The 71,907-nt window shown below is 51.0% G+C and overlaps 1 protein-coding gene and 1 pseudogene across 1 annotated transcript; both read right to left on the bottom strand.

Moving 5' to 3' along the window:
• Positions 1 to 2,724: 2,724 nt before the first annotated feature.
• On the bottom strand, positions 2,725 to 55,448 carry LOC132490658 (death-inducer obliterator 1-like). Its single transcript, XM_060099051.1, is given in 20 exon segments — positions 2,725 to 4,846; positions 4,849 to 4,976; positions 4,978 to 5,875; positions 5,878 to 7,059; positions 13,199 to 13,394; positions 14,201 to 14,290; positions 15,018 to 15,171; positions 15,615 to 16,143; positions 16,367 to 16,502; positions 16,766 to 16,870; positions 17,030 to 17,146; positions 17,682 to 17,841; positions 18,088 to 18,565; positions 28,816 to 29,029; positions 29,822 to 30,034; positions 31,971 to 32,292; positions 32,956 to 33,793; positions 34,596 to 34,708; positions 35,227 to 35,401; positions 55,363 to 55,448. Coding segments are annotated over 17 exon segments (6,561 nt in total). The 5' UTR covers positions 33,792 to 33,793; positions 34,596 to 34,708; positions 35,227 to 35,401; positions 55,363 to 55,448; the 3' UTR covers positions 2,725 to 4,043.
• Positions 55,359 to 59,808, bottom strand: LOC132490659 (transcription factor-like 5 protein; annotated as a pseudogene).
• Positions 59,809 to 71,907: the final 12,099 nt, after the last annotated feature.

Below are 71,907 nucleotides of genomic sequence, written 5' to 3' on the forward strand. Positions count from 1 at the left end.
TTGGTGACCCCCTCACCTGAACACCAGCAACATGGGTACAGGAAAAGTGGGCCAGAAACACCATTAAGAACAGTTGTCTCCAGATGGCGGCATTTGGGAGATCTTGATTTTCTTGGTACACCTCTTTCATTTCCCACAGTCTGGGAACACACAGGACCCCAAAAATCTCCAGGGAGCCCACATTCTCTGGAAAGTAGAAGTTAGAAACTTTTGAACAACGTGAAAAATGTAAATGATGCCTTTTTTAATATACAAATATATTTATATATTTTTATTTTTGGCCGCGTTGGGTCTTCGTTGCTGCGCGCGGGCTTTCTCTAGTTGCGGAGAGTGGGGGCTACTCTTCGTTGCGGTGCGCGGGCTTCTCATTGCGGTGGCTCCTCTTGTTGCGGAGCACGGGCTCTAGGGCTCTAGAGCGCAGCCTCAGTAGTTGTGGCTCGCGGGCTTCGTTGCTCTGCGGCACATGGGATCTTCCTGGACCAAGGCTCGAACCCTTATTCCCTACATTGGCAGGTGGATTCTTTTCTTTTTTCTTTCTTTCTTTCTTTTTTTTTTTTGCGGTATGCGGGCCTCTCACTGTTGTGGCCTCTCCCGCTGCGGAGCACAGGCTCCGGACGCGCAGGCTCAGCGGCCACAGCTCATGGGCCCAGCCGCTCCACGGCATGTGGGATCATCCCAGACCGGGGCACGAACCGGTGTCCCCTGCATCGGCAGGTGGACTCTCAACCACTGTGCCACCAGGGAAGCCCGGCAGGGGGATTCTCAACCACTGAAACACGAAGGAAGTCCTAAATGATGCTCTTGATGAATACTTGATATCTTTGGGAGTTGCCCTGGTTATAAGAAGTGAAGAAAAGATACAAGAATGTATAGAATCCCAATTTTGTAAAAGAAAAATAGAGGGGAAAAAAGATTAAGGGAAAAGATACAGATGACTGCTCTTGGTGACCGCTGGGTGGAGAGTGTGGGTGGTGTTGGAGGGCCTCCCCTGTCCTAAAGGTCTGATGGGAAGCAGGCGTCAGAGCCATCCCAAGCCAGGAGCTCCCGTCCCCACCCTGAGGGGCCGCCCCAAGCCTTGCTCAGGCCCCTTCAAGGGCACAGCCAGTTGGTCCCCGTCGCCGTGCCCTCGCCCTGCTGTCTCCCTGGCCCTGGCCCTGCTGGTGCGCCGGTGGGGAGGGTCCGGCCCCTGGGGTGTGATCCTCCCTTGGAGGCTGCTTTCATCCTCCCCGACGGTTGCCTCTGCGGAGCTGGATGGGATACGGGGCCCTGCCAGGCACCGCGGCCCTCGAGGCCTCCAGCGGGAGGGAGTCCTCATGCCAGGTTTCCGGAGAGCCAAGCTCTGCACGGCGCACCTGATTGCGTGTGGGTGACTTTGGCTAAACGGGGTCACGGGTTGGAGCCGTCAGGGCTGGTCCTGGAGGAGAGCAGGGGAAGCTGGCAGCGTGAGGACAGAGCTGCAGACGCCGCAGGAGTATATTCTCTGCAGCAGATAAAGCAGGGGTTGGGGAGGATGCAAATGTCCCAGCTGTACTCCAGGGACGGAGGATTTTAAAACTTGGGCATATTTTCCCCGACGTTTTGGGAAAACTGCTTGGACAGCAGCCTGCAGGCCGGAGGGACTCACGCGTTTTGGAGCCGGGCACCGTGCCCAGCCCTGCTCGGCGTCTATCCTGCAGGATTCGGGATTTCCTCTTGTGCAGGACCTCGCCGTAGGGCGGTCTTCCCCAAGGTCAGGCTAGCGCGGTGGGTTCTCCGTAGATGAGCGGCCACCCTCCAGGCCTCGCCTGGCCCGACGCCTTTCTGAGACGGCAGTGATGGCGGCGTCCCCCCGCGGGACCCCTGCTTTGCGGCACTTTACCCTGGTTTGTCGTGCGCTCAGCCGAGTAAACCAGACCACAAGCTACTGACTCTCCAGCCCACAGGGGTAGAGCCTGTCCTGCCCGAGGGATGTTTTCTGGCTGTCTGGGCTCACGGTGGGCATTGGGTGCACAAACGTGTTGAGAAGCTAAATGCTGGCACAAGGGCCACCACGTTGGGGCCAGTCACCGGTGGCCCTGAAGTTCAAGGGCAAGGCCCACACCTTTCTCTTCTCCTCCCAGCGGCGGCCGCTTCCCTGACCTGAAGGCACCGCATCTGCTGGTCCAGCCCCTGCCCCTTATTCCACCCGCCAAGGCGCCTGGGCCACCAGCTCTGCCTCACCCCACGCTCATGACCAGCCCGGTGCTCCTTTAAGGCCCGAGTCAGCGGCTGGGACTTTTGGGTGCCTGCCGACCCTGTCGGTACCTTTGTCGACCGCCAGCCCCACCCCCACCCGGGCCCACGTCTCTGTCATCCCCTGACCGTGCGCTGCTCCGTCCTTCCCTTCGTGGCCTCGGGCTTCCTGCTCGACATGGGGTCCTGTGCTGGAACCATCCCGGGAACGGGGTGCATCCGGCCGGCGTCTTCAGGCCAAACGGCACCGATGCCCACACCAACGCCGACTGCCAAGAAGTGGGAGCTGAGGCATCCCTCTCCAGACCCGACTTTCCAACGCGATGCCACACGAGGCAGAAAACCTTATGTAGATGCTTATTCTACTTCAAGTAGCAAAGCTATGAAGCTCCATGTTTTAATGTACAGTGATATAATACTTTGCAATATAAAACACAATTTACAGAAATTTCTATCAAGTAAACCTAAACAAACACACTTGATTTTTTACATTTGTTGTATTTAAATTAGAAAAATTTTGTTTTACACCTAAAAAAGCCTTCACATGTCGTTAGATGTTGGAACTCGCCGCCACATTAACGTAACCTAATGACAGGGTCTCTAACACCAATCACTCCAAATTGCTAAGTTCTCGATGTTCTCATAACTTAAACGTTTGTGCTAGAAACTGAAAAATCTGTAGTGATGTTCAATGGAACAGACTCCAAAGAAAAAATGAAATTCTCTAATTTTATGTTTGCAAAAGTAACTTTATGAAAATATAAAAAAATTATCAAAGTTTCTTGTACAGTCAAATAAATGAGCAAGTTTTTTCTCTCTTTCGCACTTCAGAAGTACTTGGAAAATACACATGACGAGAAGCGGTATATATACTGTGTCTCACAGTGAAAAGCTTTCTAGTTGGCAGTTCTTAAGCTAGTATCACTATTTTCATCTCAGGCTTTACACAAATATTGTTCCGTTTCAACGACAAACGTTGAGATTTGTCACCTGACAAGTACCACAGTGCAGAGCTCGTGCACCTTTCCCGGGACAGAGAACCGAACCGCTCAGATGGTAAAGTTCAACAAACAAATACGTTCCTCATTATCCAAATCAAAGAAACCTACTCCCTCCACCCACCCTGCCTTTTAAAGTACACTTAATTGCTTTCTTTTCTCACTTTCTTTAGGCTGGTAAAATTTACACCTTTCAAAATAAATTGTTCTTTAAAATTCCACAATTTCTATTCAGATGTTGCTTTTAATCCTGTTTGGGGGTGGGGGGAACACATAAGGCGATACCTAAACACTGAGCAAAACCAAGAAATGTGTTTTTGTTTCCTGGTTGAAATTTGTATTTCAAATTTCTTCATGACAACAGAAAGATGCACCTGTAAGTCTGGTGTTTCTCAACATTCCAGAGACGAGCCGACACAGCCATGCACAGAAACACGCGGCTGCCTGCCCCGAACCCTGTGAAGTTAGCTTCTGGAAACAGGTATCACAGATGAGAAGATGTCAGGAAAGGTATGGCTCTGAGGTCCACTAAACTCCCTTAAAATTTACAACAGTCAAGTTATGAGAAAAGATAACTTTATAATCTGAAAAGCAATATGCTCTTGTAGGTACTTTCCCATTTCAGTACATTCAAATGGACATGTTAAAGAGTTCTTAGTTTTTTGTTTTTATTTAAAAAGTGTCAGAATTGTAAAGGTGTGAAATTTGGTAAGAAATAATCACACACAAAATTACAGTAATTTCTCAAGTCCAGAAGGTTCTGTCCTGTGCGTCAGCTCCCAGCTCTTTCCAAGACCACCTGCTTAGCACGTGAGCACGGCTTCACGGGCGGCCCTAGGTCTGGGTGGCGGGGGCGGCGCCCCGCAGGGCCGCGGCCTTGGGGTCCCGGGGTCGCTCCGGGCTCCGACTGCGGTCCCTCCGGCGCTCCTGCTCGCGGGCCTTGTCGCCTTCGTGGTCCCTGCTGCACGACCTCTCCCGGTCACGTCTGCGGTCGCGGTGGCAGCTCCGTCCTCGGGCCCAGTGCCACTCGCGCCGCTCGCCCCTGCCCGCGTTGCGCTCGCGGCCAGTGTCCTTGTCGCGGGGTTGGTCCCACTCTCGGCCTCGGTCCCAGTCCTGCTCGCGGCTCCAGGTCCGGCCGCGTTCCCGCTCCCATGGCTTCCCACGCTCCCGCTCGCGCCGCCGGTCCTCGAGGGCCTGGCCCAGGCGGCTGTCGGGCGGTGGGGCCTCGGGCTCCTCCGGGCCCTTGTCCCGGGGCCGCCCCTTGCAGCCTGGGCCTCTGTACTCGTGGCCCCTGCCCTCGCGGAATTCGGCCTCGGGGCCTGGGGCCGGCGCGGTGGGTGGCGCGGGCGGGTGGCTGGGCAGCTCCAGCAGCGCCCGGGGCGCCGGCTTGGCTCCGGGGGTGGCCGGGCCCTGGCAGTGGAAGTGTGGAAGCACCGATTCGCTCTTCTCGGGGAAGGGAGTGGCCCCCCGGGGACCCCCAAAGGGAAAGGCCGCCGGTGCCTTCTGGCCGGTGAACCTGGGCGGCGAGTGGACCCTCTGCTCTTCGAACCGCTGAGGCTGCCTCCCCCTGGGTCCCGGCACGGATCCAGGAGCTTGGCCCCGGGGGCCTTCAAACTGCCCAGGCTGTGGCCCCCTCGGCCCACAAAGTGGCCCGCGGGGGGGCCTCTCTGACCTCTGAACTGAGGGGGAGGAGGGCCACCTCGGGGTCCTTTAAACTGGGACAGCAGAGGCCTCCTCTGGCCCCCGAACTGCAAAGGCGCGGTGCCCGCTTCCCAGGAACGGGGCCTGCTCGGGCCCCTCGCTCTGGCCAGGGGGGCCCGAGGCCTCACCGTACGGGGCCCCCGGGAACTCCCTCTTCTCCCCGTGGGGGTCCTTGCGGTCTCCAAATGGAGGCGGCCCTGCTCCCCTGGGCCCGCCCACGTGGGAAACGAATGGGCCCCTCCCATCCCTGTAGGGAGGTGGCCCGTGTGGCCCTGAGAACAAAGAAGGGATGGGCCCCTTTTGGGGCCCGAATCTGCCTGGTGGAGGCCCCCCTCTCGGCCCATCGTTATTAGAATTCTCTTCCGAGAACGGAGGGACTGGCCCCCGTGGGCCTGTGAAATTGGGGCCGTGAAGGCCCGACATCCCGAGAACGCGCGGTGCAGGCTCCCGCTGGCCTTGGAACTGGGGCAGAGGCCCCCCTTTCTCTGCTGCGGTGGGGAACGTGCCGGCCCCCTCACCCGGCCTGGGCTGTGGCTCTCTGTCTCCTTCGGTTTCAGCTGCCAGGGAGTCACGGTTTTCGGGAAACTGCGCAGTTCTCTGATCCTCGTACTGGCAAGAGCCCAGAGGTTTTTCCTGACAGGCGTACACTGGACCCGAGAAAGAATCCCTTCTTCCGGGAGGGTGGAAGGTCTGGCCGTCGTGCTGCCAAGGGAAGAGGGGCTGGAAGGAGGCGCCCTGCAGCGTGGGCAGCAGCACCTTCCGGGCAGGCCTGGCCGCGCCCTCCGCGCCGGCCGTGCCCGCAGGCCCCGGGCTTTCTGTGGGCTCGCGCAGGGGGCCGTCCTGCTTGGCCGGCAGTGGGGCCTCTTCGCCCGGAGCCCACGGTGGAGGGGCTGACTCTGGCTCCGCCTGGGCTGGAAGTGGCCCCGGGGGAGCAGCGGCCCCTCCGGGCGCTACTCTGGCCGGCGGGGGCCTCGGGGCGCGGCCTCGCTCTCGTTGCTCTCCGTGGCCAGCCGCCGGGCCTGCCGCGGGTCCCGGCTCAGCCGCGCCTCGGCGCTCGGGCCCGGGGCCTGGCTGCCAGCGGGGGGCGCGGCCGCCTTGGCCGCGGCCTGCAGCAGGAGCGTGGGCTTGGGCGGCGGCGGCGACATGAGCGCGTCCGACACGGAGAAGTGGGCCATGGAGGCCCTGATGGCCGCCCTCTGCTGCCTGAGCGCCTCCTCCTGCTCCTCCACCTGCTTCTGCTGCTCCTCGATCTGCTTGGTGAGCTCCTCTATCATCTGCTGCCGCTCGGCCAGGGAGGGCGCCAGCGGGCCAGGCCCGCCGTGCGCGTCCACACACATTCTGGTGGGCAGGTCATCGACGGTCACTTTGGCTTCTTCTAGGATCGTCTCGTCCTCCGGGTCATAGGCCACCTCCTCCCGCTCAGCTGCCTCCGCGGCCTTGTCCGCGTCCTGGCGTCTCCCGCGGTCTCCGAGCTGAGTGTCCAAGGCTCTCTCAGGACCGTACTCTTCCTCGGGGTCATAGGGCCTGTCGTCTTCCTCCTCCTCCAGAGCTCTGTCTTTTGAGAGGTGACCAAACTGCTGGACAATTGGGTCCAGCAGGAGCGCCGACGGCACCCCGCCGCCGGCTTTGGCTCTCGAGTCTTGGTGGGGGGCTGGGGCCGACTCGGCAGGCTCTTCGGTGGGGGTGTCAAACGCCTTCTTCTTCCCAAAGAGAGTCTGCAGGATATATTCTAGGGGTGAAGCTGTTTTTGAAGAAGTAGTGACAGAGGAAGCGGCCACCGCAACCGTCACTGACGCGGGTGATGCTGTGACAGTGTTCGTGGCTCCTGGTTTGAGCGACGACAGTATCTGTAACCCGGAAGATGAGGCCGGCGCACCTGGTGCTTCTGGAGGAGGGGATGGGGGTGGGGGAGACCCCGGGGGTGTGGTGCTGACAGCCGCGTTCCCTGGGCACAGCGGGTACTTGCGGGGTTTCTTCTCAGGGAGCAGGGCTGCTGGCATTCTGGGGTGGACGGCATCCATTTCTTCTTGTGTCTGAATACGGGGCCGCTTCTCCTCTGTCTTGTCTGATTCGCCAGCATTTGAAGGCCGCTGTATTTTTTGGCAGATTACTAACCCCAGTATTATGTTTGGACGCGGTGACTCAAGACCTAAAAAGCAAAACAGTTGTGCAAATTTTAGAATCGAAATGTAGCTTTTGTCCTTCAGGGGTCAACTCTGGGTGTGAAGGGCAGCGGGGGGATGGTTTCCAGAGGGAGGAGGAGGGGGAAATTCTGTGGCAAAATAGAACCAAGTGTTCGAAGACCGGCTGCAAAAGACGCAGACTGCACCACGCACCTGCCCAGCCTGACGGGCCCACAAACCACAAAACCAAGGGCCCAATGCACACGCGCATTCGCCCAGTGCTAAAATTATTACAGATTTTCAATTATACACAACGCTAGGGTAGAGGCGCGCTGGGGGAGGTGGGGAAGGCCAGCACGCACACACTCCAGGCCGTTCACCTACTGGGAAGGAAGCCTGTATGTACCAGGATGTTTGCTAAACAAACTCTTAGCTGTGTTCCTTCATTTGCCTCTTGCTACAAATCAGGAAGGCAGCACCCCCTTTCGACTTTAACTTATGAGCTGCAATATGTAAATTAAGCCATTCATACTAAAATTAAAGGTTCAATTAAGGACCAATTCTACAACTCAATGATAAGGATCAACAAAATTATACGGATCCATAGAGCACACGCCCTTCGATAAGTTCATGAGTCACTGGTGTCAAAATGGCAATTGATGGGAAAAGTGATGCTGACCAAAATGCCTAAAACAAATGTTCTTGCAGGTTTAGAAAGACATTCAATGACCAGTAACTTCTCAAAAGCTACCGAATGCTCAGGTCTCTGTCAACACAGGACGTGCGGCTTAAAGCCCAAAGGTGTTCAGGACAGGGGCAACAGAGGTCAGACCACGCGCACAACACGCTGGGAATTTCAGAACATTGCACAGTTCTTAAAACATAATGATTTCTTAACAAATTCTTGGTCCACACATTCTGGATTGTGGTGCACTGGACCAGGAATGCTACTGTTTCTGTACGGCTCCGCCACCCTCACAGTAATAACAAACCTGGAATACCAACAGGGGAACAGAGAAGCCCACGTCACAGATCAGTAAGTTAGGGAGAAACGATAAACACGGCACCAAAATTTTGTTTCAACAGCATATTTTAAATGAATCAAATTGTATAAACTCAATTTACACATGAATCACTATTGTGTAAAAGACATTCATGCTATATATTTTTGGTTGACTCACTAAAAAAGAAAATCAGCACTGTTTTTCCTATTCTTTCTGTGATTTGAAGTTGATCACAGATCAAAGAGTTGTCCCTAGACACCCATTGTGTAGTTCTGAGCGCCTGTCACCCTTGCTAAATTCCAACAGAGATGGGGTGACATGCCGAGCACGAGGGTGGCGGATGTCCCATCCCGCCCCCGAGGAGGAGGAAGACCCGGCATGCCAGAGTGAGCCGGGCTGGCCCAGCATCCGCATGGATCGGCGACGTACTGCTGGCCCCCCTCCCCACTGTGCTCAGCGCCTCGTTTCACAGGCTGACATTCAAGGGCTGAGGTGCCCATGAAGACACCCACTCATGATAAGAGGAATGGCTTCCAGAATGTCCTCTGCCCTTCTAATGACAGTGGTGACTCAGGGGAAGGAGGAGCTGGGCAAAGGAGGGCGTGGACACAGGAAGGCCAGGCCCACTGCACTGAGCATGGCATCCAGATGGTTCTGCTCAGATGTGAAAGATACTCTATCAAGTTCGCTTTCTAATCACAATGAATTATTTTAACTTAAAATAGTAAATCTCTCACTCGCTGTAACAGCCACTTACTGAATAATTTACAGCTCACTAATATCCAGTCTGGGGCATAGTCAATAGCTCAACTGGCTCTCGTGGCCCTCTCTGGACCGACTCTCACCGACACGGCCCCAGAGCTGGCAGAACAGGTCCCCAGCCGAGCCACAGGCTGGAGCGTTGGCCAGCCCCGTGAGCAGGAGCAGCAGAGGAATGTGCTCGGCCACGCGGGCGGGGGCGGGGAGGGCTGGGGAGCCCTGGCCGGGGGCGTCCTCTCAGCAGCCCAGGGCCCACGACTGTCCTCACTGTCCTCGATGCAGATGGGCTATGCTACCTGTGAAGAGCTTAACCTCTAAGGTGCCAACACCAGGGCTTGCGGCATGCATCACGTTTCAGGGCAAAGATGCTGTGTGTGGAGGCTAAGGCCTGCGTTAAACCCAGGGCGACGGGGTCCTGTCCTCGGGAGGCGCGCCAGCCCTACAGCTTGCAACAGCTGTATAGGCCTCCTGACAAAAACGATACACCCCAGGCTTGGCAAAATTCTCTAGACTCTACCCTTTGCGGTCACAGGCATCACAGGTGAGGGTAGGATTCAAGTACTTAACATTTACATTTGTTTCGAAAACAGTAAACTCCCTGGAGACCAGCATCTAACTAAGCAGCTACTAGTTTTAAATGCTTTCAGCTCTCAACTACTTCATCTACACACACCCGTAAGCGATCTAATAAAGCTCCAGAGTTGGAGGAGTGTTAGTTATGCATTTCCCCACTAATCTTCCCCAGGATTTGACATTTGAATTGGGCTGTTTTTGAAGCAGTCAAACCTTCTCTACTTCACCTGTGCACGTTATGGCTGCATGGAGACTTGCAATGTAACGAGCACCGTGGAGATGACTTACTCGTGGAAGAATACGATTCACTGTGCTACCGGGGTCTCGGCAGTGACCTTCAGGGAGGTGAGGGCACGTCTGGCTCCGCCCCACTCCGCAACCTCACGACAGGCGCCTGGCAAGGGCACGCTGGCCACAGTCAAAGGGCTACTACCACTGGGGCGGTGGCAGGGGCAGCTTTCCCCCGAAGGCCCCATTTTCTGCCTGGGGCCCCTGTGGGCGCGCCCACTGTTGAGTGTGACCCCTGGAGAGGAAAGGGCGCCCCGAGACGGCCCAGCAGCAGTGAGCACGCTGGCTGCGTGCAGAGACAGGGCTCCCTCCGGGGGCCCGGGGCGCCCCCCCGGCTCCACACAGGGCCTCTGTCCCATGGTTACAAGCGGGGTGCTTACTTACCGACCTCCCTTTGAGGGCAGTGGTGAGGCTTATGACTCATCAAGTAGATGAGAACTAGGTGGGAGGCCACTGAACTATCATTTCCAGACAAGGGGTACTGGTCAGACTGAGCACCGGGGTGTCGGCACCCCTGCCCGACCCCCTCCAAATGGCGGGAGCAAACGTGTCCACAATGTCCCGTGTGGATGAAACAAGCCTTCCTAGCTGCATGTAGGTCCCCGAGTCTTCACGGTGAAAGAAAGGGTCAGCCCCAGACCACCCGTACAAAGAGAGAAGTGGACAAACCCAGGGACGAGGGACAGCTGAAAAGGTGTGTGTGGATTTCCTGAGCCAAGACCCAAACCAGGATCTGTGTCCGGGTGTGTCAGCAACAGGGCCGCGGGGGAAGCAGCCCCCATGCACCTTGGACGTGGCACGGCGGGAGATGAGGTTTAGTTTTAATTAATAAACCAGCTGAAAGCTGCCCAACTATCAAATGAGGCTTTTACCCCTCAATCAACCTGGCATGCTCCACTATTCAGTATTTACAGTGAACACCTTCTTATGGTCTGAGTCTGACAAGACAAAACGTCCACCTCTGCAGGGACAGAAACTGTGCTGGAGTTAGCAGCAACCATCCTCAAAGAGGACTTGGGCAGAGACCCAGCAAATACAGGGAGAAGCAGCTGCCCGCCCGCCACACTCGGCTCCCATGCAGACTTCGCCCGCTCCCACTCTTGGGTCCCTAAGACCTGAGCAAAGCCAGGGCTCCGCATCCCAGTGAGGAGAGCGTCGTCCATCCGTCCGTCCGCCCGCCCGTATCCAGGCGCCCCAAGCGCAGCACCGCCGCCTGCACAGCCAGAAGCACACTGGCATCGGCTGAGGCAAAGCAAGGTGGAGACAGTCCTCCGTCACAGTGCACCTGGATGGGCACCAAGAGCTACCAAATGGTTCAAATTCAGACAAACGATGGCCAGTTTCCATGAAATATTCATTGATTTCAAAGGAGAGAGAAGCACTTTCCATTCAGCACCGTTTTGCCTTTGATTACAACATCTGTACACAGCTACGCAGGAAGACACGCAGAAACTGAAGACGTGCTGTTATCTGACAATACTGCAAGTCACGGAAACGGTCTGCTATTCAGGAAGCAGTTAAGAGTGAGGACAGAAGGCAGACACCACGGATGGAGCCAGCCTAAGAGAATGGCCCTCTCCCGGCAGTGCCTCGGAAGGCAGGTCCCTGTCCTCTGCTCAGGGTGGTCCACACCTTAGATGCCCGAGGGCCCTCGACTGGCGCCCCCCACACCCTCGGGAGGGCCGGGCACCCTGGCCTAGGCCCAGCGTCCCATCTGACTGCTCTTCCTTCCGTGAATAAAGCCCCTAGAATTAAAAACATATATACTAAATTAAACAAGCTGAGATTTAGAAGCCCTTCGATTGAAAAAAAAAGTCTGTAAACGTTTATGGTAAAAATTCCCGTACAATCACGTTTCCAAAACCCCTCCTACTACTTTGTTTTAATGAAACATTCGTTCTCTATTGTGGATGAACACCTGCAGGCTTTTGCGCATCCCCTTCAGGAAGTGACAGCCTGGGCAATGCAGGTGGAGGAGTGATGTCCACTCCGCTGGTCATCAAGTGTGGTCACTTAGCAGATGAGGTGGGCGCCCTGCCCAGCCTTCCTTGTCCCCGTGTCACCCCGGAACACCCAGCGCGGCCCCCTCCCTCTGCCAGCCGGGCCCCAACCCAGCACTGCACCAGCTCCCGCCGCGGCTCCGACTGGGGCTTTCCTCGGTGGCCCCCGCGCCCCTGCCTCCTCACCACGCCTGACCTCGTCCACCTCTGCCCCCCTCAGGGTCTGTCTGTGGCCCCGAACCTGGCAGCCCCCTGCTCGTGTGACCAGGTGCACCGGGACGGTGTCAGGCAAGAAGACCCCATCGCGGGCTCTGCAGGTGGAGCCGTGAGAGGGGTGAAACAGGGCTTCATCACCTCCCAGGTCCCGCTGCTACAGACGCGCAGAGTGTGCGTGTCACAGGATCTACGCTCACACTAGGCCCCGCACAGGCTTCCGCCCTTGTGACTGACCGGAGGCTCTTCACGGTATCGGAAAGTCGGCTTCACCACCGTCACCGCTGCGTCAGGAACACGGCGTCCAGGGAGCCGGGCGGCGTCCCAGGAGCTGCCCGCCAAGAACCTCGGCCACAGCCCTCCCTGCTGCCCGTCAGGCGGCACGGCTTTAGCGCGAGGAGTGGGACAGCCCACCGGAGAGCTTGGCTTCTAACGTGTTTGGCACTGAGACAGTTCCGTGTGTTGTGTCAGGGGACACGAGCCCTGCGGTCACGGGGACCGACCAGGACGCTGGGCCCAGCCGCAGAGCCGCCGGGGCACGTAAGTGCCTGGCCGCGGCAGGGGCGCTGGCCATGGACATGGAGGCGCCGGGCGCGGGCGTAGCTACTGCCTGTAGAAGCAGGTGCTTCAAGAGCCATCACCGCAGGTTACACTCAGCATCTTTTAGGCTTAGCCGTTTTGGGGGCGCCATGGACAAGGAGACACTCCCATTTAGGCGAGACTTAAGTCCCGTCAACTTCTCAGGGTTAAGGGGAGTTGGGTCCCCAGAGACCACGCCCCCCTTGGAATCACCCTTAGCTCCCTTCAGAAGCCTGAACTTTCTTTCTGGTCAGCCTGGAAATAATTCTTTAGAAGCAGCACTTTCTAAGGAATGAGTGAACAGAAAGTGGTCTGCCAAAGACAAGAATTCGAGCAGCAGATTTCAAAGTGACTATTTCTAGAACTAGCTCCTGTCTCTCAACGCTAGTTTTCGTTTCTCCTCAAAACGAATGCCTGCAGCGAAGAGGCTCTGCCTGACGCCTGCAAGGAGCCAAGCCCGCAGGCCAGGCCCAGGCCCCGCCCTCCCGGCACTGCCCAGCCCCTGCCAGCAACACCCTGCTCATGCCAGGCGGGCGGGCTCCGGACAGGGTTGTCCCTCTTCACAGGACTTTTCTAAGACAATGCACACCTTCCTCAGGGGACCTCCCGTGCCACCCTCCACTATCCGCTGCTTCACCCCTGTTCCCAAGTTCCGCTGCCAAAGGCCGGGTCTAGGTGAGGCACGCAGCTCGCTGGGACGGACTCCGCAGGGCGTGGGGGGGACGTGTGGGCGGAAGCCTGGGGCCTACCTGGTCCCTCAAAGGGCAGGAGTTTGGAGGGGACGGGGTCCGCGGCGCTCAGCGGGATCAGGTAGAAGTCCTTGACGTGCCTGCTGTTGTTTACCACGACGCCGAAGCGGCCGCGGCTACTGAAATAGGAGTACAGAGAGATGTAGGCCACCTCCTCCTCCTCCGTCGCGGGGTGGAAGCGGATCAGACACAGCTCCTGCAACAAACAGAGGGCGGGGAGCATTGACCTGCGGCCACTCGGAAAGGCAGCCCCTCCTCCTTGCACCTAAGCCCCAAAAGCAGGAGGGAAGCGAGGAGAGAAGCGACCAGCCCTGATTCTGACTGTCCCAGCCCTGCTGCCCAACACATCAGAACAATGAGCTGCTCAAGAGGACACAGGCCCGAGTCTCAAGACTGCTGGGTTTGATCTTGGTTTCGGAGGACCTGCTTTAAAACTACTTAGCCCCACTGTCCTCAACACAGAGCCCACCTCCTGGGGCTCTCGTACTGATGGGGTACTCTGTGTGCAGGGCCAGTCTGGGGCAGCGTCTGACACAGTGCTAAGTGACCACTAAGCGTGCGATGAGCTGCCCGCACCTCCGAAACGGGAGGGCTGAACTAGACCAGGGTCGTAACCCTTCTGTGACCCCAGTGAAAACCAGAGCCCCTCCCCCAAAGAGCACTGCACACGCAGACACACAGCTGCGTCCGCATCTCAGCGGTTCAGACTCCAGCCCAGCCGCCTCCCCTGATCTCTCCTCCATCAGCTCAGACAACAAGGGACACAGCATCTGTATTTCTAACTCTGAACCGCACATGCGCTTTCACAAAGCTTCCACCGTCGTGCTACTCAGACCCCCCTTCACAGGTTAGCCAGCTGTCAACTTCAACGTCCACCTGCAAACATCTCACCAGCTAGAGACAGTTCAAGTAGCAAGGCGCAAGACGAGACGTCAAAGAAAGAGCCGTGTGTAAACAAACCCCTTCTTCCTTGGGTGCAGAGGTTAGACTGTGGGCAGGTACCTTAGACACCGAAGACCTGAGTTTGCCGACGTAATCCCAGACTGTCTTCGGGGCAATCCGTCCGCCGATGTGAATTGTGTCGGGCAGGTCCTGAGTGAAATGAGCTCTGATTCAATGGCCGGTGGAACCGTGGCCGTCACAGAGAGACACACCCCAAACTACCCGAGATTCACAACTAAGACAACTCCAAGTATCCCAAACACAGCGGCAATAACTGTGTCAAATGTTGCTTAGTTGACTAACATCCGGGATTATGAGTGACCAAACCCAAGGGTGGTCGGAGGATAACCTTCTGCTAAATAGGATGACATTTAGCAAAGTGTGGTACTGTTGTCTTTTATGAACATACACATACAGGAAAGATCCAGGTATGTCTCAGAAGAGACTGAGCACTCTTTGTTAAGTCTGAAACGCTAGTGCTGTTTCGTTAATTTTGAAAAATAAAAGACCTGTCATGTGCACCCCTCCACACCAGGGCAGGTCACCCGTGCCTGGCCACACCTGCAGTGGGCACATGCACACCCAGCTTTGGCACAAGCTCTAGCGGAACAGAGGGAGAAGGAAGACAAGCTTCAGCTTTTTCAGAAAAGAGGGAGGGTCTGATTTCTCATTTGAATTTTCGCCACTGTCCAAACTGCGTAACCTGCTGACTCGGCCCGGCAACCCCTATTTTGCCTTCAGAGGTGCTTGTGCGTCCAGACACTCAGCAGGAAGGTGGTCACACGCCTGACTCCAGCGCGGGATCAGAGTGCCTTTGGAAAACGCGCGCGTGCACGCACATGCACCCACACACACTTCTCTCCCTCCTGGTTCTAACCTCACTGAGATAATCAAAATATCCAGAGACAGGAAACGCCTTAGTGACAAACTTCGCTACACTCTGCATGTTAATGAATCCTTTCCAAATGGTGCTGAGTTGAGACAAAAAGAGGGTGGTATCTCCTTCTGGAGGGGACTGGGACTCCGAGATGCTGTAAAACAAAACCACAGAAAATACGTGAATCTTTCTCTGCCCAAAGAATCCCCAAGATTGATTGATTGATTGATTGATTGAACGTGTTTATAAAAGCAAAGTGAATTCCTGCAAGTTTTGATAGCTTACTTTTTCAAATTAATTACCTTCATCATAATGATATGAACATTCTGGTCAAAGAAATATAAACTATATAGGCAATAAACTGGATGGCTGTAAATTCAAATTCCAGTTTTCAACAACTATATGTCTAAGGTGATAATTAGTCATCCTAAAACTGAAGCTTTAAAAAAACGCCTCTCTAAAATAGAAAATTGAGGAGAGTTGTATATCTGGGTGGATTTCAGAGTCAAACGACTGAATCACTCATTACTGCTCCTTTGTTCATCTGAAAGAAAGGCCACAGCTCAGCTGCTCAGACCACACACACGGGGGCAGCACCTGATGCTTGGCGACAGCGGGACCGACAGGAGGTATCTGGGCTCGGGCAACGTGGACGGCTTGACCAAGATGGACTTGGGCACCGTCACGGAGGTCGGCAGAGGCTTCGGGACATCCTGTCGGGGCTCTGCTGGGTGGGCGCTGCCTGGGCGGGCTGCCGAGGGAGCCGTGCCCGTGCTCGGCCTGCCTGGTGCAGTCCTGGGGTCTCGGCCGGACACCGTGACTGTGGTGAGCACTGCGCCGCCACCAGGGGCCGGGCAGGGGGCGCCTTCCAGGGCGGAGGGCTCGGGGTGGCCGTCGGCTGGAGGCACCGGGAGGGACTTTCCCTCCACATGGGCGCGAGCAGCGCGTTCCAGGTCTGGCTCCAAGGTGTTTTCAGGCAGAGTTTCTGGGGCCGCATCCTCGGCTGAGCTGAGAGCGGGCTCGGAGGCAGAGCTGTCACGCTTGGACCTCGAGTCCTCCTTCTTGGCAGAAGTTGACCACTCTCGTCTGTGCGGAGCTGGCTCCTCTTCCGACGATGGAACCTGACCTGGAGAGCAGAAGGCAGGCCTTCGTGAGAAGTCCCACACATCCGAGAGCAAAGCCTTCCCATGGGTAGACAGACGATCACTGCTTTAAAACAACCACACTGTAAAGGTAGGGGCTCACGTCCTAAGCTTGAAGAAACGATTCTAGCCTTTCCACTGTGGAACTTGGTTCGAATGCAGCCGTCCTGAGAAGGGTCTCCACAGTCTCCCCCCAGGTCGGCTCACCTGTGCAGATCTTACAGTTCCGGTCAAAGAGGTGCGTGCGGTGCTGCCCGGTCGTGTCCCGCAGCATGCCGCCGACAAGGCCCAGCAGCGGTACCGCGCTCCTCTCGGGGGCCGCCCGCACCGATTCTTGCTGTTCCTAAAGCACAAGAAGCAGAGGAGGCCATCTCTTTCCCACCCCCTCTCCAAATTAGCAGCACCCACGGAAAAAACATCTCACGTGATGAAGAACCACTGAAAACAGAGGAAGAGGACTACTGAATACAAGTACTTGAGAAGCAATACAACGACACACACTTGTGTCAGCCCCGCGTCTTGCCCGGTAATTCAGGCACCTAACAACGTCTGGAACGGGATCATCTTTGTCAATTCTCGTGAGCACTGGAAATCCTAAACGCTTACATCACAATCTGATACGGGCAGAGAATCTTCCATATCGGGAATAGTTTCCGGTTTAACGGTCGGCTTCTTAGTCTCATTATGCAAGTTAGTTCCGGACTCCATCACCTAAGATGAAAAAGACAGACAAACGTGAACCCTTAGCCCTTCTTTCCCAAGGGGACTCTCTCATGCCAATAGGCTATTCATTCACTCTGGGGTGGGGTTGGGGGCGGCGTTGGTGTCAGGCTTCTGGCATACGCAGCCGCCTCTCCCGTCGGCACACACAGGATTTGACGATCTCTCTTTCCACATGGAAAGCCCTTCGGAGACAAGTTCTTCTGGCTTCATTCTCACAAGTTTTGCCAAAGAGATTTCTTCACGCAGAACACGATGGAAGAGCCCCTGTAAACAAACATCTCTTGTTCACTCGTTCAAAACCCTCTAAGATACTAGAGAGGATGTGGAGGTGGGCAGCAAGGCAAGCCCCTGCCCCGCGGCAGGACGAGGGCCCAGAGCCTCCCATCGATGCTTGGAGAACAAGGGCCCTGAATTCGGGCAGCTGATCTCCAGTATCCCACCGCACTAACCCTGATACAAAGACCACTTCACAGAAAACACAATTGACTGAAGAAGGTACAGTGTTAGGGACAAAGGTAGAAGAAATCCCTTCTGCCAGCGGGTTGACAAGGCGAAATGGAAAGTCAGAGTATGTGCCCTGCTTCTACACACAGGCAAGAGGTCAAGAGGCCGATCCAGACAGCGTGGGCCCCGGCAGGCACACAGGCGCGCAGGTGGCAAGAACCTCAGCTGGCGAGCGCCTGGCCCCACGGGAACAGCATGCCACGCACCCGCCGCCGCAGGGGGACCCAGTGCCCTAACCCAGGCCTGGGCAGCCCCTGGCCAGGACTGCCCCCATTCCTGACGGTCGGACACGCACCTGGGTGTTGGGGTCCTTGAGGTTGAACGTGAGGCTGCGGTACTTGCTCTGGTACCGGCTGTCTGTGACTCGGAACAAGTTAAACATCTCCTTCTCGAGGTGCAGTGCAACTTTTCCTACTTCATTTTCTGTCATGGTTAAGTCTTCGCTGTCAGTGACTCTAGATGGAATGAAAAAAGCCCCACGGTAACTGCTGCACTTACCATGCCACATGGGATCTCAGCTCCCCAACCAGGGATGGAACCCCGGTGCCCCTGCAGTGGAAGCGTGGAGTCTTAACCACTGGACGCCAGGGAAGTCCCACATGTGACATTTTTCTTAAACAGCAGGGCCATCGTGAAACCACCACCCTTTACGTGGAAAACTTTCCACTTTAACAGATAAGAAACAAAGTGGAACAGCCCACCTTTTCCACAAGATCTCCTTCAAGGAGCGTCGTACGTTTTGCCGAATTTGAGAATTTGGCTGTGATGAGGCGGGGCGCGCGGGGCCCAGGCGTCCCGGGCCTGGAGAGGCCAGGGGAACCGAGGTGGTCCCAGGCTTCCTGATGGCGCCCACCGAAGCAGCGGAGCTGGGGAACTTTCTGGAAGCAGACGTGGCAGCAACAGGTGCCAGCCTTGCCTGCTTGGCCGAGGGAGTGCTGCCCGAGGGGGAGGGGGCAGCCGAGAGCCACGGCCTCTTGGGGATGGTGCCCTTGAACCCCGGTGGCAACTTTTTGATGGCCGGTTTGGCTGCCGCCGCATTTGCAAAAGGAGGGGACTTCTTTGGAAGGAGACTTCTGGGCGAGGGTTGCTTGAGGCCCCCCGAGGAGCCTGGAGGAGCCACCTTCTTCGGCACCGCCGCCACCGCCGCCTTGGCCTCTGCGCCTCTGTCCTCCTTCACGGCTGAAAGGAGAGGGGCCGCTTAGTGAGGCAGGGGTGCAGGGGACCCCGCATGTGCACCCAAAACCAGCAAAGCTAATAACCAGGCATCACTGTGAGACAGATTTAAAGAGGATTTTTAAAGTAACTGTTAAATTCAGAAAAGGAGTGTAAACAGGGCTACCAGCAACATTTACGATACTGAATATACTTTGTTTCAGAGAGAAATGCTTTAGTATTAAAACTTTTACTTCAACCGATACACCAGTAAGCTATAAAAGGCTTGATTTGAACCGTTAGCTTAGCTTGGAACTCCAAGGCCAAATTTCGCTGTATCAAGAGAAGGCATAGATTTCAAAGACCACTCGCATGGAGAGTCCCAGTGCAGTTTTTGGTGAACAGGAGCTTAGAAACTCTTTCCAGGGTGGATCAGACACATTCTCTTCGAATGCATATCCAAGCCCCACCTCGGGGGCCCTTGGGGCACTGGAAGGACTAGCGAGAGTCCACCCTGGGGTTAGGGGCTCACAGGTGCTCATCGTCCTCTTGGACAAGAGTCAACTGGACACGGTTAATAAATATATAGAATGTTGGCAGAAAACTGCAACATGGGGGGAGACCAGTGACTTTTACACTAGGAGCTCGGTGGCAGGAACGCCACCTGCGGTCATTCACGTTCCCATTCACACCCCTCTAGTAGCAGCTCGCTATTGGGTAAGACAGTAGGTTAGCACTTTTAATGCAAACAAGGGTTACAGCCCAAAGCTAAAATGAGAATCTTTATGCCAGTACTTCGCATGGACTGATTCCACTTAATCCTGTATCAGACCATCAGAATTACAGTCAGAGGCAAGCAAGGAGGTTCATCCTAAGACCAGTCCCTCGGTCTTAGGGGCGAGCGGCCCAGCAGACGTCAATGGGGAGCCGTGACGGAGAGCTGGAGCGTGTTCCCAGATGGCCCCGCTCAGGCCCACCGCCCAGAACGTCTGGGACCCAGGGCAGAACGGGGTTGGGGGGGGGCAGGCAGGTCCAGGGAGCAAGCCAGGAGAGCACAGGGACACCACCTAGGGCCACGTCACACAGGACCGACGGAGAAGCCGCCTCCCCAGGCGCAGGCTTTTCTCAAACTACCCACAGCGCAATGAGCCCCCACATGCTAAACAGGAGACTTCGAGATGCTCTAGCAGCCTTCCGATTTTACGCAGGGGTTGAACACCCACCAATGCCAGTCAGCTGCCGGTGCTTCTTGCAACTGTCCTAGTGAAGCAGGGAGAAAATCTGAAGTCCAGGGACAGAGGTGAGACCCTGTCTACAAATAAGGCCTGACCCCACAAGAGCCCCCAAGGCGTTCACAGCCTACACCCTGCGTGACCATCCTGGCGAAGGGCCGAGCGCTGCCCTCAGGACTGCCTTCCTCCAGCACTGGTCAGGCCAGTTCAGCCACAGGTGTTAAAAGCCCAGGGACCGCAAGATTTTTCCATTTCATAGTACAGGTGAAATTACCTATTTTTAGAAACTTTGCAACAGCGCTACACACATCCAAAACTTAGAACCCTGTCAGAAGGACTTCATTGTCATCAAGCAACAATCCTGACTGCAAATCTCCTATTTTCATCTCACAGAGCACCCCCCCAACCTTATGTCCCCTTGTCCACGGTGTCCCAATCACTGGCCCCACGTGTGCTGGCACCCACGGGCTATGCTGTCCAGGCTTTCCCAAGACCACCCGCTCCCCGCTGAGCAGCACGCTTGTGCTCTACATCCACCCTGCTGGCTGTCACCCACGTCCCGTCAGCAAGTCACAGCTGTCTGACAAAGGAGGAACTGGCCACGTCATAGGAACTCAGAACTACGTTTCTACGTGTATTATTCATCAGCTCAAATCCATATTCCTAAGGCGCTACCATACCTCAGTACATGGAAACTTATCTTTACCAGCTCAGCCTCGGCTAACGGGGTCCACAGCACCTCATCTAGGCGGGGGGTGGGGGGAGAGACTGCTAGAGCTGAAGTTAAATGAAATGGACAGAGGCCCCTCTTCTTGGGGGAAGGAACGAGAGTGGAGTGGAGTGGAGCGGGACGCGGTGCCAGCTGTGACTGCCAGCAGGGGATGAAGGAACAAACCCATCAGGATTAAAATCGAGTCCTAAAACCAGCTCACTCACTGACTGTATACAAACTTTGCTGAGATTATTTTAGTAGCACACTTTTAAGCAACTGTAAAAAGCTGGCCTAAGGGGCTTCCAGAATTCTCAATGAGGCACCCATGATGGGGCCTCAAACAAATCTTATCATGTGACATTTACATTGTTTCAAGTGAGAATTCCTGTTGACTCCGAACACATTCACTCCCTAAGATCAACGCTCCTACTGGTCTAACCAGTGTTTTGTCTCATTCAGGGAAAACAGAAGCCAGGAGCTTAATTTTAGGACATTCACAGTAGAGGTGATTAAAGTGACCTGCTATCCAAGAGTGGTAACGGCAAATGAACGTACTCTATTTAAAAAGCAGGGGATGGCTTTCCTTAACCATCGTGCGGCTCTTCTAGAAGATTAGCTGCTTCTGGCTTTTAAAAGTCAACTTTCATTATCCCTCACCTGCGTCTCAGAGCGTATGTAAGTATGATTACATAAATAAAAAGTTGGTAAAATGTGGAAACTGGTGGACCCCAACAAGTCAGCTCTATCCCTCTTCTACTTTGAGGAAAAATGCTCAAAACTGAAAACAGTTGCATGTGGTCCCACCGTCAGCTGGATGCGGGTTAGCTGCTGCTGGAATGAATGGCAGTGACACCATGTCGTGCCAAAGCGACTGACAGCGACAGAAGCATTACTTCTGAGTAGAGCTAAAATCACATTTGCAAATGCTTCATCCAAATTCCCTTTTAACTGTACTGTGTGTATACATTCACAGAAGAGCAAGGCGTAACCAGCCGGCCTCGAAGCGCCAGTTCTAGAACAGGACAGCAGCCCCCCCCCCCCCGGCAGAGTGGCTCCAGCAGTGGCCGGGCCCCCAGTGCTGCCAGCTCGAGGCAGGGTGACCACCTGCCCACGTGCCGGACAGAGACGGCCTCCTCGGAATGTACACCCGGTCTGGGCCATCCCGGGGGCTGCCGATGGGGCAAAGAGTGGCCCAAGTTCCAGGCCAGGTGCTGTCTCGGGGAGCAGATGCAGGAGGAAAGGCTGGCCGGTGGCCAGGCCACCGCCCCAGATGACGTCGTTTCTGCTGCGTCTGGCCATTGGTTTCTACTGGAAACGAGTTGTTTGTGGTGAAGCCCGGCAGGAACCAGGCAGGCCGGTGCGCTCAGGGACCAGCAACAATCTAATTGGCTAACTTCCCAGTAAGCATGAACCTGGGGGCCTTCCCACAGGGCAAGCTGGGCCGCGGTGCTATGGCATCGCTGGCCACTGGGTGGCACTGGTGGGCCTTCGAGGGGACAGGAGGAAAAGGGAGCGGAAGCTGTGTTACTGGGAGCAGCCAGTGCTGTGCAGCAGCACGAGGAACCGGCGCCTGGCAGAAGGCGAGTCGCACCGCACAGCACAGCATCACGCGGCCCCCGCCCAGTCACAGCTCAGGGACAGCCGTTGCCGGGGTGGGCCCTCACAGGGACCACTGAGAAACCCTGAGGGATGGTCACTGCTTTATACCTTTCGTCCTGCCCCAAAGAGGTGCCAAGTTACCCTAAAAATCCCCAGATATGAGGCTTTCAGTCACACTGACACGGTGGGGGGCAGGGGGGGAGACATTACTCAGAATGATTGGCTGTAAATGCCAAAGGAATCGAAGAGCTTCGGATGTGACCAGGTGCCAAGCAAGCCCACGTGGTGCAGGTCGGAGCATCCCCTCCCCCCCGCCATTCCCACAGGGCCCCAGATCCACCCAGGCTCAGTGGTGAGGCCGAGGCAGCTACCGCCACAAGGCCCGGGTAACATAACGGGACCAGCCAGGGCTCAGAGGACACAGTGGACCAGCGGCAGGGGTTGGGGGGAGTGGACTCTGCTCACTGTGACATCAGTTCTAATTTCAGCTCAGCCTGACACGGGTACGAAGACGTTTCTCATTACAACTTTGTTTCTTGGCTGTCAAGACTTTAGTGTGAAAATTCAAGTAGCAAGAGAGAACCATTTTACTTTTGTGCCTTTGCTTAAATAGTTTGCAGTGAATTATTCCTGTAGAAGTTATGCTTACACAGAAACAGAGACAATCCCCACCGAAGACTTGGGAGGCCTGATCTCCATCTCTGGGGCCCTCACGCCAGCTGCCCTCCATCGCTAGGGGTCTGTATGTGGGTCCACAGCCAAACTGCCATGATCTGGGGCTACACAAAGCTTGTCCAGATTGACTTTTTCTTACTCATGTGCAGTATTTGAGCGACTTACACCTCAAGAGAGGTGCACAGAACTGGCCGTAACAAGCTTGCAAAAAACCAAGTACGCCTCCGGAGGCAAATGGACCCTTCCTTCTTTTCAGAGTTTCACAGATTTTGAAAACCAAAACCCAATTCACGTTGGACTGGTAATATATGAAAAAAATGGTCACATCATCCTTCAGCACGAACCACGAGAAGGAAACGGGGCCGAGGATGTGTGCGAGGCAGGCGTTCCACTCTTCTGTGTATGCCAACTGGACTGGTGGGGACTGGCCGCCAGACCTGACACTCAGCTGCAAGTAGAGCTGCTGCTTTCCCTCATCTCCAAAACCCGCCAACAGGCACTTTCACCACTTCGACAAGGTTCAACTTTAACTGTTATCTGTGCCTGCGCCATCTGCTACTTCAAGCAACATGATGGGGTCGAGGGCGTGATAAGACTCTGGGGCACAGAGCCTGCGGCACCTGCTGACCCCAGCGGGTTTAGCGGCCGTTACCTTTGTGCTCGTCTTGCTGTCGCCCCCAGGTGCATGGCAATGCCCCGACCATCGTTGACAGAAATCAAAGTGGAAACCCTTCTTATCGATCTTCCAGGTTTACTTCTTTAACTTTCAGAAGGTAAGACTATGACTACGTGCACGGTGAGGTGCAACACGCAAAAAATCAAAAACATTACTTTACAGCTTCAAGTATACCTGAGACTCCTACACCATGTGGGCGGGTTTACAGCTGCATCTTCAGAAAGATCCCTTGGGACTCGATGCCACCTAAAGGAATCTGCCGCGGGACCGTCTGCAAACAGTACCACAGGAGATGCAGAGCCCCAGAGGCCACATGAAGGCCAAAGGGCAGGTGAGGTGAGCAGGACCAACCCTGCTAGAAACTTCTACCCCGAACTCCCGCTAAAGCACAAGAACTAAGGGGGGCAGCCAGGATACAGCTGAGGGTCTCTGTCAGAAAAAGTACATGTACATGCAAAACCTTCCCTGCACTAATTTTCTGAACAGTTGGCTATTAAAAAAAAAAAAACTGTAAAAAGTAAAACACTTAAAAATACGAGAGAATGCCAAGGACCAAGAAAATTCCAGGTATTTGGATAACATTAAAAACAGCTGTCAAGGTAAACCCTTATCAGGACAAGTTTTGGTTCTCTCTCCAAATGGGGGAGGAAATTGGTGAGATGTACAAGGCTGCTTTGTCCCCACCCACATTTTTTTGCCACTGCAGATCTGGAAGAGACAGAGAAAAACAGCTCGTGTAGCTGATAAAACATGCCTCTCCCACCGTGCCATTCCTACCAAACACCCCTTGGTCCAGGCAGCGCCCCCATCTATGTCACCATGGGGACCTGTCTTCTCTTACTACCTGTGAAGCGTGCTCCCGGAACTCACACCACCGATCCCTGTGAAACCCGCGCCCCCAGATCCACTTCGCCACAGCACAGGAACCGGACATGTGGCACACGGAGACCACGGGGCAACGCTTACGTCAGGGCAGGATGCTAACACATCACTGGACCTGGGTGCACAGGTTCTGCCAGGGGTCCCCATTTCAATTCTCAAACCTACATGGAACTGCAGAAATCTGATTTTCTAGTCAAAATTTATTCAGGTCCCCAGAGTTTCAAGTCATCTCGGAGCCATTTAGGGAGCCCCAAACATGGGAACATGTACCTATGCCTAACACAATTCCACTTCCAAACCCTAAGCAACCAGGGCCACTTTAGAAGAACATCTTCAGCCCTCTTCGTGCCTGTGCCTGGACAGTAACGAGAGGCGATGAAGAGGAAATGAAGAGCAACAATGAGGAGGACTACGAGACACAGGGACCTGGGGGGAAATACAATGGCAACTGTTTCCCTAAGTTACACTGTTTTTGTTTTCAGAAACTCTGAAAAACAATTTAAAAAACTCATCAGAGAACAAGTGGGTGTTAATCCCATCACTGTGAGGACCTTAAGATCTACTGACTGCCCCACGAGAGAAGCAGGTCAGAGCCTCTGTGTAGCAAGGTCTTGCCCACGATGCTCATGCAAGGCTGCCCTGAACCCACAACTCAAGGCCAGTGCCAATGGCCTGGGAGAAGTGGGGTGGGGGCAGAGCACCTCCAGGGGCCGCACACTGGCTGCCTAAGGATCCACCCAAGACCTGACCCGAGTCCAGGGCAACCAGGGAAACGCCCCCTCCGAAGAGCGGTCCCGGCATCACCTGCACCCAGAAACATATCACGCTCTGCAGCCAGGGAGGCGGGTGGGGGCGTGGTGGGGATGCAGGGCTCTGCTGAGTGTGTGCGGGGGGCCCCCTCCCATTGTGCCTGTGTGTGGGGACCCGCGGAAGGTCCACAGCCACTGCCACTGTCAAGTAATGGTTTGGGGAAGAGGCAGAGGCACAGCTGCTGCTCACCGAGGCTCCAGTCGGGTGTTTACCTTCGACCTTTTACACTCCTCCCAATCCTCTTTTGGGAAGATGACATTTCTGGGATAACAGAAAATGATCAGAAGCAACTAGCTCAACAGCATGTCCCTTATGCAGGCTACAAGCTGTGGCTATCCGTCCACGTACTTCTGAGACGTAAATGTGCTACAGTAATCGAGACAGTGTGGAACTGGCACAAAAACAGAAAGATAGATCAATGGAACAGGATAGAAAGCCCAGAGATAAACCCACGCACATATGGTCACCTTATCTTTGATAAAGGAGGCAGGAATGTACAGTGGAGAAAGGACAGCCTCTTCAGTAAGTGGTGCTGGGAAAACTGGACAGGTCCATGTAAAAGTATGACATTAGATCACTCCCTAACACCATACACAAAAATAAGCTCAAAATGGCCTAAAGACAGAAATGTAAGGCCAGAAACTATCAAACTCTTAGAGGAAAACATAGGCAGAACACTCTATGACATAAATCACAGCAAGATCCTTTTGGACCCACCTCCTACAGAAATGGAAATAAAAACAAAAATAACACATGGGACCTAATGAAACTTCAAAGCTTTTGCACAGCAAAGGAAACCATAAACAAGACCAAAACACAACCCTCAGAATGGGAGAAAATATTTGCAAATGAAGCAACTGACAAAGGATTCATCTCCAAAATTTATAAGCAGCTTATGCAGCTCAATAACAACAACAACAAAAAAAACAACCCAATCCAAAAATGGGCAGAAGACCTAAATAGACATTTCTCCAAAGAAGATATACAGACTGCCAACAAACACATGAAAGAATGCTCAACATCATTAATCCTTAGAGACATGCACATCAAAACTACAATGAGATACCATCTCACACCAGTCAGAATGGCCATCATCCAAAAACCTAGAAACAATACATGCTGGAGAGGGTGTGGAGAAAAGGGAACACTCTTGCACTGCTGGTGGGAATGTGAATTGGTAGAGCCACTATGGGGAACAGTATGGAGGTTCCTTGAAAAACTACAAACAGAACTACCAGATGACCCAGCAATCCCACTACTGGGCATATACCCTGAGAAAACCATAATTCAAAAGGAGTCACGTACCAAAATGTTCATTGCAGCTCTATTTACAATAGCCCGGAGATGGAAACAACCTAAGTGTCCATCATCCAATGAATGGATAAAGAAGATGCGGCACATATATACCATGGAATACTACTCGGCCATAAAAAGAAACGAAATTGAGCTATTTGTCATGAGGTGGATGGACCTAGAGTCTGTCATACAGAGTGACATAAGTCAGAAAGAGAAAGACAAATACCGTATGCTAACACATAGATATGGAATTTAAGAAAAGAGAACGTCATGAAGAACCTAGGGGTAGAACAGGAATAAAGACACAGACCCACTTGAGAATGGACTTGAAGATATGGGGAGGGGGAAGGGTAAGCTGTGACAAGGCGAGAGAGAGGCATGGACACATATACACTACCGAACGTAAGGTAGATAGCTACTGGGAAGCAGCCACATAGCAAAGGGAGATCAGCTCGGTGCTCTGTGACCACCTAGAGGGGAGGGATAGGGAGGGTGGGAGGGAGGGAGACGCAAGAGGGAAGGGATATGGGAACAGACGTATATGTATAACTGATTCGCTTTGTTATAAAGCAGAAACTAATTTAAAAAAATGTGCTGGGAAGGTGGTCAGTGAGGAGGTGATGTGCAGAGGAGGGGGGTGGGGCAGAGGGAAGAGAAACCCGGCCTGTGAGCAGAGCCACCACCTCCTTGAGGCCGGGCTCCCCGCCCCTCCACCCCAATCTTCCCTCAAAAACCGGGAAGTCAGAACTGGGGATAAGTAAGCACCCACCCCTTCCCCAAACCCCGCCAGCTTTCCTTTCTCACTGTGCGCCCTACATCTGACTCCACACTCCGAGCCTGGGGGCAGTCTCCCAATTCTGGTCGACAGAGATGGAAATCAACTGAATTGAGATCAATCACCCAGGGTTTTGTGGCTACACCTCGGTTTCCCTTTCATTCTGTCACGTGCCTATAACCAACTGAGAACATTCAGCCCAGGATTCCAACATGACGGCTCCCCACCCATTCACAGCTGGGCGATGCTTATATTTAGGTCCACTCGTAACCCCTGTAGAGGCGCTACGGTGTAGAGGTGCTATAACTTGATGGATGTTTGCGACACGTTGTTAGCATGAAGTTCTTGGTTCAAACAACCTGAGGTGTACTGAGACTCATTTTAATACAGCAACTGGTTAATTCTATATTTAACCACTCACTCCAAAAATCCAAAAATAAATACACAAATAAATATGTATATAGACATATACACACACAGTATTGCTTGGCAGTTTACTTGCAACTCCATTTCTTAGGTCTTGGGTCATTTACATTCTCAAAATGCAGCTAGTTATGCAGTCTTCTAACCACACTACATCCACGAGGCCTTCCCTCAGGCCACTGGCCTAAACAGCCGGCTGAGAGGAGGAAGCAGCACGTGGCTATAATCCTGGAATTTAGGGCCATTTAACCTCTTGTGCTTTTAAAACAAGTTGCAAGAGTATAAAAGATAGCATAAATAAAAACACAAAATGACCTTAATCATAGAAAAATCAGAATAAGATGCGCCCCAGAACAATTTAAATTTCTAAAATTTAATTTTGGAGAATGAGCTGAGAAAAAGAAGAAAGAGAAAAGATTCAAGCTGCATGATCTCATCTGGGATTGCAAAGGTCTGTCTGAACTTGAAGCCTGGGTGGCATGACCCAGCAGTGCACGCCAAGACTCCTGGTCTGGGTGCTGCTCAGAGTGGAGAGACATTGTGCTCACTTACTTTCAAGCACGGGAAGCAGGGTAAACAGCCTTCAAGACTGGCATGTGTGTTTATGTTCTGTGTAGTATGTGAATTGGACATAAAAAAAATTCCGGTTCGGTCAAGAATAATATAACTCCTGCAAATCATGCTTCAGTTGAAAATCAGCTACAACACTACTGTGCTAATAGGAATAGGTTCCCACAATATACAAAGAAGTGAGGGTCACGTGTGCTGGGAGCAGACTGTGTGGAAAGGCCCCCGCGTGGAGAGCCCACGGCGGTGACGGCGCAGTGGTGAACACCTGGATGACGGCGGACCCTGAGTGCCGGGCAGCGCGCCCCCTTGTCAGATTCTGCTGAAGATACTACACATACTTACCAGAGCCTGGTAATAAAGAAAAGCGATTAAAGACATCAGTCGTCGGAGGTGAGACATTCAGCAACGGGGCTGGTACAGCTTTTTGGAAACACGGACAGGAAGTCCCGACAGACTAAGGATGGGCACGCGGGGCTCAGGAGGCCTCCTGGACTTGGGCAAGGGCTTTGATCTCCGCAGGTGCAGCAGAAAACACGGCTAGAACTCCTAGCTCTGGACAGGCCCGAGTGCACGGCCGTCCAGGAAGACCGGGAAGGGTCCAGAGCTCCCCCCCCGGGTGATACATACATTTATACAACAGTGGCGGCCAGGGGGCGGCAGTCTTTTCTGGCTTTACTGCATTGTAATTGTGGTCGCTGGCCCACGACGGCGTGCTGCTCTCACAGGGCGGCTCCTTAGCGAGGACCTCACTCCTTGGAGGCACCACCACCACCTTCCTCGCTGTGTTCTCCTTCTTGTCTGGAGCCGGTCTCTTGTGCACAGAAGAGATTTTAATGCCTGCCTGGATAATCAGTAAAGCCCCAATCATGAACGAGGTCAGAAATTAACCTTTGCGCATTTCACTCTGCAGTGAGGGTCACGACTCAATCAGCTCCTGGACCATCCTAAGCCCAATGCACTGCATCTGCTCAGCAGAGGGCTTGGCTACTCCCCCACATCCAGCAGGCCCGCATCAACATCCGAACGATGAGAAGGTCCCTGACACAACAACCCGTCAACCTAGCATCCTGATGAGGCGCTAGGCCGCCACGATAACCGAGGGGCCGTGGAGTGAGGCAGTGAAGCAAGGCGGAGAGCACGGCAGACCGGGGCCCCGTGTGAGAACGCGCCCAAGCAGCACTGACAGGCAGGAGCTGCAGACACAACAGCACGTGGAGAAAGGACAGGCGTACAAACGACATCTCTGTACCCCACCAGGCACACAGTGCGGCGCCCCCAGAACCCACTGGCCACCCCGCAGCTGGCACGTCAATTCCCTGCACAGACTCCAGCAGGGACCACTCTCCTCCCAGCAGGGCTGGCGTGTGGGTGGAGAGCTATTCCACGCAGCAGCCGGTTCCCACGTTTCTATCAGTTAATCCCTCGGCAGGAGGCGGAGAAGGAAAATACGAGAACACGTGCCTATTTGTCATTTCGACAAGAACACTGGTGGGCAAGGCGGAGGGCAGTGTGAAGGTGCCTGCATCCCGTCCGGGCCTGTGTGCCCTACACTCTCCAAATCAACCCACCGAGCCTGTAACCTCCAGACGCTCATGGTTTGAACTACACAAATGGTTGGTTTCAGTCAACTTACCTGAACGCTCCATTTCTGAAGAATGATTTTTTCCGGCTTTGTCTTGGGTTTCTCTTTAGGTTTTGGTTTCTCCTCTTTCCCTGCGCTCAGGAAGCGCATGGTGGCCGCGGCGTGTTTCCGGATACACTCGCTGCTGCAGTAGACAGAGTCGGGCTGCGCCACGCTCGAGCACCCGGGGCCAATGCATCTGGAGGCACCAGGCGCCTCTAGGACCTGCAGGATCAGACGTGGCTTCAGTGTACTCACCCACTAGGTGGGTATGGCACTTTGTAACATAACTATTTATGGTACCGAGACGACTGCTTTTAATCATGTATGAAAAAACTATGAATAAACATGTACCTTTGTTTATTCAAAACACACAAATCTACCTCCCCTGAGGAAGGCCCTCGGGTTCTTACCTGCCCTTCAGCCACGCAAGAAGGGCGGAACCCTAAGCGGACCCGGCGCTCACGCTGCGCACTTCTCAACACAATGGGGTTTCACACCACAAGTAGGTTCCCTTATCGGGCAAATGGGCAGGGATTTTACCAACGAATTAAGATCCCAAGTGAGAGGATTCCGAGTTAGTCCAAAGGGTCCAACTTCGTCAACTGAAAACCCTTCAAAGAGGAACTGAGCCTCCAGAAGAGAGAGGATTCCACTGCTGGCTCTGCTGAGAGGGCGCCCATGCCTAGGCTCGGCGGGCAAGGCTGGGAGACGACACCCAGGACACCCAGTTAACCGTGGCTCTCAGAAACAACAGATCACTTTTTGCTATCATCAGGCCACAAAAATCGCCCGGGATATAGTTTTCATGCTAAACCAAGTCAGAGCTTTTGGAAGTGGATCTTTCCCCAGCCGAGCCTCTGATACCTCAGGCCCCACAGACACCTGGAGGGCAGTCTTGTAAGACCCAGAGCAGAGGGGGCCCAGCTAAGCCAGGCCTGGATTTCGGAGCTAATAAATGTGTGTTGTTTAAGCTGCTGAACAAGTCTGTGGCTGCCTGCCGTGCAGTAGGAGCCTGGTTCACTACAAGGGCTGAACACAGCTGTCCATGATCACTAGAGCATGTTCTGATGGTCGAGACTAATAACATACATGAACATACCCCTCCAATGTACTGGAGCAAAATCTTAAATCTCAAATTATGCACTGAATTGTTTTTCCTCCACAGAATCCAAGTTTTACTCAGAGAAATACTTAAGTTTCTGGGTAGTCTCAAACACATCAGCAATCACAGGACGTTTCCTACTGACTTCCATTCCCATTCATTCTCTTCCTTACCAGTTCTCATCATACTTCCACTCGATGCCTCCTCGTACGCCCATGACAGGTAAAATTTAAACGGTCCAGCCCTCGAGGCTACCTCAGTGCAAGGGGGAGACGGCGGGAAGCTAGGACACGGCCACCGCAAGGTCGTCTGCATGCCCAACACTGGCTAGAGCACGGGCTGTGGGGGCGGCATGGGCCCCCAATTCAAGGAAGGCCTGGGGTGAAAACATGCTCTGAGTAGGACGATCGTGAGAGCCTCAGACAGCTCTCAAGATGCACGGAATCCATGACAAAGAATCACGGCCCTTGGGCAGGAGACACGAGTGAACAGAGTTGGGAAAGGAGAAAACACAGCTGCACAAGCACTGGTGAGTGGGAGAACACCATAACAGAGCGCGTGCCAGCCGCAGCTGTCTTGTCAGCCTGGGGACCCGTGCGGGCACCACCGCTGGCCTTGGCATCTTGCTGCGAGGCAGGGACTAGACCACTGGTTCTCTCAAGGCGCTGACGGGTACTATAGGTGCACACGTGCCCCTGTGACTCAAAAATAATTTTGTTTCTTCACATATGTACTTCAAACTCCGGAGCCATTCATGAGAAAACTTAAGGGAAGACTTACAAAAGTGAGTCCACTTATGGAAAATGTTAAGTCAGTAATAACAGCATAGGAGATAGATATGATTAACAAACATAGAGAAAGAATAGACAGGCGTGCCAGCCTTAAGCAGGTGCATGGACCTGGGAGCTCGCAGAGCCCAGCCCCGCGCCCAATGCCACTCCTGGGAAAAGCTAACTTATCTCAGGAGACAAAACCTTCTGTCTTGATGTTTCTGCCAACGGCAGCTGAGGGCTCCACAGTCACCTCTACTGCTGACCTTGGGAGACAGGTACTTACGGGCTGGAATATCTTGAGTTTTTTCTTGCAACTTGGGTTTGCAGCTTTCTCAATTCTAACCTTAATTCCTTGGTCTTCATTCGATTTCTGCTCCACGATTCCTAGACTTGTACAGTCCATGCCGTCGGCATCTGCAGGTCTCGACCTCGAGTCCTGCGTGCCTGTGGTCTCGGAGCTGGGCTCGTCCTGCACTTGCAGGATGGTGCAGTTTGGGCAGATGTAATCCTGCCCGTTCCTTTCCAAGAGCCTCCCTCGAGCCTCAGAAATGCCCACACAGTCGCCATGAAACCATTCTTCACATCGGTCACAGCAAATCATAAACCTGGAATGATAAAATAAGGAATGGAGATTATTATTAGTATTACGAATGGAAAGTGAGAGACCAACTCAATTTTAAACACAAGTCAAATTTCAACATTCTATTATGCAAAAAACAAAAATATTACAGACACGTGGACAGAACAGAATAAAGAGCATCCACGTGCCCCTCTCAATTTTACTAACATTCAATCCAATTTGCTTCACCTTTTCTTTCAGGGGAGCACTCTGCCCTGGACACCACAGTTCTTGTCCACAGGAGGGCAGCCATGCCTTTACCCGCCCCCTCCCTGAGCTGCCCCAACGTCCACACCACAGCCCAGTCGCAGCCGGTCTGGAGCAGCGTCACCCAGCGAGCTCTCTGGGACAGCAGATCCTCTCTGCTCCAGGCCGCCCTGTCCGTGGCTGCTGGGACCGAGGCAGCCAATGTCCCACGCCAGCCCCCACCTCGGTGGAGGGTGTGGCTCTTGGCAGTGCCCACCCATGCCGTATTTGTTGTTGTTTTTTGACAATGACTTGCTCGTCTTTCCCAAGAGAACAAGTCCCTCATTCAGGCCACCCTGGGACTCTCTCAACTAAGACGAATGGAAAACCCTCTCTGGCACTTTCCACACCTCGGACTTCCCCCCGGAAGCCTGGGCAGCCACTTCATCCCCCCACGACCCACCTGCTGTTGTGAGGCTGGCGGCACAGGCAGTACAGGGCATTGGGGTCGTACACCTCACATGCGGGCTTGTGTCGGACTGCGTCTCCGGGTTCCTCTGCATGCCCCCCTGGGGCCGCCCTCCCTTCCAGCTGGCTCTCTCTGTCCATTTTCGCCACCTGGGACGCAGCCCCCAGGTCGGCCTCCGGCTCCCGCGGGATGGGCCGCGAACCCTCCATCGCATCGCCTGCCTCAGCATCCACGGTCTCCACCGGGTCCTCCTCCCGATGCTTCTTCCTCAGACGGTTCTGGATGCCCTTTGGGGGCCTGTCGGTGGGCTCCTGCTCGCGCTTTCTCCGCAGGCCATTCTGGAGTTCTTTCAAAGTCAAACCGTCACTGTGGCTATTGGAGGTGTCAATCTCGTCGCCACGCCCTCTGGCCTTTGCCGAGGAGGCCGTTCGTTCCTTAGCACCCGTGCAGCCAGACCTGGGACCGCTATTCCCGTCCGAGGTGCTCTCCATGCTCCCCTCGGAGGCGCTCTCCGCTTCTGTCACTGGACAGGACGCCGGCTCCGCTGAGGCCTCTAGGGACATGGAGGTGCCCCTCCGGCCCCGGCGCCGGACCGTGGTCAGGAACTCCTCCACCCGCTCCGTACGCTTTGGCTGCCTTCCGCTGCGACGCAGCGACGGGCTCTGCTGCTGCCCGGGCAGCAGCTCCAGGGCATCCACCTCCGCATCCCCGGCGCCCTCGCGCTTGCCGATGGTGCTCCTCCGGAACCTCCACGTCTTCCTGAACACTTTGCGGGTGGGCTTGATGGCCTTGGGCGCGTCCTCACCACTCGGGTCATCCTCCTCGTCCATACCTAACAGGGAAATGCAACCAAACCACGCCAGGCGTCAGCCAGGGCCGCGGTCCAGACCCAGGACCGGCACCCACCAGCCACGAGAGTGCACCAGAAGGGGCACCACCCGCACGGAGGAAACCCAGACACAGTGAATCGCAACAATCCTCCACCTACAAAAACCGAAGGCTCTTCCTAAAGTGCACTGAGAGGATTCAAGGTGATCTCTGAAGAAAAGTGTAACAGTTACGGAGCTAATGTTCAGTAGAAAAACACAGCTAGCAAACCAAATCTGTGCATCAGTCAACTGCTGAGGACGAGGATTTGTACAAGAGGTAGCGGGGAAAGAGGAAGCGAGCAGCAGTGCTGCCAGGACAGGACAGGGTGGCGGGTGCCTCGGGCTCTCCCGCACAGAGACGCGGGGCCCACCTGGCTCTGCCCGCAGAGCTCGGTGGACAGAACGCCGTGCTGGCTCTGGGCCTAGTGCTTGGAAGCCCCGAGCTGCGTGTGAGACGTCTGACCACGTTGCTGGAGGGATCACGTGGAGATGGGGGATTCGGACCCTGAACACCCACACCCAGCCCCCGCTGAGCCTTGCCCAGATTCCCGAGCCACAACTGTGTTGACACAAGATGGGCCCATCCAGCTCTGCACGCAGGGTCTGCAGCAGCAGACGATCAGGACACTGAGAAAATTCTGACCCACGCAGCACCTGTGGTATTTATTTCTTCTCTCCTCTTTCTAACAGACTGTTTAAATGGTCGTGTCTGTGAAAACTTCACTCCTGTTTAAAATGAAAAAGCCTGAAAAAGATAATATATACCTTGAGAATTTTTTCCCAAGCTGCGCGGGCTTCAATTACATTTAAATGCTAACAATGACTCAGGTTTTATGCCATGATCCATTCCAGGGGAAGGACTAGTACAGAATGGAAACCTTCAAACAGAAAACACACAAAATTAAAAATCACACGTAACTGAACTCTCTTTTTCGTTCCCACTAAGTATGGTCACCTCCCATTTCCATGTCCAGGTCTGCAACTCCCCCACCCTGGGCCTGGGCCCACACTCTCCCAGGCCACTTGGAAGCTTGCAGGAGTAGCTGTGACATCAGCACCTGTGCCACCAAGGACCACGCCACTGTCCTGGTCACCCAAGTCTTTCTGCAGGAAGGACTCTCCTCTACAAAACACAGTTCTCACCAGAGCCAACAAACAACGTCATCGTAAATGCACTAAAGAAACCACCCATGTAAAAATAAAGTAGTGCTCTGAATCAGATTCTTAACACACAATTAGACACTCTTCAAGAAATCTTGGGCTAAAGCTTAAACCACTGCAAACAAATACTAATGTCACATCAGTTTCTTTACATATAATGCCGCTTTTGAAATAGAAAACATGACATCAAAACTTAAAATTGTGTTGCTGGCGTTTAACACTATTGCCACGTTACCTGCCCCACACGGAAGCTTGGGCGCTTCTTCCGACTTCCCAGAAACAATGACAACCTGGCCGATGCAACTGCGGGGTCCAAGGGAAGCGCCAAGCCCCGAAACCCTGCTGCTGCCGGTCACTATTCACAGATTACAATGCAGATTATCTCGAGACAGTCACCACGGAGTAAGCTCCTAAAAGAAGACAACAAAACCGTTTAAAGATTTAAAGCAACTATAACTAAAATCATGTTTAAGAAAAAAAAGGCATGAAGCTTTCCAAACAATCTCTTATTTGAATGTACATTACATGACCCACAAAGACACTGGGCGAGTCGACAAACAATAGCCACAAAACAAAGTCCCCTGCTTCCTTAAGGACTTTTAAAGAAGGGAAGATACTTTGACTACACTCTGAAAGCAGGGGGCTGGAAAGGCCTCCGCTTGCGCACTGGTGGGGAGGAAGCTGGTGGGCAGAGGGCAGAGGCCTCAGTGGGAAGGAGGGTTTCAAAACTGATCATTGGTACCAGCTGCTTTCCAATTACAATCGTACTTTTAAGATGGACCCAGGTCAGTAAAAACCCAGAGACAGAGAGAAAGGAACAAAACATGAAAAGATGAACAAAAAAATTACACATGAAAGTCATTATTTAGAAATTCTTTTCTGTTTTAAATCTATTTATTTAAGTTTTGGCTGTGTAGGTCTCTGTTGCTGTGCGTGGGTTTTCTCTAGTTGCAGTGAGCGGGGGCTACTCTTCGTTGTGGTGCGTGGGCTTCTCATTGCGGTGGCTGCTCTTGTTGTGGAGCACGGGCTCTAGGCGCATGGCTTCAGTAGTTGTGGCACGCGGGCTCAGTAGTTGTGGCTCGTGGGCTCTAGAGCACAGGCTCAGTAGTTGTCGCACACGGGCTTAGTTGCTCTGCCGCATGTGGGATCTTAAGTTCCCTGACCAGGGATCAAACTCGTGTCCCCTACCTCGGCAGGCGGATTCTTAACCACTGTGCCACCAGGGAAGCCCTAGAACACTATACCTATGTCATCCTTTTAGTTAAAAATCTAAGGAAGATTTCAGAGGACTAATGGGATGATGATTGAACATCACCGGGGTACAGCTCATCTATGTGTATTTACATATTTAAAGAACGTTTCTCCTCCTGTGCCCTCATTCAATCACGATACCTAGTTTGCTCCACAAATGTGTCTCTGTTTCTAGGTAAGTCCGCAGTGTTAACATTTTAACACATTTTGCTTTCTAGACCCAGGACTCCCTGCCCGCAACTCACCTCTTCCTCACCTCACACCAACTGCCTCCCCTGTAACTGTGGTCTCCTTGGGTGACCTCAGAGCCAACATTCCGTCCCACCTCCTTTTAAAGAGATAGCGACCATCTCACTCTGGTCACCCCCGGCCCCCCATGGCCACCACCTCTCTCACATACGGTCAACCCATCTCAAAATGAGAAACTTCTCAGGAGAAACTGTTCAAAACAGTGAACATTTATAAAAGCAGAGAAATTACGATGGTCTCAGGAATTAAAAAGGTTTTAAGGTTTGTGTTCATCTGAACCACCCACCCAAGAAAAAACCCATGCCTCTGGATTTGACTTCTGAATCGTCAGAAAAGGAAAATCCAGCTATTTCTGTTAAGTGGAATGAAGTACTTTATTCAGAAGAGATCATATCATTTTAGATCATCTGGTTCGTTTTGGTTCTTTTTTCTGATTTTACATTTGCAAGATCGCTTTCATAATTTCTTCCCAGAAATTCTAAGGGAAAATTTCACGTCACGAAACAAAAGCAAACCCCTATGATCAAGGCAAAAGTTAAAAGAGAAGAATTGTGTTCCGTTCCTAACACAGTGCAGGCCCGGTGCACCGTGTCTCGCTGCGGCAAGAGCTGTTGGTCAGGATCCGGTGAGAGGCTGTGGGTGAGGACAGCCTACGATAAAGGCAAAATGCCACCGTTCCCTCAGGCCCAAAGACCCCTGGGGCCTCCTCACCCACAGCGCACCCCGGCTGTACTCTGGGGCTCTGGTTCCCACCGGTCCACTTTGAGGGGGACGTATGCACTGAACCCTCTTCACAGGGGACCACAAACTAGCCAGATAGTCCACGCTTTTCCCAAAGAGCGAGAACGTGGTGGAGGGCCCCCTGAAAACATTGCCTGTCTTCTTAAAAGTAACCCATTTCCCCAGGTGTTAAAGTTCAGAGTCAACTGCCTTTTCAAATTCCCATTTCTCAACAACAAGAGCATTTCTAACCATGACCTACAGCAGAGGTTCTCAAAGTGTGGCCCCCGGGCCTTTCAGGAGGGCCCCCCCAAGGTCAAACTATTTGCACAACACTAAGGGCACAGACGTGGTGGTTTCTCAGAAGCCAAATGACAGAGATAGGACGAAGGAGACAAGAGAATCCGGCTACTGTCGCTTAAGCCAGACATTCAGGAGACCTGCAAAGCCCTAGGACAACACTACCTTTCTCATTAAATTGTTTTTCTTTTGGAACATAGTTGCCATAAAGTGTTATTTACGTTATTCTTTTTAAGTATATTTAAATGTCTCATTTTTAATGCCAAATATGGAAAATATCCATGGACACAACATAAACAAAAGCCCTCTGGGGTCCTTGTTAATTTTAGGTGTAAAGGGGTCAGTCTGAGTGTGGCCAACGGCACAGACCTGACACGACTGGCTACTTCAAAGGGCTGCTCTTGATGGGCCAGTGAGCCTGCAGGGCCGGGACAGTGACGCTCCAGGAGGCTGCGCTCCCAGACCCTCCCCACCTCTCCTCGGATGGCTGAGAGGCACCGGTTAGGAAACGGCGGCATTCAGAGGGACGGCCACCCGAGTCCAAAGAGAAAATGGCTGGAGGAGAAACCGAAGGCCTGCTGCTTCTCACAAGTACCTGCTTCATGAGTGGAGCTGCACCTCATGCCACAGGCCAAGGGGCAAAAGGAATGCTTGGAGACCTTGGAAACGCAAACGTCAAGAATTCAACTGTATACTTGAGCCGGAATCTTCCTTTCTTTCTCTGAGATTAGAAGAGGCCAATGTCTACCTTTGAGGGGCAAGTGGGGAAGGTCCAAGCTTAAATAAAGCAGTTATTAAATAAAAACAGGATTTTACAGATCCACGCAGAGCTCAACTTGAGGCAACTTCTCCGACTCCTGCCACCACTGCCCGGGTCGCGAAAGTGCAGAAGAAAGCCACCTTACTACTAAAAACACAAATACTGTTTAAATTACAATCTAACAAACCTAAAGAGTCAATGGCTAGCACTGACCTAGCCCTGTCTCCATGGGGCACTGGGAGCATTTCAGGGGGACCACTCCTTGTGCCGGCTCAGCATGCCAAGTCCTGACCAAGGCAGCCCCCAGTGTCCTCCTCCGCTGACCACAGCATGACCACACCCACACACTAACAAGTAGGCTAAGTCCTCTGATAAGCAGAGAGGGGGCTGGGAGGCTCAAGGGGCAGCACCACGGAAGAAGGCAGGCTTCACACCAGGGTGTCCCTGCCTTCAACCCCAACTGCAAACCTATCAAACTCGTGTCCCCTGCCTCGGCAGGCGGATTCTTAACCACTGTGCCACCAGGGAAGCCCTAGAACACTATACCTATGTCATCCTTTTAGTTAAAAATCTAAGGAAGATTTCAGAGGACTAATGGGATGATGATTGAACATCACCAGGGTACAGCTCATCTATGTGTATTTACATATTTAAACAACGTTTCTCCTCCTGTGCCCTCATTCAATCACGATACCTAGTTTGCTCCACAAATGTGTCTCTGTTTCTAGGTAAGTCCGCAGTGTTAACATTTTAACACATTTTGCTTTCTAGACCCAGGACTCCCTGCCCGCAACTCACCTCTTCCTCACCTCACACCAACTGCCTCCCCTGTAACTGTGGTCTCCTTGGGTGACCTCAGAGCCAACATTCCGTCCCACCTCCTTTTAAAGAGATAGCGACCATCTCACTCTGGTCACCCCCGGCCCCCCATGGCCACCAACTCTCTCACATACGGTCAACCCATCTTAAAATGAGATACTTCTCAGGAGAAACTGTTCAAAACAGTGAACATTTATAAAAGCAGAGAAATTACGATGGTCTCAGGAAATAAAACGTTTTTAAGGTTTGTGTTGATCTGAACCACCCACCCAAGAAAAAACCCATGCCTCTGGATTTGACTTCTGAATCGTCAGAAAAGGAAAATCCAGCTATTTCTGTTAAGTGGAATGAAGTACTTTATTCAGAACAGATCATATCATTTTAGATCATCTGGTTCGTTTTGGTTCTTTTTTTTGATTTTACATTTGCAAGATCGCTTTCATAATTTCTTCCCAGAAATTCTAAGGGAAAATTTCACGTCACGAAACAAAAACAAACCCCTGTGATCAAGGCAAAAGTTAAAAGAGAAGAATTGTGTTCTGTTCCTAACACAACTTAAAATGTGGGTCCACACACAACAGCAGGTCACCAAACGGTGGTCACACCGTACTAGTAACAACTTTTCCCCAGAGGAAAAGAACGGTGGGCGGTCATCCCTGAAACTGGGAAAAAGAAAACCTGGAGGCGAACATGATGCACTGAGATAGTTTTATATCTTTACATTTCTAAGTGCAAATGTCCTCTCAGCTGAAAACGGCTCCACTTCCTAAGCAGACCTAGGAATACCAACACGAAACCTAAGGTTCCCCCAGGCCACCCAAGGGCAGGAAGCAGCCCACCACCTCCCAGGCAGCTCTCCAGCGTTTTGCTGTCAAGGTCCCTTTATACCCTTAAAACCTGAGGACCCCAAAGAGCGGTTGCTCATGTGGGATATGTATTTCCAAAATTAAACCTGAGAAAGGCTTTCAGAATTGTGGATGTTCCCTGATAACCACATCAAACCTCGACGGGCCGCAGTTCCACGAAAACCACTTGTGACACGAATCTGCAACCACAGCCATGAATGCTCCGCACCTTCCTGCGTCGTAACGCACTCTGAAAACATCTTTTGCCTATGTGCACGGTGGCCAGTTGGACACATGCAGAGTCCACACGCTGGCACATTTCATTAGACGACATGAGACGCATCTCTTAACGTGAGCGCCCATCTCCTGAAATGTCTTTCATTACTGGGAAGCCATCAAGCTCAGGGTGGCAGATAAAAGCTTTTCCAAATGCTAATTTTCCTTTAACACCGGAATTTTGTCATCAGTAACAAATATAGTCAGTTGATTTCCTCGAGTCTCACACTGTGCATCTTCGAGAGAACGCCTGACACACACCACCTGAAAAATGCAGTCCATCGGCACTGCTCTGCGGCCCCTGGCTGCGGGCGCCTCTGGCCCCTCAGGGGCACTACCAGGAACCTCTGTGCCAGCAGTGCGAACGCCGACCCGGCAGGGCTGGCTCACGAGGCCGACTGTGACCCTGGACAGGGCTTCTGAGCTCTTAGCCTCCAAAGGGTTTCAAAACACACCATTTCCGGTAGCTCAAGAACATTCTGGATACACGCCAAGCACTCACACGAATCCGCACTCCAGTGTCAGAGGAGAGGAAACATTTGCTTCCACAAAACTGTTCTAAAGCCCCACTTTGTTTTCCCTTCAGACTATACAACCCTTGGAAAACGTTAAGCTGCCAGAAGTGATTTTCTTTCGAGCAAAACCCAAAATACGCTCCCCAAACAAACAACGTGGGTGCTGCCCGACTCTACAAGCACGTAAATCTGAAGGCTCCACTACTACAAAGCTCGCCACAGGTAAGTAACCGCATCTTACCCATCTGAAGATGCTTAGTTCTGTGGACTGGAGACTCATTTCTCTGAGATACTTTAAAATGTAATATAGAACCACAATGAAGCTCCTATTTTCACAGCACAACAAACACGAGAAAACAGTTGCGGCTTCTCAAAAACATAACACACAAGCGTGCACCTGCCCTGCCCACCTAGCGGCAAAACAAGGTGGTCCTCCGAATCTCACACCCCGAAACAACATTCAAAGCTAACAATTTTAATTTTGAAACAATTCTAACCTGCGGGTCGCAAATTATATCCAGTGCTACAACAGAACCTCATTATTTCGGTCACAAATTATATCCAATGCTACAACGTAACCTCATGATTTCGGACTCTGCTAACTCAACTTATGGTTCTAACAGGCTGGGCCAAAGTTCACAGTTACTGATATTTCACGTTAAGAGTCTTCCGTCTCAGGACGAATCCTTTGCTGGGGATGAGGAGGGATTGAGAAGGTGCTGAAAGTTCTATGAAGTACTGAAAACAGCAAGCTTTCACAATTTCACAAGCCTCTTGCACAATTCCATTTTTATTAATGGGACAGTCACTAACGAGGCCACGCCCAGGAATTTGAGAGGACATGCGACATCCTGCCGCCCTGGCAGCGGTCCCCCTCAGCGACCCCACGCTCATCCTGACTCGACTGCCCTAGTGGCACTGCAGTCCTTTACGTGGCCAATCCAAAGTCTGCTGCTTGCCAAATAACACTGTCATTCAAATTCCACTGAAGCAAAAGGACCCACAGCACGATAAGCTTCTCAAGCGGTAACTACAGAGAGAAATCTAGGAACCACCTGCTGTTCAAAACTTCTTAGGTGGTTTTGCCTCACAGGTCTGTGCAGACAAAAAGTCAAACTTGTTGCTGAAAAGCTCGCCACGACTGGTGCCTCGGCAAAGCTCTGGTGAGGCCGGGACCCCAGCTCCCCCTTGGCGGGCGGGCAGCGGGCACTCTGGTTTCTCTCTATCCACTTCCTAGTGAAAACACAGGCTTGTGACCTCGGTGGGCAGCTCTCCAAAAGCGCTTCAGGAACAACCAGCAGAGCCACCTGAATGCGTCCAGGGTAAGGTGGAGGCAACGAGGCTTTCCCTGTCCTCTACGGAACCGCTTGCTACCTTGGATGGACTCCTGCTGGGGTCTGCACGTTTGTGTCCCCGGAGCCCTCCTGAATGGGATATCTGCCCTGGAAAAGAGGCCCCAGAGCCCACCTGGCCCTGCCACCGGGACCCAACTGCCCCGGCATCTTGACCTCGGGCCTCCCGCCTTCAGAGCTGCAAGAAATCAAGTCCACTGTGTCAAAGCTCCTAGCCTGTGGTCCTTGCCACGGCAGCCCGAGTGCACTGAGGCAGCTCCCTCTTGTCTCTCAAGGAACAAGAAGACATGGCTTCAAACACTGGCAAGGGACTCTCTGAATCCTACACCCTGGGGGTTGGTGCTTGTAAGACAAGGCCCCCGCCAGGGTCTTAGGGACCCTCTGAACTGCACAGGCTCCTGTCCTCACCGAGTCTGCAAGATGGGGCAGGTCTGGCTAAATGCCCAGGACAACACTGGGATGGGCCCCCAAACGGGAGCCTCCCCCATCCTTCCCCAACCAAGACAGAGGGTGTGACTGTGAGGTGGGGGGGGAGGGTCACAGACGGGACCTGGGCACAGTAAGTCGCTCCCCAGGACAGTCAGCCCTGCTGGGCACCTCAGGGGTTGCTTCCTAGGGACCCTGATCCTCCAGCTCCGCCCCCCTAACCACCCACCCTATCGCTTTCATATCCGCAGTGGTCTGTCTGGGCCCCGAGTGCACCCGGGCTGGCTACTCCCTTCCAGCACCCACGGGGGCACTGCTCGAGATCCCCGTGTCACCCGTAGCACCCAGTGCAGGCCCGGTGCACCGTGTCTCGCTGCGGCAAGAGCTGTTGGTAAGGATCCGGTGAGAGGCTGTGGGTGAGGACAGCCTACGATAAAGGCAAAATGCCACCGTTCCCTCAGGCCCCAAGACCCCTGGGGCCTCCTCACCCACAGCGCACCCCGGCTGTACTCTGGGGCTCTGGTTCCCGCCGGTCCACTTTGAGGGGGACGTGTGTACTGAACCCTCTTCACTGGGGACCACAAACTAGCCAGATAGTCCACGCTTTTCACAAAGAGCGAGAACGTGGTGGAGGGCCCCCTGAAAACATTGCCTATCTTCTTAAAGGTAACCCATTTCCCCAGGTGTTAAAGTTCAGAGTCAACTGGCTTTTCAAATTCCCATTTCTCAACAACAAGAGCATTTCTAACCATGACCTACAGCAGAGGTTCTCAAAGTGTGGCCCCCGGGCCTTTCAGGAGGGCCCCCCCAAGGTCAAACTATTTGCACAACACTAAGGGCACAGACGTGGTGGTTTCTCAGAAGCCAAATGACAGAGACAGGACGAAGGAGACAAGAGAATCCGGCTACTGTCGCTTAAGCCAGACGTTCAGGAGACCTGCAAAACCCTAGGACAACACTACCTTTCTCATTAAGTTGTTTTTCTTTTGAAACATAGTTGCCATAAAGTGTTATTTATGTTATTATTTTTAAGTACATTTAAATGTCTCATTTTTAATGCCAAATATGGAAAATATCCATGGACACAACATAAACAAAAGCCCTCTGGGGTCCTTGTTAATTTCAGGTGTAAAGGGGTCAGTCTGAGTGTGGCCAACGGCACAGACCTGACACGACTGGCTACTTCAAAGGGCTGCTCTTGATGGGCCAGTGAGCCTGCAGGGCCGGGACAGTGACGCTCCAGGAGGCTGCGCTCCCAGACCCTCCCCACCTCTCCTCGGATGGCTGAGAGGCACCGGTTATGAAACGGCGGCATTCAGAGGGACGGCCACCCGAGTCCAAAGAGAAAATGGCTGGAGGAGAAACCGAAGGCCTGCTGCTTCTCACAAGTACGTGCTTCATGAGTGGAGCTGCACCTCATGCCTCAGGCCAAGGGGCAAAAGGAATGCTTGGAGACCTTGGAAACGCAAACGTCAAGAATTCAACTGTATACTTGAGCTGGAATCTTCCTTTCTTTCTCTGAGATTAGAAGAGGCCAATGTCTACCTTTGGGGGGCTGTGGGGAAGGTCCAAGCTTAAATAAAGCAGTTGTTAAATAAAAACAGGATTTTACAGATCCACGCAGAGCTCAACTTGAGGCAACTTCTCCGACTCCTGCCACCACTGCCCGGGTCGCCAAAGTGCAGAAGAAAGCCACCTTACTACTAAAAACACAAATACTGTTTAAATTACAATCTAACAAACCTAAAGAGTCAATGGCTAGCACTGACCTAGCCCTGTCTCCATGGGGCACTGGGGGCATTTCAGGGGGACCACTCCTTGTGCCGGCTCAGCATGCCAAGTCCTGACCAAGGCAGCCCCCAGTGTCCTCCTCCGCTGACCACAGCATGACCACACCCACACACTAACAAGTAGGCTAAGTCCTCTGATAAGCAGAGAGGGGGCTGGGAGGCTCAAGGGGCAGCACCACGGAAGAAGGCAGGCTTCACACCAGGGTGTCCCTGCCTTCAACCCCAACTGCAAACCTAACAGCTAGGTGTGCTGCCCAGGGAAATGGGGACAACTGTGAAACTCCATCGTGTCAAGTGCCAGTCAGAATATGATAAATAACCTGTGTCATTTGTAAGGGGGCTCCCAGCATGCCTTTTTTTTTTAAAACTAAGGGACACAAACCAGTGTCCATCACCAGGAGACCAGTTTGAGAAAAACCGAGAAACAGCCGTATGATGCAATACTTTAAGACTGTAATTAAAGGATGATGAACTCCACAGCCCCTGCCATGGAAAGAGCCCCACACCCTTGAGCGAAGCCAGCAGGTAACAGTTCCCAGCACATCTTGACCCCCACCCCCACCCTGCCCCAACCAAGTTCACAAACACATCCACAGGTGTAACTGGGCTTCCAAATGGTGCCATTTCTGGGGTTTCTGCTTTCTTTATATCCTTTCATATTTTATATCCTTTCTTTATATCCTAATTTTCTCTATATATAAACTTATCTTTGCAACCCATACACAGTACAGCTCTCTTTACATTGGGGGAGAACCTCATTTCCCTTCCTGTAGTAAAGGTGTATTAAATACCTCTTGAGTGTCTCTATCAGCATATGGAAAACAAAACCATAGCACCTAAGTTTGACACTCAAGAGAGAAACTTCTGCTTCACAAACTCCAAACAAGATAATCACACCGACTAAGTAGGTTGTACAATCACGGCTACAACAATTCTTATTAAAATGCGTACAATTACCTATTCAACTTCACGCAACAACTTACCCTCAAAATTAGAGGTGACCTTTCAACAATGCAGGAACTGGACTCCCATCCATTTCCCGTGTATAACTTATACTTGGCCTCCGTATACAGCAGACTGTGCAGTACCGTACTATGTACTACTGGAAAAAGTCCCTGTGTAAGTGCACCCGGACCGTTCAAACCCATGTTGTTCAAGGGTCAACTACACTACTCAAAAAAATAAAATGAAGAGAACAGTATGGAGGTTCCTTTAAAAACTAGAGTTGCTGTATGATCCAGCAATCCCAGTCCTGGGCATGTATCAACCTAAATGTCCACTGATGGATGCAATGGATAAAGAAGATGTGGTTAATGTATACATCAAAACATTACTCAGCTATAATGAAATGCCATTTGCAGCAACATACATGGACCCAGAGATTATTATACTAAATGAAATCAGAGAAAGACGAATATATATCACTTATATGTGGAATCTAAAAAACTTGACATAAATAAACTTACTTATTACAAAACAGAAATAGACTCAGACGTAGAAAACAAAGTGTATCCCACAGCCCGCATGCTCGGGCAGGGGGATAAATTAGAGTTTGGAATTTAAAAAGAAAAAGGCCTAAGCGAGAGACTCCAGGAAGCGTGGGCGCTTAAGATCAACGGAGCTCAATGTAGACCGTTAGGCCTCCTCCTTCCCAAATAGTACATGTCCATTAGCTTTTAGTCACACAGCCTTTGCAGTGGAATTAACACACATCATTTGATGCTGGCCTTAAAGAGAGTAACATTAGGTTTCCACTGTACCTGACGCCACCATTTAAGTAAGAAGAAATGCAAAAGGGACTCTTTAAGGAAAGTTTTTCTTAAAGGACTTCCCGAAGCCACCAGTTGTATGAGAAATCAGGCCTCTACTGGACACAGTGCCAACTGCAGGGACCCAAGGACAACAGTGAACTGACCTGTAAACATTCAATCTTCGCTCTGTAAGAGCCAAATGGAAGTCACTTGGTAGCTTGCAACACGTGGATAAAAAAGGTAAAACACGTCATGTTAACAGAAATAAAAAACAATCAGTACCTGGAACATCTGGAAAACACACACAAAAAAGACCCAGTCCGCGGGCTGCCAGGGAAGGGGCTCCGCGCCAATAAGGCACCCTGTGCTCAGTCACGGAGAGACTTCCAGTGTCAACAGCAGGACCCACAACTCCACCACCAAGAAGAAAACGGGAGCCGAGTCCCCACTCCAAACCCTCCCCGCCTCACCAAGAAGATAAACCCCACCCACACGAAGGGCCACCTGAAGCACTGGGCGTCGCCCCGTGTCCAGGTTCCAGTGACGCATTTCCTCCACAAGCCATGGTGATGCTCACACACGCATACATGCTGGGAGGGGCACTGCTCGCCAGAAAGAAATGGTGATCCCCGGTAACAGCAGACAATCAGGGGAGGGGCCCACGGCCCAACTTTTAATTCCGCCCTTTCTTATCAGAGCATAACTCGCTTCGCCTGGAACAGCCTGAATTTAATCGAATACTAATACAAGACAGTTCTCGGTGGAAAATCAGAAGGAAATTAAAGATACACCTTATTCCTAAACTCACTGCTAACCTAAGTCTGCAAGAACACGGGCAGCTAGGAAACAGAAGGTGCTCAGGAAATGCATTAGGCAGAACGCTTCACAACAGGGTTGGGGCTGGGCCTCCCCAGGCGACCCCTGAGACGTCTCTGCCGTGTTAAGATGGGAGAGCAGAGGACTAGACGTGGAGACGTGTATGGTCAATACACGCCACCCTCAAGTGCCAACAAGGGGCCCCAGGCTCCAGGGACACGGCTGCCGACCCTCACAGGACCCCATTACACACGTCTCCAGGGCTGGGAAGGCCACTCTTCTGGTCCCTGCTACAACCAGGGTGCTTGGCACACAGGATGCAATAAATGTTTGTTGAATACAACAAGAAATCGTTCTAAAGGTCACAGATCTTATTTCCTTAAAATCCATGACTAAGATATGGGGATATGTGCATGTGGATAGCTGATTCACTTTGTTATAAAAGAGAAACTAACAAACCATTTTAAGCAACTATACTCCAATAAAGATGTTGGAAAAAAAATCCAGGGCTAAAGCACCTTTCTTGGAAACATGAAGGCAGGGACTACGTAGCTCTGGGGAAATCATGGAACATTTCTTTGGGGTTGGCCCAACGGCCCAGTTAGAACCCAGCTCTGCGATCTGGATTGCTGGATCTGGAATCAAGGGGTGCGAATGGGGTGGCCCCTCTATCTATTACCTCTCCTGATGCCCCGCAGAATCTGTGTTTCCTGTCCTGTGACTCTCGGATCTAGAGGGCTCAGTCCCGAGGGGAAGAGAGCTTCCTCGCGGGGACGCAGTGAGGCTTCCTGGGGCCGTCGCGGGAGGCTGTGGCCTGGCCACTTGGGACTCTTCAGGCCCAAAGCAGGGGTGGCAGGGCCCGACTGTCCAGGGTGAGGAGCCGGAGAACCCAGGTCCTCTTCGTCCTCCAGGCCTGTGGACTGCCACAGCGATGCCCTCGGGCCCGACGGCTGAGCCTCAGACCCGGCAGAAGCAAAGGTTTGGGTCACCCACCAGGCCACGGACTCCCAGCAGCTGCTCGGGGGCCCAGGGATCGTGGACGGGTTCATGGAGGAGGGTCGTGGAGGAGGTTTGGAGGAGGCCAAACACTGCTCGTTTGGCACCTGCAAGAAACGCTGAATTTTTTTTCACAGCAACTGGTGGCACCAAATTGGCTTTACTGTGTGCAGGCAAGTGGACCCAAATATCGTTCAGTACCATTCAGCCTCATCAATAAACAAACAGCAAGGAAAATAGGAAAGGGGAGCCATAACAGATTAAAAGGTATTTAAGAGCTATGAACCAAATGCCGTGTTTGGATACTGATTTAAGGAAGTCAACAGTAAAAAGACACTTGTGAGCCAATCAGAGAAATCTGGACAGGGATGGTGATTAAGGAAGATGATGATGACGTGATTGTGCTTTTAAACAGCCCTTTTCTTTTTAGAGATACATTTGTGAATCAAAATGATATGACATCTGGAAATGCTTTAAAATAACTCAGTGACGGTGGGAGGATGGCGATGTATAGGTGAAATATAATTATGCCTGAAGCTGAGTTATTGCACACGGGAGTTCATTATTCTAGTCTCTCCGTTTTTGTGCATGTATACATTTCTGTAAGTTTTTGTTTTTAAGCACAGCATTCCTACACAATTAAGTCTAAGTTTATATGTTTTTATTGCGGTAAAATATATATAACATAAAATTTGCCATTTTTTACCATTTGGAAGTGTACAATTCAGTGGCTTAAGTACATTCACAATGTTGTGTAAACATCACCGTTATCTATTTGCAGCACTTTCTCATCTCCCCAAACTGAAACTCTGTCCTTGTGAAACATGTTCCCTCCATCCATCTGCCTCCCCCAGTCTCTGGCCCCCCTCATTCCATTTTTTGACGTTATGAATCTGATGACTCTAGGTACTTCATGTAAGTGGAATCATACAGTATTTGTCTTTTTGTGTCTGCCTTTTCCCGGTCAGCAGCCTGTTTTGGAGGTCCATCTATATTGTGAGGCATGTGTCAGAACTTCATTCCTTTTCATGGCTGAATAGTAATCCATTGGCTGTACAGACATTCTGCTTATCCATTCGTCTGTTGATTGGATTGTTTCCACCACTTGGATTGTTTCCACCTTTTGGTGACTATGAATAAAGCGGCTATGAACACTGGTATACAAATATCTGTTTCAGTCCCTGCTTTCTATTCTTCTGGGTAATTCCTATTCTTTTGGATCATATGGTAATTCTGTGTTTCACTTTCTGAGGACCCACCAGCTGCACCATTTTACATTCCCACCAGCAATCCCGAGGGCTGCAATTTCTCCACATCCTCACCAACACTTGTTATTTTCTTTTCTAAGAGCCACAGCCAATGGGTGTGAACTGCTATCTCACATCCATTAAAGTGCTGTTGATTTGCATTTCCCTGTTCATTGGTGATGTTGAGCATCTTTTCATGTGCTTATTGGCCATGTGCTTATCTTCTGTGGAGAAATGTCTATTCAAGTCCTTTGCCCATTTTGGAATTGTGCTGCCTCTTTGTTGCTGGACTACAATAGGTTTATATTTAATTTGTGTCCAGGAAGGGAAGTATAAGCGCTCTCTCTGCTGCCACTGCGCTGACTTCTGAGTCATCTGGAACGACTGGAGCACTCCACCTGTCCACACGCTAAGTGGCATCCCAACCAAGGCCATCTGCCATTTGCAACAACTGTCTATGCTCAGAAGCTATATCTGCACATAAATACATTCTAATTTCCTTCCCCAAATTTAAAAGATTTTCAACGGGTCTTAATGCAATGTAAGATGAACCATGGTTTGATATATTGGTTTCTATATTCTGACACCCAAAGCCCAACTATAAAATATTTGCCTATATTTCAGAAGGTAGAATTTACCTTTGAGAATACCTAAATAGAAGTCCGAAGGAAGACAAGAATCATCTCTCAGATGTAAGAAAGTACTTCAAGAGATTTTCTAAACAATCGTCATAAAATGAGGTGGATAGCCCTGGGCACCCGTCTTTATTGTGAATACTTCTGCCAGCAGTGGGGTTAAGGTGTAGCTCAGTCTAGACTCTCACGAGGTCCCTGCGACTCAGTTCATGGGAACTTGGGGTGACCGTGAAAGAGGGAGACAAGTGGACACCTCCCGCCCTTGACTGCCTCAAAGGGAAGCTAGTAATTGTTACTCTGCTCTCTCAAGTAGCGTCTATTTCAATGAAACTTAAGTGAAATAGCTGAGTTTGAAGGGATTTTTACAACTCATCAGACACCCGGAGATGACCTCTGGTCAAAGTTGGATATTCACATTAAATTTGTAAATAGGAGAAGGTCAATAATAAAAACTATTTTTCGTAGGAAAAAGAAAGACTGTTCCAATTACATGTCAAGAAATTATACCAGGAAGTCAGGAAGAGGAAGAAAACTGGTGTCATCTGTACAGAGAGACGAGAGACTTAAAGGAAAAGGGTTAATGAAACCAAGAGGGGTGACAAACTTTGGGGCCCAGGTGGGAGGGTGTGCCCCCGACACTCAGCCACACTGAGAGCCCCACAGAGATGGGACAAGGCCAGTCACGGCGGGAGATGCCACAGGGGCTCTCAGAACCACAGGTCTGACAGACAAGAGAGGACAGGAAAGGCCTGTATCACAATTCGTAACCTCAACCTAATAAACATACACAATTCGCCAAACAGAGAATGCACATCCTTTCCAAGTAAACACAGAATTTAAAAAAATTGACCACATAAGAGGTCACAATGGAAGTCTCAACAAGATTTTAAAAACTGCCATCTTCACTGATCACAATGTGATAAATAAATGGGAGGTATAGATAAAATGCTGTTCTTACAAAGAACAGTCTTATCTGCAAAACGGAAACAGACTCACAGACATAGAGAACAGACTGGTGGTTGTCAAGGGGGTGGGGGTGGGGGATTGATGGAGTGGGAGCTTGGGGTTAGCAGATGCAAACTATTACATATAGGATGGATAAACAAGGTCCTAACCCTATATAGGGTTACAGTTCCCTGTATAGCACAGGGAACTATATTCAGTATCCTGTGATAAAACATAATGGAAAAGAATATGGAAAAGAATGTATGTGTATATATATATATACGTGTGTGTATATATATGTGTATATACATATATATACACCTGAGTCACTTGGCTCTAGAGCAGAAATTAACACAACATTGTGAATCAACTATACTTCAATAAAATAAATTTAAAATAAAAAGGACAGAATTCCTACTGCACAGGAAAGGGAGAAGTAATAGTACAGCTAAATCTGATAACTGGGGATGGTGTGCAAGGACAAGTGGGTGCGGGGCGGCCCCCAGCCCATCTTCAGGTGGAGGAGGGAAGACAAAGCAGGGGGGCAGCGCCACTGTCCTGCCCAATCACTGTGATGGTGACATGACAGAGGAGAGGGGAGCACAGAGTGAGAGACTGCCCCACAGCCCCAGAGCCTGGCTAGGGTTCAAGGTCATGAACCCAAAATGTCACCTCACAACAACTGTGTCACCAGTGATCCTGGATTGGGGCTGGACGGGGGAAAATGGTGTAGAGGATGTTACTGGGACAAGAGGCAAAATTTGAATTAGATAAGAGTATTACAGCAATGTTAAGTGTCCTGATTTGGGCCATTGTATTCTGGTTATGTAAGATAATGTAATATTCTTTAAAATCACAGACTAAACTGTTTGGGTATCAAGGGGCATGGTGCCCACAGGTTACCATCAAATGGTTGAGACTGCGAGAGACAGAACAAATGGGGCAAAATGTGAACAACTGGGGGTTCTGGGTAAACCTGGGTGGGCACACAAGGAGCTCTTAGCACTCATCTTGGAATTTTCCTGCAAGTTTAAAATTATATAAAAATTTTTAATTACCATCAATAAATACAACGAATCATCTAAATCCAGGGTTCTACAGGCACCTGTCTGGCCCGATCTCTTCAAAATCTCAGTGCCGTAATACAAACTGTGGGGTAGGAAGGCCTGCTATAGCTTAGAGACAGAAAAACGTCACTGAAGGCAACACAGGAGCATGGCTGGGTGCTGGTTTGGAAAAACACGCAGCCATAAAAGTCACCTTTAGAACATCTGGGGGACATGGGAATACGGACTGGGTAGTAGATGGTATAAGACAATGACTATCGACCTTGTGAGGTGTGAAAACGGCACTGGCGTTACGTGGGCGACGCAGGCGTAAATATTTAGAGGTGACGGGTCATGACATCTGTCATTGTCTTAGAAATTGTGCTGTGCGCGTGCACGTGTGTGTTAAACACGGTAAATGTTGACGGCTCAGACTAGGTGAGGGGAGGGCAGGTGTTCAGTGAACTCTGTGCTCATTAGGAAAATAAAACAAAGCGAACCACCTGCTTGCAGACTCGTTTACTCATTCTCAACTTCTCCACCTGACGCCTCCTGGGCACTGAAAACCTAGCTCGTCGGACACAGAACGTGGATTCCGCCCCACCCCATCCTGCTCGTCCACACGTCTTCCCATCTCAGGAAACGGCGCCACCCGCCCACCTGCTCCAGCCACACGCCCCACCGTGATCCCCACTTCCTCTGCCCAGCAGCCCTACATCCAGCACCGCGGGCCCTGGCCAGTCACAGCAGAGCGGCTGCGGCCTCTGACCAGGGTCTGTGTCTCCACTCCTGCCCACCCCCAACCTCTCCTCCTGGAGTCCAGTCTCCCTGCTGCACAGCAGGGAGAGCCATCTTTGCAGCATGTCAACCAGACCCCACACCGGGATGGAGGTGGTCCATTCACCCTCGACCTCTTAGCTGCTTCCCTCCAGCCCACGGGGTCTCTGTCTTATTCAAGGTGCCCCCAGTGTCTGGGACACAAGCCTGGGTAGAGTCGGAACAGACCTGGGGGATGACATGTGTACTGAAATAATTTAGGAAAATCATGGAAGACTTTTGTGTATCACATTTTTCAAAATGTTCATGCAAGGAAGAGGGGGAAAGTCACTAAGGAAACAGGAAGGACACAAGGGTTTAAGCTACCTACCTTCTAATTCCCCCCCAAATTGCTACTGACGTCACACGTCACTTCAGCCTGTTTCCTGATGGGTCTTGTAATCCGACCCAGAAACAATCTACAACTTCAATGTAACTAAATTTCACAAATATTCAGGAAGCCTAAGACACATAAAAATTAATGTCCGGAAGTTTTTAACCTATTTAAGCTTTGAGTAGAGATAGTGACAGTTAAGTTTTTTTATTGCTGTAAACACCTTCATCATATTTGAAGGAATCATATAAATAAGAGTTTACCACTATTACGTACACACAGCCAACCATTAAATCATTGTTTTAAATAGAAAAGCTTCATTTTTTTACAATAAACCAAGTCTATCGATAAAAAATAATGTTAAAGAGTAACCACACTATAAATAACCAGAAATGATCCAATCAGCACAAACTGCACACAGGGATCGCTTTCAAAGGCAACTAAATATACAAGGAAAATAAGGAACTGGACGAAATTACGAAATACACAAGATGGAAATGCCCATAGGCACAGAAAAGGGAAACGGAGAAGACAAACTCTTAGCACTCAGCCCCAGGGGCCTCACTCCAGGCGGCCTGGGGCGCTCGGCCGGCCGCTGCCCCAGGATCTAGATACGGAAGGCTCTTTTGCAAAAGGTTCCACGTTTACAGTGCCAACCTCAGCTCGGTTCTCTAACCAGGCCCGTGCTGCCGTCAACGGCAGCGACTACACGACAGCCGGGACCAGCAGCAAAACCCGGACGCTCTTCACTAAGGCCTCATCTACAGCGGCCAGCCCCCCTTCAGTGGCCCACTAAGCCCAGTTGCGCTCCCTGCAAAGTTTCCTGTTTACTTCTCCTGGGTCAGGAGCAAGGACCAGATCGAAGTCTCTAGACCAAGGATGGACCCAAACCCCCTGAAACTGGAAGCAAAATTGTGTGTGTGTTTCTTCTGGGCAGGACATTCTTTCACTCACCTGCCCTCCAGGTGCCAAGAAAGTCACAGAAGCTAGGATTCACAGCTTTGATCCTCCAGGGGTCCCGGTTCATAAAGGACCACAGGCTACCAGCCGGTTAATATCCCCAAACCTGGTCGTTTTAGGGATGATTTACATCACAACTGGAGTCTTAGACCATCTTTAACTTTTACGAACTACGTTCAGATAATACGGCCCTTGTTTCCATTTCCCCACCTGTACGCTCAGAACTTTAGAGCAACTTTCTAAGATAACAACAACAGCAGGAATTCTCTAGATGCTCTCTAACTGCAGGCACTGGGCCAGACACTACATTTCAGCTTCTTTACTTCCTGTGTCCCATATACGCAGTAGGTAATATACCTATTTTATAGACGAGAGACTCAGGTGGAGAGGTAAAGAATGTGTAGGAAGTTGTTAAACTAGGGAATGGCAGAGCAAGAATTTAAACTTTTACCGTCAACACATAGTACATATAAGGCTTTTTTTCAGACAGTAGGTGCTCAGCAAATGTTTATTAAATAAATATAAACCATGCCCATTATGATTCACGGTGAGTTCAGTGATGCCCATCACTTGGCGTGTATGTGCGGACACACCCTTAGGAAAGGGATCTAGATGCCTAGCTTTAATATATCCCTTTAAACAAATAAATTTCCACCGCTCCACACTGTAGGTTCAGAGATGAATATTTGTCTTGCTCAATGCTCTATTTCCTGAGCCTAAAACAGAAACCGGTACAAAGTACTCAATAAATGACTAAGTTAATTAACTCTATGTTAGGGAATCATCCCGTACCCAGCTATAACAGAAAAAGTAACCACCTTTTGCTTCTACACAGAACAGCACAAATAAAATCCACAGATAAAGCAACTTACATATGCTGTAACTTCCTCCTTCTTCAATATCCTTAAAAGAACCAAGCAAAACGGAGTAACCCAGTGTGCAGGCGGACTCCCTCCCAGGAAGGCGGCCCCGGCCAGCACCTGGGAACTTAGATTTCGGGGGGGTTCCCACCACCATTGGTCACTGGCTTATGCTAAACACCAGCTTTCCTTCTGGGCGTCTGGGATTTGGCCGCGTGCCACCTAGGGAATACCCCCCACAACCAGCCCCCAGCAGGATCCATGGCCCCGAGTCTCTAAGGAGCTTTGCTGTCCGGGAACATGTCACCAGTGCTGGGGGGTGACAGGCATCCTGAGTGGCTCCACTGAGAGGTGTTCTGGGGAGCTGGCGCCTGGGGCCCCTAGACCTCTCCCCATGCGCCTCTGCTGACTTTGCTGGGTTCTTTGCCCAAAATAAATCAAAGCCATGAGTCCTCCTAATGAATCTTCAAACCTGGGGGTGGTCTTGGCTACCCCCATCCACCTAGCAAAGCAAGGTGACCATTGACTCTTGCCAGCTTTCCCTCCCTTGAACACAGAAGTGCCTGCACCATTGTTTTCTACAAAAAGGTGCCTGTTACCAGCACTGACTCTCATCAGCTTGGCGTCTAGGACAACTGTATACCACCGACAGCACGCATTACCTTCTATCTCTTTCCATGCGGTTGTGCCTCTCCCTCCGCTGGGACTGCCCCGTGGGGGCCCGCTCTGCCTCTGCTCCCCGAGGGCGGCCTGGGGCGACTCCACGGACGGCCAAGCACCCTGCGCTGCTGTGGAGCCTTCACCCACATTCCGGAGCTCTCCCAGGGTTCTTCGTTCTCTGTTTCTGTCCAACTGACGTATCCTACTGCGACTCCTCTTATTTCTTGCTTGTTTACATAGCGCTTCTTCTTTGCAAAAGAAGGAAAAAGTGGTATTTTAATTGTTTGGTTCTTCTAAACTTACCCTCGTGAATGCTGAATATATTTTTTCCTATTTTCGATCCAAGATATAAACGTGAATGGGTAAGGAGCACACAGAACCAAACAAGAAGCGCTCCAAAATTCCATAGAAACATCCGGCACAAGGCTCTAGGTTTCAAACTATACAACTGAACATAAACTAAATTAAAACACCCCAGAGGGCTTTCCTGGTGGCGCAGTGGCTGAGTGTCCGCCTGCTGCTGCAGGGGACACGGGTTCATGCCCCGGTCCGGGAAGATCCCACATGCCGCAGAGCGGCTGGCCCCGTGAGCCATGGCCACTGAGCCTGCGCGTCCGGAGCCTGTGTTCCGCAACGGGAGAGGCCACAACAGTGAGAGGCCCACGTACCGCAAAAAAAAAAACACCCCAGGTATTATGTAATCAATGCAGCTTATACAGCAATACAATCAAAAGTCCCCCTTTTAAATTAAGAGCCATTTTAACTGTCATCTATGAATAAAAAAACCAAGAAGTTGTTTGATTTTTCTGATATTCAGAATGGGAAAAAAAAAACAAACCTAGAAATATTTTCTCCAAAAGATTTTCTTGATATGCAATTATTCTAAGATGACAACTGATATTCTAACTGCAATGCTCAGAAGAGGATAGAACCTAAGTGGTTTAGGATTAAACACGCCCTCACCTTACAAGTGAGATTCCCCCCACAAAAGGAGTAATCACGTCATAGCTTTGACCTGTGCTACAGAAATATGTCAAATTTCTATCACAGTACAGCAGGCGTCTAATAAGTACCTATGGTGATGTGCATTCCCGAGGTACCGTACAAAGCCAAACCCTCTACGGTGAAAGAATCACTTAACACACATTTCAGAATGGTGATAACTTTTCAAAAGGCATAGAGAGGAATTCACAAGTATTGGTAATATTTTGGTTCTTCAGCTGAGTAGTCAGTACAGGGACTATTTTAATTTTAACCTTTATACCTTACAAATGCTAACATATACTTTCACGAGCAATGTCATAAGAACAATGAAAAATTAATCACTGGCGTGGGAGAAAGACGGAGAGCTCCATCCCTACCCTGTCTTTATCAGCTCTTGAAAAGCTGAGTGTAAGCTGTGTTATTGTCGGATAACTCGAAAAAGAATGTTTTCCAGGAAAAACGGATTGAGGGTTAACATCAGGGGTAAGCAAAGTTTGCCTTCAGAAGTTTCTTTCTTTCTAAGACTTTCTGTATCACCTTATGGCCTCTTGCTACCAACTCAATCCTTTGCCCATCTGCAGATGGTCCCCTTAAGCTCTGAGCGGATTTCAGACTCCTGCCTCACTCATGAAGTATGAAATAAGAGACAAAAAAAAAAAAAACCCTAAATTTGCTGTCAGTATCGAAAATGTACCTAAGTCTATCATGTTTCTGTTTAAGGAGATTACTGTTAAGAAAAAGCAGCCCCTAAACTCAACGTTTCCAGGCCAAGGATAAACGTGATGTTCAAAATTCGCAAGCATGTTCCAAGTGAGGTGACTGGGCAGAGGGACAGAAGAATTCCTAATATGCAAGCAGGCTTCCGAGATCCTTTCATTGGTTTATAAACCAGCTCTCTCCCCTCCCCAACCCGTGGCCAAAAAAAAAAAGGGGGGGGGCAGAGACATCAGGCAGGAGGAGAAAGCACCTGCCAGCTTCTGTTTTATCGCTTACCTCCTACTTTAATCCGAACCTGCTCAGGCAAAGCTTTGTTTCTACTACCCAAAGTCTGTTTAGTGGATTCAATTTACTTCTGATAACAGAAAGAAAATGCTCTCGGCAATCCAATATCCTGATGCTTGGTAGCTTCAAGTACAGAACGTGAGTTACTACAAGTCTGGAAAACAATGAAGCAACAGGAACGTTATCAACAGGTGACAATCTCCTCTCTACGCACAAATAAAAGGCACTTTAATAGAAGTAACGTCAAAGTTATTCACATGAACTTGAAGAACTTTAGGTGCACGAAGGATTTTTAAATATCCCCGAACCACATAAATACTCTCGATTTTAACAAGTTATCGAGCTCAATGAAAGAAAGAAACATCCTTGGGACCTAACTAAAATACAATTTATCCATTTACCACAAAAGAGCAAAGCTTCACAAATCATTTTCCCTACCTGTGTTTGTGAAAGATTAGAATTTCCACTAGTAGAGCAACTATTTGCAGTAAACAGAGGGTATGTAAATTGAAGAGCAGTAGTTGCAGCAGCTGTTTTATTTTTCACTAATGTTCTACATTTGTTTTGTTGCTGATGAAGTGGAACATTCATTAATTCGGATGGATGGCGAATAAGAGTTACCAAACTGCCAAGACAAAAGAAACCTAGAAACACATGAAGAGTATGTGGCAGGTAAGTTTCCTGAAACACCACAATCACTATCACACTCTAATGGCTAACATTTGATTTTCTGGATAGGAACTCGAATCTGTTACCATGAATGCCCCCCATCATGGAAATCTCTACAAAACAATTATCAGCTAGTGTTGTAGGGGACAAGTTCAAACTTTCTTCCTCACATTGGAAGGTGTGGCTGTGTGTCATCTTTTAGTTACACCTCCCTTCCCATTACACTTCTGACACCAATCTCTGGGTTTTTTTTGGCCATCCTCCAAAATCTGACGACTATGGGCAAAATGGGGAAAACGACAGGGTGGGGACAGACAGAAAGCTGAGGAGACACCCTAGCAGACAGGCTACTACTCCTCTCCGATAGTTGTTGCTGCGAGATCACTTATGGGCTGGCAGTCTGGCTGAAGGATGAAGCTGCATTTTACACTCAAAGCCTCACAACATGACGTCTGTCCTCCCAGGGGATGCATCTGTGCAAGATCAGGTCAGGCTCAACCTGAGTCAACAGACGGGGAAGCAGAGGTCTCTCCTGACATTTAGGTGGGTGATTTGGGGACAAAACCTTTCTTCCTCAGGAACATGTGTGCACTTATCTCAACTCATCTCTCTTCCACATGCAGACGCAGAGCGCACACCGCAAAGGTAATGCTGCAGGCTGTGTACTTGATATCTGCTTGCTGTGCCTGCACAGAGCACACAAACTTTCAGCTCAGCCTCCAGACCCACTGAGGTCTGCTCCCTGTTAAGATGCAAGCTGCAGTGAGGCCGCTGGCCTCTGCAGAAAACCCTGGTCTACATCCAGACCGAGGCTGGTGCTTCTCTGCACAGGACCCTGGTCTACACCCGGACCCAGGCTAGTGCCTCCCTGCAGAGGCCCCTGGTTCCACCCGGATACAGGCCGGTGGCCTCTGCTGAGGACCCTGGTCTACACCCACACCCAGGATGGTGCTTCTCTGCAAGGACCCTGGTCTATACCCGCACACAGCCTGGTGTTTCTCTGCACAGGACCCTGGTCTACACCCTGATCCAGCCGGGCCCGCTCCCTGGGGGATGCACCCACTGGTTGAGCGCCATGCCAGGCTCGGGGGGATCCGCACCGCGCGGGGCTGGCGGGGGCTCGGCTGCTATGCTGTTGAAGCCGTCCTCCAGGCGGACGCGCACCGCCGACTTGGCCCGCACCTCGCTCGCGCCCTCGCCGTTCTCCTTGCCGGCGCCGTCGGGCGCCTTGGGCCGGGGTGCGCCGGCGCCCGGCGTCTTCTCGGCGGCGCGGGGCGCGCCCGCCTCGCTCAGCAGCATCATGCGCAGCTCCTGGAAGTCGATGTGGCCCAGGCACTGGTTGGCGTCCGCGAAGCCACCATCGGCCAGCGCAGGCGGCACAGCACCGGGTACACGGGCGGCGCGACCCCGCCGCCGCGCCCACGGCCGCAGCGAAGCCCCCCGCCGCTGCGCCCGGCGCCGCCGCCGCCAGGAAGCAAGAGTTGACGCGCGTCTCCAGCTCGCCGGCGGCCTCCGCCGCCTCCATGTGCGAGTAGAGGATGTGCTGCAGCTGCGTGTACTCGATCTCCGTCATCTCCACAAGGCTCAGGTCGCTGGTCCTGAAACTCAGCCCCGCCTCGCCGAGCGCCGCGTCCGCGCCCTCGGGGCCCGCCGGCCCGCCCGCCTGCGGCGGCTCCTGCTGCCCGGGGCCCGACATCCCTGCGAAAAAGGCGTGTGGCGCGCGAGCGGGCCGGATGGGCCAGGCCGGGAGGTCGGGTACGCAGAAACCGACGGCCGCGGCGGGCCTGCGCCGCCCGCCCGCACGCAATGGCGGACCCTTCCCGGCCCCACCCCGTACCGCACCGCCCCGCCTGGAGGCCCCACCCCGAGGGCGGGCCACACCCATCGCCCGCCCCGCCCTCGCCGCGGCGCCCCATCCCGAGCTGCGCGCGCATGTTGGGGGCGCGGGGTTCTGGTGCCGGCGGCGCGGCGCGCCCGTCCAAGTCCAGTGCCTGAGGGGCCAGACCACCCGGGTCGAGTGTCCGCAGGGCCGGGCCGCCCGGATCCCAATGTCCAAGGGGCCAAACGCGCGAGTCCAGTGTCCGAGGGACAGACACACCTGGGTCGAGTGTCCGCGGGGCCGCCCGGGGGCTGGCCGGGTATCAGGGCGCATGCAAGAGACACCTCTCGGGCCTCCCTGGTGGCGCAGTGGTTGAGAGTCCGCCTGCCGATGCAGGGGATATGGGTTCGTGCCCCGGTCTGGGAGGATCCTATATGCCGCGGAGCGGCTGGGCCCGTGAGCCATGGCCGGTGGGCCTGCGCATCCGGAGCCTGTGCTCCGCAGCGGGGGAGGCCACAGCAGTGAGAGGCCCGCATACCACAAAAAAAAAAAAAAAAAAAAGAGACACCTCTCTAGGTAACGTTTCACCACGAGTCCTCGTATCCACGAGGTGCCCTGCGGTCCCCCCCTTCTCGGGACACGAGGCCTGCAGTAAGCCCGAACAGTAGACAGGTGAGACAGCGGCCCCAAACACAGGTGTGACAAGGCAGGCTGTACGGAGGTGAAAACTCAAGCAGGTAAATCAATACACGTGGTGCACGGTTCCTCCTAGAACCGGCAGGGCTCGTGTAATCAATGCACTGGACAAACACTGGCCACTGATGAGCTGGAATGCACATGCCATGTGGGTCCATCCTTTTAAAGTGCGCTCTTTGGGCTTCCCTGGTGGCGCAGTGGTTGAGGGCCCGCCTGCCGATGCAGGGGACGCGGGTTCGTGCCCCGGTCCGGGAGGATCCCGCATGCCGCGGAGCGGCTGGGCCCGTGGGCCATGGCCGCTGGGCCTGTGCGTCCGGAGCCTGTGCTCCGCAGCGGGAGAGGAAACAGCAGTGAGAGGCCCGCGTACCGCCAAAAATAAATACATAAATAAATAAAGTGCGCTCTTCAGTGGTAGTGTGTTCACATGCCATCACCACAACCAGTTTTCGAACATTTTCATCACCCCAAAGAATCCCATACCCATTAACACTTCCTCAACACTAACCTTCTTTTTGTCCCTATGGGTTTGCCAACCCTGGGTACGTCCTATAAATGGTATCATAGAATAGGTGGTTTTTAGAAGAATTATTTTTGCAGGCTCAAAATGATCACTGTACCCACCTCTCACCCTTACCCCCATCTCAACCAGTGGCTGTTTTCTGTATGGGAACCACGTGCTTTAAAGAAAGGCCTGTGATTTAGGCACAGTTTTCTTCCATCAGGCTCTGAATCGCTCATTCTGTCAGAGCTCAGACATCTATGGAGTGCTATTCATTTCTTCTGCAGTATCTTTTCTTTGAACAATGTAAGATCATCCTGCACTTCCCTGGAGGACCAGTGGTTAAGACTCCGTGCTTCCACTGCAGGGGGTGCAGGTTCAATCCCTGGTAGGGGAACGAAGATCTCACATGCCACGTGGCACAGCCAAAAATCTTTCAAAAAAAAAGGAAAAAGACAAAATATATATAAATTTGCTTTTCTTTTTGTCGACTTAATATGTCCCCAGTAGGATAATGATGGACCACTTACTCAAGAAAAGGTATCAGGTGTGTGGGGGGGAAGAGCACTTTTTCTCACACCTAACATAAAAATTAGTTTCAGATCATCGAAATACCTACATTTAAAAAGAAAATTATACAACTACTAAATATATAGGATGATATCGATAAAATCTTTGAGAAGATTCTAAGCGTGACATCAACACAGACCGTAATGTGCACAGGCTCGCCCTGGGGATCTTGTTTAAAAGCAGATTCTAATTCTGCAGGCCTAGGTGGGACCCGGAATGCCACCTTTCTAAGGAGGCCCCAACTGACATGTGTGCAGCTGATCAGTTGACCCCACTTTGAGCAGCAAAATCACGCAGTATGGTGAAATTTACAATGTTTCAAAAAGAAAATAAAATCAAGATTATATGCGACTTGGTTTTTCGCTTATTGGAAATAAAGACCTTTGGCACCTACATTGTTTTCTGTGTTTCTTGATTTGGGCGGATTCCTTGCAGATAACAGTTTTTGAGCCCTCTTTTATTTAGACATGAAACGTGAGAATGATCTGGCTTTAGTGGGACTTATTTTATAAATAAAATGTGAAGAAAATATAAAACATGTTTTTTTTAAACTCTAAACGTGGCTCCAAGTGGTTCTGGTGTAGCCCTCCAGGGGTAGCCCTCCTTAGCTGAGGACCCTGGCTGTAGGGTCAGGCAGAGCCCGGCGGAGCAGGTCAGGGCGGGAGAAAGGCCCCACCTGGGCTCCCCTGAGCTAAGAACTAAACATGCAAAACAATAAATCAATGAATAAGTAAACAGCATCATGGACCGATGCGAAGGGCTGGCTTTCGAGAACAGGAGGAGCTGCTCTGTGGACAGGCCATCGTGCAGGGGGAGACCCCCAGTGGGTGGCAAAGTCAGTTTAGTGGCTCCGGGCTAACGGCCAGAGACCCAAGCAGAGCATCCATGTGAACCTCAGGGAATGCGGGCAAGCGTCGGACATGACACCGCTGTACAAATATATGGATTCGGTGGAAGCAGCAGGGCTGGATAGCAAAACCAGATAGAGAATAGAGACATTACAGGAGATTAAAACTACAGGCAGTATTGGACATGAACAGATAGGCAGACATTCTTAACAACAGCTTAGCAAATTGAATCCATCAAGATTTCTTGAAAGGAATAACTCATCGTAACCAAGTGGTGTTTATTCCAGGGATGCAAGTTTTGTTTACATTGGAACATCAACCAATGTAAATTACTATATTCATAGAGCAAAGTGGAAAACATATGATTACCTCAAAAATGCAAAAAAAAAAAAAAGTGGCTGGCAAATCTAACATCCATTCCCAATAAAAATTCGGCAAACCAAGCATGGAGGGCAAGTTCCTCAACCTGATAAAGGGCGTACATGAAATTACCACACTTCACATCATACTTAAATGGCAAAAGACGGAATGTTTTCCCTCTCGACGAGGAAAAAGGAAAGATACCCACTGTCGCCACTTCTATTCAGCATTGTGCTGGAGGGTCTACTCGGCGTGACAGGGCAAGAGAAAGAAGAGCATGCAGGTGGGAAGACCAGAAGTGGAACTGTCTACTTTCTCCCTAGGCAGCACGATGACCTAGGGAGAAACTCCTACAGCACCTACACAAAAGCCAGTGAGTTCAGCGAGGTCGGAGAACATAACAACATCCTAATACCAGTCATGTTCCTATACAATAGCGGTGGACATGCAGACCCTGCAATTAAAGTACAGTAGCACCTACCATGACTCAAGTGCACACCGAGGTGTGAGTTTCACAGAATACGTATAGGACATGCATGTTGAATAGCATACGGGGTGCTTTCACTGCCCTAAATATCCCCTGTGCTCTGCCTACCCATCCCTCTGCCCCTTTGCACCCTGGCAGCTACCGATCCTCTTACTGTCTCCAAAGTTCTGCCTTTTCCAGAGTGTCATAGAGGTGGCATCATGAGGCCTTTTCTGATTGGCTTCTTTCACTTAGTTAAATGCATTTCAGGTTCCTCTGTGTCTTTTCGTGGTTTGATAGCTGATTTCACTTAGTGCTGAATCATATTCCATTGTCTGTGTGGGACACCGTTTATTTATCCGTCACCTGCTGAAGGACAGCTTGGTTGCTTCCAAGTTTTGGCAACTATGAATACAACTGCTGTAAACATCCGTGTGCAGGCTTTTTTGTGGACATGGGTTTTCGCTCCTTTGGGTAGGTACCAGGGAGTGTGCTCCTGGAGCGTATGGTAAGCGGATGCTTTGTTTTGTAAGAAATAATCAAACCATCTTCCAAAGAGGCTGCACCATTCTGAATTCCCACTGGCGTGAACGAGAGCTCCTGTCATTCCGCATCCCCAGCCCCATCTGGTGTTGTCAGCGTTGCATGCTTTGGTCAGTCTACGAGGTGTGCTTGACGGCCTTTTGAAGACTCAGTTACTGTGCCGGCTAGGTGGCCACCCCGTGCGGGCCAGGGCGGGGGCGATGTCTCCCGGGACACGGTCTGGGCTCCGCAACCAGTGGTGCTCTTGCTCCAGGATTGCTGGATCTGGAATCAAGCGGTGCGAATGGGGTGGCCCCTTTCCCTGGTACCTCTCCTGATGCCCCACAGAATCTGTGCTTCCTGTCCTGTGACTCTCGGTTCTAGAGGGCTCAGTCCCGATGGGAAGAGAGCTTCCTCGCGGGCACGCAGTGAGGCTTCCTGGGGCCGTTGGTGGAGGCTGTGGCCTGGCCACTTGGGACTCTTCAGGCCCAAAGCAGGGGTGGCAGGGCCCGACTGTCCAGGGTGAGGAGCCGGAGAACCCAGGTCCTCTTCGTCCTCCAGGCCTGTGGACTGCCACAGCGATGCCCTCGTGCCCGACGGCTGAGGCTCAGACCCGGCAGAAGCAAAGGTTTGGGTCACCCACCAGGCCACGAACCCCCAGCAGCTGCTCGGGGCCCCAGGGAGCGTGGACAGGTTCATGGAGGAGGGTCGGTGTCGGTACCAGCGCCGCGGCTGCCACCAGCAGTGACGGCTGTGACAGCCGCCCCTCGTCCTCCTTCTGATGGAAACGTGCCTGCGTGTTTATCCACCGCACGCTTTTGTTTTCTCCTCCTTGCTCTTCCCTGGTCGTGTAGGATGCGACGGGAATGGCCGGCCTTATTCCTATGGTCTGCAGGACCAGGAAGCCCGCCCAGAAGTGACGGGAGGTCCGGTCCCCTCTTCTGGGGGTGGGGACAGTGGCGAGGAGGGCGTCGTGTTGGGTGGGAGGTGAGTTTGTGCCTGTCTTCCTTTGGGAATTTGGCTCAACGGGCGGCTGTAAGCAAGGCATGCAGGCACGCGGGGGGCCGAGATGATGGGTCCACTCACCCAAATTTGGGTCCACTCACCCACGCACAGTAAGGCCAATCTACTGACACTGGCTTGCAGTGAAAGAAAGTGCAGCTTTTATTGCGGGTGCCAAACAAGAACTTCAGGTCTTTTGAGCATTAGCTGCCCACACTGCTCGTTTGGAACCTGCAAGAAACGCTGAACTTTTTTTCACCGCAACTGGTGGCAGGAAATTGGCTTTACTGTGTGCAGGCAAGTGGACCCAAATATCGTTCAGTAGCATTCAGCCTCATCAATAAACAAACAGCAAGGAAAATAGGAAAGAGGAGCCATAACAGATTAAAAGGTATTTAAGAGCTATGAACCAAATGCAGTGTTTGGATACTGATTTGAGTAAGTCAACAATAAAAAGACACTTGTGAGCCAATCAGAGAAATCTGGACAGGGATGGAGATTAAGGAGCATGATGATGACGTGATTGTGCTTTTAAACAGCCCTTTTCTTTTTAGAGATACATTTGTGAATGAAAATGATATGACATCTGGAAATGCTTTAAAAGAACTCAGTGACGGTGGGAGGATGGCGATGTATAGGTGAAACAAAGTTATGCTTGAAGCTGAGTTATTGCACACGGGAGTTCATTATTCTAGTCTCTCCGTTTTTGTGCATGTATATATTTCTGTAAGTTTTTGTTTTTAAGCACAGCCTTCCTACACAATTAAGTCTAAGTTTATATGTTTTTATTGCGGTAAAATATATATAACATAAAATTTGCCATTTTTTACCATTTGGAAGTGTACAATTCAGTGGCTTAAGTACATTCACAATGTTGTGTAAACATCACCGTTATCTATTTGCAGCACTTTCTCATCTCCCCAAACTGAAACTCTGTCCTTGTGAAACATGTTCCCTCCATCCATCTGCCTCCCCCAGTCTCTGGCCCCCCTCATTCCACTTTCTGACGTTATGAATCAGATGACTCTAGGTACTTCATGTAAGTGGAATCAAAGAGTATTTGTCTTTTTGTGTCTGCCTTTTCCCGGTCAGCAGCCTGTTTTGGAGGTCCATCTATATTGTGAGGCATGTGTCAGAACTTCATTCCTTTTCATGGCTGAATAGTAATCCATTGGCTGTACAGACATTCTGCTTATCTATTTGTCTGTTGATTGGATTGTTTCCACCACTTGGATTGTTTCCACCTTTTGGTGACTATGAATAAAGCGGCTACGAACACTGGTATACAAATATCTGTTTCAGTCCCTGCTTTCTATTCTTCTGGGTAATTCCTATTCTTTTGGGTCATATGGTAATTCTGTGTTTCACTTTCTGAGGACCCACCAGCTGCACCATTTTACATTCCCACCAGCAATCCCGAGGGCTGCAATTTCTCCACATCCTCACCAACACTTGTTACTTTCCTTTCTAAGAGCCACAGCGAATGGGTGTGAACTGCTATCTCACATCCATTAAAGTGCTTTTGATTTGCATTTCCCTGATCATTGGTGATGTTGAGCATCTTTTCATGTGCTTATTGGCCATGTGCTTATCTTCTGTGGAGAAATGTCTATTCAAGTCCTTTGCCCATTTTGGAATTGTGCTGCCTCTTTGTTGCTGGACTACAATAGGTTTATATTTAATTTGTGTCCAGGAAGGGAAGTATAAGCGCTCTCTCTGCTGCCACTGCGCTGACTTCTGAGTCATCTGGAACGGCTGGAGCGCTCCACCTGTCCACACGCTAAGTGGCATCCCAACCAAGGCCATCTGCCATTTGCAACAACTGTCTATGCTCAGAAGCTATATCTGCACATAAATACATTCTAATTTCCTTCCCCAAATTTAAAAGATTTTCAACGGGTCTTAATGCAATGTAAGATGAACCATGGTTTGATATATTGGTTTCTATATTCTGACACCCAAAGCCCAACTATAAAATATTTGCCTATTTTGGAGAAGGTAGAATTTACCTTTGAGAATACCTAAATAGAAGTCCGAAGGAAGACAAGAATCATCTCTCAGATGTAAGAAAGTGCTTCAAGACATTTTCTAAACAATCATCATAAAATGAGGTGGATAGCCCTGGGCACCCGTCTTTATTTTGCATACTTCTGCCAGCAGTGGGGTTAAGGTGTAGCTCAATCTAGACTCTCACGAGGTCCCTGGGACTCAGTTCATGGGAACTTGGGGTGACCGTGAAAGAGGGAGACAAGTGGACACCTCCCGCCCTTGACTGCCTCAAAGGGAAGCTAGTAATTGTTACTCTGCTCTCTCAAGTAGCATCTATTTCAACGAAACTTAAGCAAAATATCTGAGTTTGAAGGGATTTTTACAACTCATCAGACACCAGGAGATGACCTCTGGTCAAAGTTGGATATTCACATTAAATTTGTAAATAGGAGAAGGTCAATAATAAAAACTATTTTTAGTAGGAAAAAAGAAAGATTGTTCCAATTACATGTCAAGAAATTTTACCAGGAAGTCAGGAAGAGGAAGAAAACTGATGTCATCTGTACAGAGAGACGAGAGACTTAAAGGAAAAGGGTTAATGAAACCAAGCGGGGTGACAAACCTCGGGGCCCAGGTTGGAGGGTGTGCCCCCGACACTCAGCCACGCTGAGAACCCCACAGAGATGGGACAAGGCCAGTCACGGCGGGAGATGCCACGGGGGCTCTCAGAACCACAGGTCTGACAGACAAGAGAGGACAGGAAAGGCCTGAACCACAATTCGTAACCTCAACCTAATAAACATACAGAATTCGCCAAACAGAGAATGCACATCCTTTCCAAATAAACACAGAATTTAAAAAAATTGACCACATAAGAGGTCACAATGGAAGTCTCAACAAGATTTTAAAAACTGCCATCTTCACTGATCACAATGTGATAAATAAATGGGAGGCATAGATAAAATGCTGTTCTTACAAAGAACAGTTGTATCTGCAAAACGGAAACAGACTCACAGACATAGAGAACAGACTGGTGGTTGTCAAGGGGGTGGGGGTGGGGCATTGATGGAGTGGGAGCATGGGGTTAGCAGATGCAAACTATTACATATAGGATGGAAAAACAAGGTCCTAACCCTATATAGGGTTACAGTTCCCGGTATAGCACAGGGAACTATATTCAGTATCCTGTGATAAACCATAATGGAAAAGAATATGAAAAAGAATGTATGTATGTGTATATATATATATATATATATATATATATATATATACACACACACATATGTGTGTGTATATATATGTGTATATACCTATATATATACACCTGAGTCACTTGACTCTACAGCAGAAATTAACACAACATTGTAAATCAACTATACTTCAATAAAATAAATTTAAAATAAAAAGGACAAAATTCCACTGCCCAGAAAAGGGAGAAGTAACAGTACAGCTGCACCTGATAACTGGGGATGGTGCGCAAGGACAAGTGGGTGCGGGGCGGCCCCCAGCCCATCTTCAGGTGGAGGAGGGAAGACAAAGCAGGGGGGCAGCGCCACTGTCCTGCCCAATGACTGTGATGGGGACACGACAGAGGTGAGGGGAACACAGAGTGAGAGACTGCCCCACAGCCCCAGAGCCTGGCTAGGGTTCAAGGTCATGAACCCAAAATGTCACCTCACAACAACTGTGTCACCAGTGATCCTGGATTGGGGCTGGACGGGGGAAAATGGTGTAGAGGATGTTATTGGGACACGAGGCAAAATTTGAATTAGATAAGAGATTACAGCAATGTTAAGTGTCCTGATTTGGGCCATTGTATTCTGGTTATGTAAGATAATGTAATATTCTTTAAAATCACACACTGAAGTGTTTGGGTATCAAGGGGCATGGTGCCCACAGGTTACCATCAAATGGTTGAGACTGCGAGAGACAGAACAAATGGGGCAAAATGTGAACAACTGGGGGTTCTGGGTAAAGCTGGGTGGGCACACAAGGAGCTCTTAGCACTCATCTTGGAATTTTCCTGCAAGTTTAAAATTATATAAAAATTTTTAATTACCATCAATAAATACAACGAATCATCTAAATCCAGGGTTCTACAGGCACCTGTCTGGCCCGATCTCTTCAAAATCTCAGTGCCGTAATACAAACTGTGTGGTAGGAAGGCCTGCTATAGCTTAGAGACAGAAAAACGTCACTGAAGGCAACACAGGAGCATGGCTGGGTGCTGGTTTGGAAAAAAACACAGCCATAAAAGTCACCTTTAGAACATCTGGGGGACATGGGAATACGGACTGGGTAGTAGATGGTATAAGACAATGACTATCGACCTTGTGAGGTGTGAAAACGGCACTGGCGTTACGTGGGCGACGCAGGCGTAAATATTTAGAGGTGACGGGTCATGACATCTGTCATTGTCTTTGAAATTGTGCTGTGCGCGTGCACGTGTGTGTTAAACACGGTAAATGTTGACGGCTCAGACTAGGTGAGGGGAGGGCAGGTGTTCAGTGAACTCTGTGCTCATTAGAAAAATAAAACAAAGCGAACCACCTGCTAGCAGACTCGTTTACTCATTCTCAACTTCTCCACCTGACGCCTCCTGGGCACTGAAAACCTAGCCCGTCGGACACAGAACGTGGATTCCGCCCCACCCCATCCTGCTCTTCCACGCGTCCTCCCATCTAAGGAAACGGCGCCACCCGCCCACCTGCTCCAGCCAGACGCCCCACCGTGATCCCCACTTCCTCTGCCCAGCAGCCCTACATCCAGCACCGCGGGCCCTGGCCAGTCACAGCAGAGCGGCTGCGGCCTCTGACCAGGGTCTGTGTCTCCACTCCTGCCCACCCCCAACCTCTCCTCCTGGAGTCCAGTCTCCCTGCTGCACAGCAGGGAGAGCCATCTTTGCAGCATGTCAACCAGACCCCACACCGGGATGGAGGTGGTCCATTCACCCTCGACCTCTTAGCCACTTCCCTCCAGCCCACGGGGTCTCTGTCTTATTCAAGGTGCCCCCAGTGTCTGGGACACAAGCCTGGTTAGAGTCGGAACAGCCCTGTGGGATGACATGTGTACTGAAATAATTCAGGAAAATCACGGAAGACTTTTGTGTACCACATCTTTCAAAATGTTCATGCAAGGAAGAGGGGGAAAGTCACTAAGGAAACAGGAAGGACACAAGGGTTTAAGCTACCTACATTCTAATTCCCCCCCAAATTGCTACTGACGTCACTTCAGCCTGTTTCCTGATGGGTCTTGTAATCCGACCCAGAAACAATCTACAACTTCAATGTAACTAAATTTCACAAATATTCAGGAAGCCTAAGACACATAAAAATTAATGTCCGGAAGTTTTTAACCTATTTAAGCTTTGAGTAGAGATAGTGACAGTTAAGTTCTTTTATTGCTGTAAACACCTTCATCATATTTGAAGGAATCATATAAATAAGAGTTTACCACCATTACGTACACACAGCCAACCATTAAGTCATTATTGTAAATAGAAAAGCTTTATTTTTTTACAATAAACCAAGTCTATCGATAAAAAATAATGTTAAAGAGTAACCACACTATAAATAACCAGAAATGATCCAATCAGCACAAACTGCACACAGGGATCGCTTTCAAAGGCAACTAAATATACAAGGAAAATAAGGAACTTGAGGAAATTACCAAATACACAAGATTGAAATGCCCATAGGCACAGAAAAGGGAAATGGAGAAGACAAACTCTTAGCACTCAGCCCCAGGGGCCTCACTTCAGACGGCCTGGGGCGCTCGGCCGGCCGCTGTCCCGGGATCTAGATACAGAAGGCTCTTTTGCAAAAGGTTCCACGTTTACAGTGCCAGCCTCAGCTCGGTTCTCTAACCAGGCCCGTGCTGCCGTCAACGGCAGCGACTACATGACAGCCCGGACCAGCAGCAAAACCCGGACGCTCTTCACTAAGGCCTCACCTACAGCGGCCAGCCCCACTTCAGTGGCCCACTAAGCCCAGTTGCGCTCCCTGGAAAGTTTCCTGTTTACTTCTCCTGGGACAGGAACAAGGACCAGGTCCAAGTCTCTAGACCAAGGATGGACCCAAACCCCCTGAAACTGGAAGCAAAATTGTGTGTGTGTTTCTTCTGGGCAGGACATTCTTTCACTCACCTGCCCTCCAGGTGCCAAGAAAGTCACAGAAGCTAGGATTCACAGCTTTGATCCTCCAGGGGTCCCGGTTCATAAAGGACCACAGACTACCAGCCGGTTAATATCCCCAAACCTGGTCTTTTTAGGGATGATTTACATCACAACTGGAGTCTTAGACCATCTTTAACTTTTACGTACTACGTTCAGATAATACGGCCCTTGTTTCTATTTCCCCACCTGTACGCTCAGAACTTTAGAGCAACTTTCTAAGGTAACAACAACAGCAGGAATTCACTAGATGCTCTCTAACTGCAGGCACTGGGCCAGACACTACATTTCAGCTTCTTTACTTCCTGTGTCCCACCTACGCAGTAGGTAATATACCTATTTTATAGACAAGAGACTCAGGTGGAGAGGTAAAGAATGTGTAGGAAGTTGTTAAACTAGGGAATGGCAGAGCAAGAATTTAAACTTTTACCGTCAACACGTAGTACGTATAAGGCTTTTTTTCAGACGGTAGGTGCTCAGCAAATGTTTATTAAATAAATATAAACCATGCCCATTATGATTCACAGTGAGTTCAGTGATGCCCATCACTTGGCGTGTATGTGCGGACACACCCTTAGGAAAGGGATCTAGCTGCCTAGCTTTAATATATCCCTTTAAAGAAATAAATTTCCACCACTCCACGCTGTAGGTTCAGAGATGAATATTTGTCTTGCTCAATGCTCTATTTCCTGAGCCTAAAACAGAAACCGGTACAAAGTACTCAATTAATGACTAAGTTAATTAACTCTATGTTAGGGAATCATCCTATACCCAGCTATAACAGAAAAAGTAACCACCTTTTGCTTCTACACAGAACAGCACAAATAAAATCCACAGATAAAACAACTTACATAAGCTGTTAACTTCCTCCTTCTTCAATATCCTTCAAAGAACCAAGCAAAACGGAGTAACCCAGTGTGCAGGCGGACTCCCTCCCAGGAAGGCGGCCC

Source organism: Mesoplodon densirostris, chromosome 5 (genome assembly GCF_025265405.1).
Source record: "Mesoplodon densirostris isolate mMesDen1 chromosome 5, mMesDen1 primary haplotype, whole genome shotgun sequence".
NCBI lineage: Eukaryota > Metazoa > Chordata > Mammalia > Artiodactyla > Ziphiidae > Mesoplodon > Mesoplodon densirostris.